We start from the raw sequence: 72,089 nt of genomic DNA, 5'->3' as shown, positions 1-72,089 counted from the left end.
TTGTCTCCGCAATCAGATCGTAGAAACTTTATTTTCTTGTCACAATGTTTTTCCACTTCACTCTGAAATTCTTTGAACTTTTCAAATGTTTCAGACTTATGTTTCATCAAGTAGATATACCCATATCTGCTCAAATCATCTGTGAAGTTCAGAAAATAACGATACTTGCCGTGAGCCTTAACACTCATCGGACCGCATACATCAGTATGTATTATTTCCAATAAGTCAGTTGCTCGCTCCGGAGAACGGAGTCTTAGTCATCTTGCCCATGAGGCATGGTTCGCAAGCATCAAGTGATTCATAATCAAGTGATTCCAAAATCCCATCAGCATGGAGTTTCTTCATGCGCTTTACACCAATATGACCTAAACGGCAGTGCAACAACTAAGTTGCACTATCATTATTAACTTTGCATCTTTTGGTTTCAATATTATGATTATGTGTATCACTACGATCGAGATCCAACGAACTATTTTCATTGGGTGTGTAACCATATAAGGTTTTATTCATGTAAACAGAACAACAATTTATTCTCTTACTTAAATGAATAACCGTATTACAATAAACATGATCAAATCATATTCATGCTCAATGCAAACACCAAATAACACTTATTCAGGTTCAACACTAATCCCGAAAGTATAGGGAGTGATGATGATCATATCAATCTTGGAACCACTTCCAACACACATCGTCACTTCACCCTTAACTAGTCTCTGTTTATTCTGCAACTCCTATTTCGAGTTACTAACCTTAGCAACTGAACTAGTATCAAATACTGAGGGGTTGCTATAAACACTAGTAAAGTACACATCAATAACATGTATATCAAATATACTCATGTTCACTTTGCCATCCTTCTTATCTGCCAATCACTTGGGGTAGTTCCGCTTCCAGTGACCAGTCCCTTTGCAGTAGAAACACTTAGTCTCAGGCTTAGGACCAGACTTGGGCTTCTTCACTTGAGCAGCAACTTGCTTGCTGTTCTTCTTGAAGTTCCCCTTCTTCCCTCTGCCCTTTTCTTGAAACTAGTGGTCTTGTCTACCATCAACACTTGATGTTTTTCTTGATTTCTACCTTCGTCAATTTCCGCATTACGAAGAGCTTGGGAATCGTTTCCGTTATCCCTTGCATATCATAGTTCATCACGAAGTTCTACTAACTTGGTGATGGTGACTAGAGAATTCTGTCAATCACTATCTTATCTGGAAGATTAACTCCCACTTGATTCAAGCGATTGTAGTACCCAGACAATCTGAGCACATGCTCACTAGTTGAGCGATTCTCCTCCATCTTTTAGCTATAGAACTTGTTGGAGAGTTCATATCTCTCAACTCAGGTATTTGCTTGAAATATTAACTTCAATTCCTGGAACATCTCATATGGTCCATGATGTTCAAAACGTCTTTGAAGTCCCGATTCTTAAGCCGTTAAGCATGGTGCACTAAACTATCAAGTAGTCATCATATTGAGCTAGCCAAACATTCATAACGTCTGCATCTGCTCCTGCAATAGGTCTGTCACCTAGCAGTGCATCAAGGACATAATTCCTCTGTGCAGCAATGAGGATAAACCTCAGATCATGGATCCAATCCGCATCATTGCTACTAACATCTTTCAACACAATTTTTCTCTAGGAACATATCAAAATAAACATATGAAAGCAACAACGCAAGCTATTGATCTACAACATAATTTGCAAAATACTACCAGGACTAAGTTCATGATTAATTTAAGTTCAATTAATCATATTACTTAAGAACTCCCACTTAGATAGACATCCCTCTAATCTTCTAAGTGATTACGTGATCCATATCAACTAAACCATAACCGATCATCACGTGAGATGGAGTAGTTTTCAATGGTGAACATCACTATGTTGATCATATCTACTATATGATTCACGCTCGACCTTTCGGTCTCCGTGTTCCGAGGCCATATCTGCATATGCTAGGCTCGTCAAGTTTAACCTGAGTATTCCGCGTGTGCAAAAACTGGCTTGCACCCGTTGTAGATGGACGTAGAGCTTATCACACCCGATCATCACGTGGTGTCTGGGCACGACGAACTTTGGCAACGGTGCATACTCAGGGAGAACACTTCTTGATAATTTAGTGAGAGATCATATTATAATGCTACCGTCAATCAAAGCAAGATAAGATGCATAAAAAGATAAACATCACATGCAATCAATATAAGTGATATGATATGGCCATCATCATCTTGTGCCTGTGATCTCCATCTCCGAAGCACTGTCATGATCACCATCGTCACCGGCGCGACACCTTGATCTCCATCGTAGCATCGTTGTCGTCTCGCCAATCTTATGCTTCTACGACTATCACTACCGTTTAGTAATAAAGTAAAGCATTACATCGCGATTGCATTGCATACAATAAAGCGACAACCATATGGCTCCTTCCAGTTGCCGATAACTCGGTTACAAAACATGATCATCTCATACAATAAAATTTAGCATCATGTCTTGGCCATATCACATCACAACATGCCCTGCAAAAACAAGTTAGACGTCCTCTACTTTGTTGTTGCAAGTTTTACGTGGCTGCTACGGGCTTAAGCAAGAACCAATCTCACCTACGCATCAAAACCACAACGATAGTTTGTCAAATAGACTCCGTTTTAACCTTCGCAAGGACCGGGCGTAGCCACACTCGGTTCAACTAAAGTTGGAGAGACAGTCGCCCGCAAGCCACCTATGTGCAAAGCACGTCGGGGGAACCGGTCTCGCGTAAGCGTACGCGTAATGTTGATCTGGGTCGTCTCGTCCAACAATACCGCCGAACCAAAGTATGACATGCTGGTAGGCAGTATGACTTATATCGCCCACAACTCACTTGTGTTCTACTCGTGCAAATAGCATCAAACCATAAAACCTTGCTCGGATGCCACTGTTGGGTAACGCAGTAATTTCAAAAAATTTCCTACGCACACGCAAGATCATGGTGATGCATAGCAACGAGAGAGGAGAGTGTTGTCTACGTACCCTCGTAGACCGACTGCGGAAGCGTTGATGCAACGTAGAGGAAGTAGTCATACGTCTTCCCGATCCGACCGATCCAAGCACCGTTACTCCGGTACCTCCGAGTTCTTAGCACACGTACAGCTCAATGACGATCCCTGGGCTCCGATCCAGCAAAGCGTCGGGGAGGAGTTCCGTCAGCACGACGGCGTGGTGACGATCTTGATGTTCTACCGTCGCAGGGCTTCGCCTAAGCACTGCTACAATATAATCGAGGTGGAATATGGTGGCAGGGGCACCGCACACGGCTAAGGAACGATCTCGATGATCAACTTGTGTGTCTAGAGGTGCCCCCTGCCTCCGTATATAAAGGAGCCAAGGGGGAGGGGGCCTCCGGCCAGGGGGAGGGCGCAGGAGGAGTCTTACCCCTACCGGGAGTAGGGCCCCCCCCCCCCCCAATCCTAGTTGGACTAGGATTCCCCGAGGGGGAAAGAGAGAGAGGGGGGCCGGCCACCTCTCCTAGTCCTAATAGGACTAGGGGAGGGGGGAGGCGCGCGGCCACCTTGGGCTTCCCCTTTCTCCTTTCCACTAAAGCCCATTAAGGCCCATATGGCTCCCGGGGGGTTCCGGTAACCTCCCAATACTCTGGTAAAATCCCGATTTCACCCGAAACACTTCCGATGTCCAAATATAGGCTTCCAATATATCAATCTTTATTTCTCGACCATTTCGAGACTCCTCGTCATGTCCGTGATCACATCCGGGACTCTGAACTAACTTCGGTACATCAAAATGCATAAACTCATAATAACTGTCATCGTAACGTTAAGCATGCGGACCCTACGGTTCAAGAATAATGTAGACATGACTGAGACACATCTCCGGTCAATAACCAATAACGGGACCTGGATGCCCATATTGGCTCCTACATATTCAACGAAGATCTTTATCGGTCAGACCGCATAACAACATACGTTGTTCCCTTTGTCATCGGTATGTCACTTGCCCGAGATTCGATCGTCGGTATCCAATACCTAGTTCAATCTCGTTACGGCAAGTCTCTTTACTCGTTCCGTAATACATCATCTCGCAACTAACTCATTAGTTGCAATGCTTCCAAGGCTTATGTGATGTGCATTACCGAGAGGGCCCAGAGATACCTCTCCGACAATCGGAGTGACAAATCCTAATCTCGAAATACGCCAACCCAACATCTACCCTTGGAGACACCTGTAGAGCTCCTTTATGATCACCCAGTTACGTTGTGACGTTTGGTAGCACACAAAGTGTTCCTCCGGCAAACGGGAGTTGCATAATCTCATAGTCATAGGAACATGTATAAGTCATGAAGAAAGCAATAGCAACATACTAAACGATCGGGTGCTAAGCTAATGGAATGGGTCATGTCAATCAGATCATTCACCTAATGATGTGATCCCGTTAATCAAATAACAACTCTTTGTCCATGGTTAGGAAACATAACCATCTTTGATTAACGAGCTAGTCAAGTAGAGGCATACTAGTGACACTCTGTTTGTCTATGTATTCACACATGTATTATGTTTCCGGTTAATACAATTCTAGCATGAATAATAAACATTTATCATGAAATAAGGAAATAAATAATAACTTTATTATTGCCTCTAGGGCATATTTCCTTCACAGAACTACTCACAAAGCATATTCACGTTCATAATCAGAGGGGTATTGAATAGCATTAAGGATCTGAACATATGATCTTCCACCGAATAAACCAACTAACATCAACTACAAGGAGTAATCAACACTACTAGCAACCCACAGGTACCAATCCGAGGTTTTGAGACAAAGATCGGATACAAGAGATGAACTAGGGTTTGAGAGGAGATGGTGCTGGTGAAGATGTTGATGGAGATTGGCCCCCTCTCGTTGAGAGCATCGTTGGTGATGATGATGGCTTCGATTTCCCCCTCTGAGAGGGAAGTTTCCCCGGCAGAACAGCTCTGCTGGAGCCCTAGATTGGTTCTGCCCAAGTTCCGCCTCGAGACAGCGGCACTTCGTCCCGAAAGCTTCCTTCTGTTTTTTTCTAGGTCAAACCCTCCATATAGCAGAAGATGGGAACCGGAGGCCTGCTAGGTGGCCCACAAGCCGCAGGGCGCGCCGCCCGGGCTTGTGGCCTCCTGGTGGGTCCCCTCTGGTATTTTCTTTGCCCAATATTTTTCATATATTCCAAAATAATTCTCTGTAAATTTTCAGGACTTTTGGAGTTGTGCAGAATAGGTCTCTCAGATTTGCTCCTTTTGTAGTCTAGAATTCCAACTGCCGGCATTCTCCCTCTTCATGTAAACCTTATAAAATAAGAAAAAAAAGGCATAAGTATTGTGCCATAAGGTGTAATAACATCCCATAATGCAATAAATATCAATATAAAAGCATGATGCAGAATGGACGTATCAGCTAACAAGCTACATGAGCGCGGCCGCAATCTGCGATCGGGCGGCCAAGGCAGCCCAAATGGCTGTTGTTGCTTCTCTGGTGGTGGCAGCAACATCTGCCTCAGGGATAGCAACTGGCGAGAGTGGCACAGCAGCTGTCTGTTCCGCAGTGGCGGCCTTAGCCCTGATGGAGGTCGCCCACCACCATGTCGAGGCCGCCCACGCCTAGCTCATGGCGGTCACCGCACAAATTGAACAAAGCTTCTCTGACAACGGTTAGCAACCCACCGCCGAAGAGTTGGCAACCAGGGCGAGCGTTCGAGCAGCCGTCCGTTCCTCCATGGCATACCTTGCCATGACGGAGCCCGTCCAAGCCCAGCTCATGGCGGCCTTTTCCAAAGAGATGGCGGACAGGGATGGCGAGATGCTTGCCGAGTATGGTGCGATGGATGCCATGGAGCCCCTTCCCCAGGAGATCGTCGGGCGCGAGCTGGACATGGAGGAGGCGTCAGAGATCGACGAGCACCAAACGTAGTAGTACTCTTTGTTTTGTTTAATTAAGAGCGTTGGTCTTTAATTTGTTAGAGTAATGTTTAGGTTAGCTAGCTCTGTTTAATTGCTGAACTTGCTAGATTAAGAAGTGTGGGTGTGTTGTAGTCTCCTTTGTGTACCCAAATTATGGAATGACGTGGATGACCACTGTAACCAGGGAAATTCGAACCAAAAATTTTGACGTTCAAACTCATCACACACGGGTTAAGCTATATGAATCGTTTGTGATGTTCACATATCATACACAGTGTTGAATAAGGGACCGTGTGTGATGACACTTTGCGCGCCAGTTTTTTCACTGCACCGATCCAAAAATTTCGGCCCTTACCAAAAGCCATATTTCCCCTGTTTTCGCCTTCCTTTCCAAGTTGAAACCTTCACTCCTTTCTTGCGGTGCCGCCTCCTCGCCGGCGACCCTCCTTCATGCTGCTCGACCTCGTCGATCCAAGCAGGTAATCCACACCCGACCCCCATCCTCCTCCTTCCACATCCCACATGCCCCTATCGCTGACGCAACACCTTCCACCCAAATCACCGACCCCTCTCCCAAATGAGCGTCACCCTAAGCCATGGTGCATGCAGTATAGCCAGGAGCTCAAGGAGCATTTGGCAGTGGAGAAGCAAATCGCAGCCGTATGCGCGGATGAGGTCGCGATGGCTGCCACTCGTGCCGACCCCCAGATCATGGAGGAGCACCTTGTCGTCGAGGCCACTATCGACGCCTCGCACGCCGACGCCGCGACGCGGTTGGCTACTTTAAACAACAGTTCATGACATTTTCTCAAGGCCACCATCGGTGCCTTCAACGAAGACTACGAGGTGTTTTCTCAGCGTGCCCGTGCTTACCTCAACTCGAGAGCCAGCAGGTTGGTGCTCGGAGCGGCTCAGGCAACTCACCACTACAATGAGGGCACCCACGATGTGGAGGCCTCGCCCTCTTCCATGTCCAAGGAGCCAATCATCATCGATATCTCCGACAATGAGGAGTAGCTTGTCTTATTAGGTCACTATAAGGGCCTATGTTAGTTTGCTAGCTACACCAGTTAACCATGCTCGCTTTACCCATTGCATGTGTTGCTCCTGCCTTTCCTTAACAAATTCTAGTGAATTGTCCTAACTACTTTTACCATGCAATCAGTTTCTCTAGTGTATATGGTCTATATGTCGTGCAATGTGGTGCTCACTTATTAACTTTTTGGTTAATTAGTCATCGTCTTCAGTTAACTGTTTGGTTCAATTATGCAAATGTGATGTTCAATTCTTCAGTGTGCAATTTTGCATTGTCTTCCATGTGAGAAATAAATCGAATGTATCTTTACAAAATACATGAGAAACAAATACAATTGCTATCTTTCCAAGTTATCAAGCATGCTTGGTTTGGTTAATTGTCTGATCTTCTAGTATGTTATACATTGTGCAATGTGGTGCTCAGTTAACGTTTGGTTCATTTGTTGTGGTGTTTAGTTAACTGTTTGGTTCAATTCTGCAATGCGATGTTCAATTGTTGTGGGTGCATTCTGTTACTGTATACCATGTGAGAAATAAATCGAATTTGGCTATACTAAATACATGAGAAACAAATACAATTGCTATATTTCCAAGTTGTTAAGCATGCTTGGTTTGGTTAACTGTCTGATCTTCTATTAGGAGTATGTTATATTATGCAATGTGGTGCTCAGTTAATGTTTGGTTCATTTGTTGTGGTGTTTAGCTAACTGCTTGGTTCAATTCTGCAATGCGATGTCCAATTGTCGTGCATAGAATTTTGTATTGTTGTGCATGTGAGGAATAAATCGAATTTGGTTGCACTTAATACATGAGAAACATATACAATTGTTATATTTCCTAGTTCTTAATCATGCTTGGTTTGGATAAATGGGTTTTTCATGTACCTTGAATTAATCTGATGAATCTGCAATGTGCTTATTTTTCATCAACATATTTTACTGATAGCATGTGAACCCTCACTTAACATGATCACTAACTACCTTATATGTGTTGCAGGGAAACAATGGGAAGCACTGAGGTTTATAATCGAGGTTTGCACATGCATGGTCCTTTTCTAATAGCACATTATTGTGCAACTGTAGGAACCATTCTAATATTTAGGTTTTTAACAATTTGGTCTTGCACATGTAGATCCTGCTGACAGAGGTTTTGACCCACTGTTCGACCCTTTTTGCATATGAGAAATGAGTTGTCCATGAATATCAGTCAAGTCAAGAAACTCAGAAAGATTGTTAGGATAAAGAAATTAGTGACAAAAACAACAAGATCTTTGTCTGCACAATAAAGAAGACATCAGTTCACTACAGAATGGTACTAACTATCATACCTTGCCTTTTTTATTCCTTTGCCCCATTTCCAATATAGAGAATATATTTATGTGCATCCTTATTTTTAGGCCTTTCCAAAGCAGTTCACTGATTATTACCTCTCAAACCACCTTTATGGTCAGGAGGCGAGGAAGGTATTCATACAACACCCACTGTTCAATATTGAAGTGTTCCTGAAGAGGACGAAGGATGGACAGTCAATCATCCACAGGCACTGGCCTAGAGTTGCAAAGACCTTCAACATCAATGAAGGCTCAATATTCACCTTCCGCTTCAGCAGTTTTCCAGATGAGATTCATCTGTCTATGTACCGTCTATGATGCTAATTTCGAAAGGTTATAGATGTTGCATGTAAAACTTGGTGCTGGTGCATTTGTGTAATGGGGTAGCTGAGTGCTGAAACTATATGATGTTATACTATGATGTATTTCAATTATGAAATCCTGCTTCCTTAATATGAAAATGAAATATATTGTGTGCTTAATATGAAATGTCAATTAGATTAATAAATGGATTATTAATAATAGGACATTTAGCTTGTTAATTACCAATTAGCCTGCTAATTGGGTTTTTCTATTGCAAACGGTTTTTGAGAAAACACCGTGGGCAATGACCTCAGACAACGCACATAGTTTCTAGGAATAAATTGTGTTGGATCAATGAATAATCACACACGACTTTCTCTTGAAAACTGTTTACGTTATGCCACCTTGCGCAAATGTTTACCACATAAAAAGTGTGTGTGATGGATAGACTATGCCACACAGTTTCTTCTACGCACCGTGTGTGATGCATTCAATGACGCAAACTGTAAAATTGTTAATATCATCTGCAAAGGCAACACTATCACAAACAATTTAATAGGGAAAATTGTGTGTGATGCACATGCGAACGGAAACATTTTCCTTGGAGTGACTGTGCGGGATGTATATACGAACGGAAACGTGCTTCTTGGATTGACTGTGTGGGATGTACATACTAACGGAAATGTATTCCTTGGATTGACTGTGTGGAATGTACATACGAACGAAAACGTTTAGCTGGGACTAACTGTGTAGGATGTACTTACGACCGGAAATGATTTGGCCTGTGTAATTGTATTTTTTTACCACAAGTATACGTATAACTATATTTGATCGCTCGCCCGTCGCACACAACCTCATTTTGCCGAGCGTGTGTGCCAGGAGGGCCTATCCCCGACAGTTTCTGCATCGTGTGGGAAGGACCCCCCTATCGTTTGTATATTGCCTCGTTGTACCAGTGTAGGCATGAATCGGAAATTTTGCATGAAAGTATTGTTGAGGAGTTGATACTGATCGCACCTATTTACTATGAAGTTGGTAAAACCAGTGTTTGCCATGAATTATTCAAACTCGTGTCGGAAACCGACTTCACTCATGAAGGTCACGCATGGCCATTCGCACGGCCATACCTCGGCATTGCAAGGACGATTGAGCCCAGGTGATCCCCTCGAAGTTCCTTCGGAACCTCGGCTCGAAGAACCCCTTAGCAACCTCCTCAACATTTTTATTATTCTTTGAAATATTTCTAAAAAATTTAGGCCATAAATAAAAAGTGAACAAAAATTAAAAATCATGTTTCTAAAAAGAACTTAGAATTATTGGATGGAAGTTTGTATAGATAGATTGAAACATCTGATTATACTAAGACAAGTACTGTGACAAAGTTTTAAAGAAGTACAAAAAAGGAGAAAATATTTTCTTAAAAGATCACATAGCTTGATACTATGCACAAATCAATAGTTGATGAGCGTGTGTGTGGATTAATTTGATTTGGAGATTGAATTCATCATATGTGCCATCAAATGTACAAAGTCATATGTTTCACATAAACTAATCGTTAGTTGTAAAATACCGAAGTGATCCTATAGAGGTTCACTAGGGTGATTGCTTAAAGATTAAGCACCTTAGTTGAACAAAGATTTTACTTCTTCATAAAGGAGATGAAGAGATTCTTGTAAATAGTTACACAAAATTGTTTGTGGTAAAAATTACACAAGACAACTTATGATTGATATAAACTATTGAGCTATAATTTTGAAATGGTTTCAGGAAACACATAATTGTGGATCTTATAAATGATAGAGATTGAGGCTTGAGAAGTCCTCAATAGAAAATAATCTGGATCAATAAAAGTTTATTGATAAACTACGGTGTAGTTCCAAATGATATTGACTATATGGAGATATAGTGAAATGTGCTATCTAGAGATATAGTGTTACTATAAAATGGACCATATAGAGATATAGTGTTAGCATTAATGTAACATAAGAATTACATAGGGTAAAACCATATATTATCGACACAATTAACATGAAGATTTGAAGAGTATCAAATCTAGTGACGAAGACTCTACCACTAGTAAAGCATGAGTAACAAAAGATAGTCATGGGTGTTAGAAAAGCATGGAACTAGATTATTGACTCTAGTGCAAGTGGGAGACTGTTGGAAATATGCCCTAGAGGCAATAATATTTGTATTATTATATTTCCCTGCTCATAATTAAAGAGTTTATACTCTATGATATAACTGTTATGATCCTGGAATACGCGATTCATATGCACGTGTGGAATGATAAACAGTTAAATAAAAGATTCCTAGTCTTGCCTCTAGGCCTATCTCAATAGTTGTTGGTGATCACGTTTTCCGGATCTTAGGATATCATTTAAAGTGTTAGACGATAGTCCTAAAACAACATTGAAATTATGATGTTACAAGAACGATCATATTGAATCGACCCAAACTTGCATGTTATGAATTGAGTAATGTCGTCTATAATCAATTGTAATAACACAGAGTGTTAACTTGTGATTTTGCTCCTTAGGCCATGAGAGCATAGTAGTCACTTCTTACCATACGGTGAGATTTGGGGTTGCTCAAACATCACCTGTAACACGGTGATCATAACAACAATTTACAGGTTCATCAGAAAGTTTGACAAGGGACTAGATAACTCGAGAGTGGGATTTGCTCCTCCAATGATGGAGAGATATTCTTAGGGCCCTCTCGGTGTGACGGCATCCATCATCGTCTGGCCAGACACAAGTGACTACGTCACGGGGATGCCGGAACACAACAACGAGAAAAAAAAGGAACAAAACCGGTAATGAGGATTTTGGTATAGTGAGCATGTGTTGACTCAAGAATATACCGATGCATCACGACTTTTGTAAAGTATCGTGAAGCATAGGGAACATCACATGATAACCAAAGGTTCACTCAAGTATCATTCGTGTGCTCATAGGGATCGATATGGACGTCCACGGTTCCGCTCGGTCATTGAACAAAGGGGTATCGTTCATGCCTATGAGTTACCGAACCTACGGGGTCACAAGCTTAAGGAAATCATGATCTACTAAGTGTTAGTATTATGGGAGTGATGAGAATATATTTGGGGAATTGCTTCATTAATATTCGAAATAGTTCTGAGAGGATCCGGAAGCATTTCGGGGTTACCAGAAGGGTTTCAGAGAGTATCGGGTAATATCGGGTATTAACGATAAATATATACAGGTGGAAAGTGTTTCCAGGGATGTTAACTTCTATATAAAATGATCTAAAAATATTTAAAACTATTTTATATTTAATTTAATATGAACGGGCATTAAAAGGCCAAGAGGTGGAAGGCAACTTGGGCCACAAAGGCCCAAGTGGGGGAGGCGCCCCCTTCCTGAGGCTGAATTGGAGAGGGGGGATTCCTCCTCCCCTCCTTAGGCTAGAACACCAAGGGGGAATCTAGGGTCCCCCTTGGTGGCAGCCCTCCCTCTCCCCTCCAACCTATATGTGCATGAGGATTTGTGCTCTTTTAATATACAAGTTTTGGAGCCTCCTCTAGTTCTTGTAGTTCTAGTTCTAGTTGGTCCTAGTTGACTAATTAGAGTTAGAATAATCCTCTAATACTCATAATTAGAAGCCTCATGTGGTTCTAATATCCTCCCTCTAATTCTCTCGTGACGATTAGCTCCGGACGACGAAGCGCTTCCGGATCATGAAGGTTGCACGCTTGCAACCAAGTAGAGAGGTCGCGCTTTCGGTCTTCAGTTCGAGGGACTGATCATGGGAGGTTCGCGGGATCGTTCATGGACAGTTCGACAAACTCCAAGTATGATCTACACCAACACGTTCTTCTTCCGCTGCAACTCGGTGACAGTAACAATCGTGATCCCAACCCGTTATGCATCTTCATATTGATCTTGGTTGTGCATAAGCGCAATTTTTTTGTTTTCCACTACGGTGTCCAACACCCTCCATGCAGGTGGGCCCCACTCTGGAACCTTATAGAACCTTCCCGGTACAATACTGAAAAATCCAAACATTTTTGAAACCCTGAAAACCACTTTCCTTATATGGAGCTTTATCTTCAGACCATTCCGAAGCTCCTCGTGATATCTCGGATCCCATCCGAGACTCTGAACTATCTTCGGTCTCACCATTATGAATATCCCATTACTACCCTAGCATTACCGGACGTTAAGTGTGTGACCCTAAGGGTTCGAGAGCATGCAAACATGATCAGGACACCTCTCCGATCAATAATCAATAGCGGAACCCGGATACCCATAATGACTCCCACATATTCAATGACGACCTTTATAGGTTTGAACCACAATGTTAAGGATTGAAACAATCTCGTGTTCCATTCCTTTGTCTCGCGATATTTTACTTGCCCGAGATTCGATCATCGGGATCACCATACCTAGTTCAATCTTGTTACCGGCAAGTCCTCTTTACTCGTTTCGTAATGCAATATCCCCGTGACTAAACCCATTAGTCACATGCTTGCACGCTACTTTGGATGTTGTATTACCGAGAGGGCCCAAACATATCTCCCCGTCATATGGAGCGACAAATCCTAGTTTTAATCCATGCAACCCAACTAGTACCTTCTGAGATACCTAAAGAGCACCTTTATGATCACCAAGTGATGAAGTGATGGTTGATACCCACAAAGCATTCTTTCGGTATTAGGGAGTGGCATGATCTCATGGTCTAAGGAATAGATACTTGACATTAAGAAATCAATAACAATTTGAATTAGTGACATGATCATATGCTAAGCTTACAATTGGGTCTGTCCATCACATCATTCTCCTAATGATGTGATCTGTTATTAAATGACAAGTCATGTCTATGGTTAGGAAACATTAACCATCTTTAATCAACGAGCTAGTCTAGTAGAGGCTCACTAGGGACATGTTGTTTGTTTCTGTATCCACACATGTATTTGCGTTCCCGGTTAATACAATTATAGCATGGAGAATAAACACTTACCGAGAACAAGGAAATATGATAATAACAACTTTATTATTGCCTTTAGGGCATATTTCCAACAGCTACTACTATAGACCCATAGTCCAAAGGAAATTGCTCGCATGCAATCATGATGGCCTTAAAGTAGATGGAGATGGCCACCATGAAGAATTTCCCCTCCGGTAGAGTACCGGAAAAGACTTTCAGATTGGATCGTGAAGAAACAAAGCTGTGCGACGGCGGAAAAATTCCAATGGTAAAATCCTAGGGGTTTTCAGATGTATATAAAGGAACAGGGACCGAGATGAGGTAAATCAGAGCACCATGGGGACCCCGGCGCGTGGGGGCACAGGCAGCCCCCAAGCCTATGTCGGTTACTGGATGCTTCTAGACTTCATTTTCACGCTTATATTTTTTGGGGTCCGATAAAATTGATTTTCCTGAAAACTTCAAAAACAGCAGAAAACAACAGCTGACACTGGGCACTGAATTAATAAGTTAGTCCAGAAAAATAATATAAATTGGTGTCAAAACTATGCCACTTATCTTTCACTCACATGAGTTCACCGGCCGGGTGGGTTTTGAAGGTGATGGGGTCGTTGCCTCTGATGTGTTGGCGCCGATTCCCTAGGTTCTCTTTGCAAAAAGAAAAACTTTTATTGCCAACTTGGGGACTGCTAGCCCTGGATCTGGCAAGATGATTGGTTACCTCCTAATGGAGAAGGAAACCATGGGCAAATGCGAAAAGGTGGGTGCTTACCCTCGATCTGACATCGTAAAGGAAAAGTCGCCGATGATCAAAAGCAAGAAGAGACACTATAAGAAAGGCGTTTGCAGCCCCTTGATGGATGCATCGTCAATCTGGTGTTGTGTGATGTCTTGGTCGAGGTGTTGTTTTCGCCAAGGGAGCCTGTGATGTCATGATTAATGCGTCTGCGATTTTTTGTTGTATCATATTGGGAGCTTATTGTTTTTAATTAATTAACTGAACAGTTCTTTTATGTTTAATTAATGAATGATGCAAATTTCTTGTCTCATTTTTTTCTAAGGGTAGAGACACTTGTGCAGATATTTTGCCAAAAATGCGAGCAGACGCATTCACAACTCACTTTTAGCTCCATATTTGCCGACTAGAATAATCTATTTGACTTGTTTGGGGCATCGCATTGGAGGAATTATTCTTAATTTTCCCGTAATTCCGTCTAGGCTTTTTCCATTCTGGGAACAGGGGAACATTGCTGAAGTTAGCGTATGCTCTGAAAAACGATAAAGCACGGACAGGAAGCACAGCCTCCAGTTAGATGCGCGACGTAGCCGTGTTAAGCGTGTCACCAAGACAATATATTCCTTTTTTTTCCTGGAACACCAAGACAATATATTCTGGAAGCTCCCTAACGCATTGCTGTTTACTTAAATCAGACTTTAATTTCCTTAGTAGAATAACATAGTTTTCTTCTGTTACATGTGGTGGCGGGGCTTCAACAACATTTAAGAGAGGGCTAGATAAGCCTTGAACATAATCGATGGGGCAAATCAAGAGTATTTTTTAACACATTACAAACGCAAGTGCTTATATATACACGCATACATTCACCTTTATGAACATATATACGCACATTCTATCCCTATGAGCACCTCAGAAAGACTAAGTCGACGTGTCATCTTGAGATTTTACGAAGTCACCGTAGGCGCCTCGTAGTTGACGAGGACGTCTCCTTCCACTAAACGTGTATCGCTGAAAATCTTAAAATAAATTTGGGATAAATGCGTGCACCAGGATTTGAACCTGGTGGGATACCACTGCCTCTTAGGCTGGTCACAATGGGCAAGAACATAAGCTAGTAACTTACACACTTCCCTAGACTATGTTACTACCTCCATAGTGAGTAGGAACATTTATGTAGTGTCATGCAACGATGTATTTATTAGGTTATAGACTCATTGTTTCTTGGAGTGTGTGATGTTCCGGTAACTTAGCTAGTTACCACAAGCACTTCTCTCTTCATTAAATATGTGCCACATAAGCAAAGTTGTATTGGAGTGTGTGATGTTACTCCTAAGTTCCTCCCCATTGTGACCAGCCTTAACCATCCAACCACGGATTGGTTCGCTAATCAAGAGTACTAATGCATTAGATTGTCCAGAAAAGAATATTAATGCATTATGTCGGTTTTGGCCAAATAGTGTTATATATAAAGAGTTAATCTAAATAATTTCTTTATTGGGAGGCCATGGCCATATTGGCCTTAACTAAGCTCCAGCACTGCTCACATAGAAAAATCAAACAAACCATCTCAAAAAGAAAAATTAACAAAACAACATCAACTAATGTTGTCTTACAATAGTCTTTTTTTTCATTACTACTCAACAGGATAGAGTTTGTTACAAGTGAACCACAAATATGACATGAATGCTTTGATCCTAGTTTCTTTGCCTTGGCGATGACCCAAAGCTTCGCCTAGCGCATGATGATGTTGAGCAATATTGGTGGTGAGGCGCTCTTGTGACGGAACATCGGGGTGTTCACCTTATTAATTCCAAATGATCCACGACATAAGCATGATGAGCGAAGCCATGGCTTTTCTATTGTAGATGTCGACGGTAGATGTCGACGGCGCTTCTATTTGCCCATCAATACTATACGAAGAAAATATATGCAATAAATTATAACAAACAGCGGCCTTGGGGCCGGTGGGAAGTCGAAGTGACAGCTCTGGAGAGCACCTTCTATGTTGTGGAGTGTTAGATTTGGTCGCGTTGGCCACAAAGTCGTCAGCTCATGTGGAATGCAGCCTTGGGGCTGACGTGTGTGCATTGCTAAGGTTTGTAAGCTGGAGTGGCGGCTCCGGGTCGTGGGATAGGGTGACAACCCTGGCCGTTTGGGCGACAGGGTTATCAGCTCGTTTGGTATGCAGACTAAGGGGCTGGTGTGTTTCATCATATCGGTTTTCGATCAGTTTTCCTTGTAAACTTGCCAATTATTTTCTTCTTAATGCAAAAGCAGAGCTCCTGCTGGTTCCTTAGAAAAAATATAACAAATAAATAGCATCGCACAAACCATGAGATGAGTGACAACTCACAGCAAAGCTCAACTTGAGCGCATAACAAAGCCGAGGACACGGGGGATTTTATATTTATAGCAAAGCACGAACATCGAACACGTTTTTAGAAAAGCACAAGCCAGCTCTTGGAGTTGTTTAGATAAGACTGCAACTACGAGCGGCTATATTGGCCACCGTCGCCCAGGTAGCAGGTTCCATCCAAGCGAGCCAACTGGAGTACAAAAGAACCAGATCGGAGGCCTTAGCATGGCAAAGATCATGTGCTCGACCCAACCTGAACACTCCATTTCTGGAAACAAAAGAGAACCTAACTTAGTCTATTGCAAAGCCACTATAACAAATTAAAATACAAGCCTAGTGCAAATTAAAGCTACGAAATAGAGGATCCTTCAAGTTGGGCTGACGGAGAGGCCACCCTGTTATGTAGTCGAAAAAGAGACCCAGCACACAGTTTTATGCTCGCCAACTGCCCCCTGCGACAACCTCACAACTTTCACGAGAATAATTAAATCATCAATAGTGGCAAGTCTATCTTGATGCAATGCTGTTTATAGATGTTCTTTGCAACACTATGTACCAAACCGAAGCGCATGGACACGACAAAAAGAGGTAGGAATAGAGGTGCTACGTGCTTAACTGAAACTGTGATAACCGTGTGGAGATTTTTTTTTATTCTTTTCTAGCAACGGAATCGTGTGGAGAATTTTTGTAGACAGCCTTTAGTAAATAGCCCAGTATTTTGCTTATTCAATATAATCCGGCCGGAATTCTGTTCAGTTGACAAAAGGGAACCAAGGAATTCCACATCGCAACCACAAATGTGGATAAAGGAGATGATATGCCTACCCACAAAAAGAAAGGAGATGATATGCCACTTACAAAATCATAGAGACCGTGTCCATCTGTGAACTGTTAAGCAAAATCCGCGTCCAAGGCACATGCGTCTAAATCAACACAACAAGAACCGCGGTGAAGAGGAAAAAACCGGGTCTTCATACATCTCAATATACGCTTGAGATGGACATCTATGAACATGGCTAACAAAGTCTACAACAGCCAGAGGGGCAACTAAGGTTGCTCCGCAGGAGATACATTTTCAAGCAAGAAAAAACATAACTGGTCAGCTAAAATAAAATCGGAAGGAAACTATTTTTTTAAAAGCGTCGTCAAAAAGGGTAACCCATCATTTGATCCCCTGCTGAGTTGCCCAGCTCGGCAGCCATCAAATCAGAATGCTGCCTTATCCTTCCTAGGTTGGCACGCTTTGTTTAAGCTTAGTGGAATCCAAAAGTGAAAATGGTACGGCGCAGAGAATTCACGCAGAATAATGCTTAAATAACTGAAAAAGAATGGACGGAAAGAGCAATGACAATTAGCATAATTAAGCTGGCGGACGGGCAGCCATCTTTGACCTGTCTTACGATTTTACCCACGCGAAATGAGATGCACATGGGAATGAACTGTTTTCGTTTAGCTAGACCCTCCGCATCAATCACACCACTATTTGGTCTGTGTACCGTGTGCGACAACAATTGGCAGTAAACGTACAAAGCTGGTCCAGTGCGCAGTATCCAGACATACATAAAAGTACTTACCGCAAAATGCATGGAAATTGACAATCAGATAATAATTTCAAAAAACTGCTCCCTCCGTTCACAAATGTTCACAAATATAAGATGCTTTCTATATTGCAATATGGACTGCATACAGACTGAAATGAGTGAACAAACACACTAAAACGTAGCTATATACATCTGATCACAAAAAAGTTACTCCCTCAGTAAACTAATGTAAGATGTTTTGAACTGCAAAAACATCTTATATTAGTGTACAGAGGTAATACAACATCTTATATTTGTGAACGGAGCGAGTACATAAGATCAGAAATTATCCAAATAACAGTTACAAACACCAAGCCCAACAAGAGCGAATAGGAGCAAACTAGAGACAAGTAGAGAGGGACGCCAGTGGAGCGCACGCGCTCTGTTTTTGCACCCCTTTGGGCTTTGGTGTTCTCCCTGCCGCAATCACGTTTGAGCGCAGAGTTGGAGCACCATATCTCCCTGCTCTGCACTCACTACTGCGCTTTCTCATAATATAATTGCAATACCAGTACAGATCAACAAATAATTTTCCAAATACATATTCTTTTGACTGGATAGAATTAAACTATATGCATGCATGCATTTTCAAGAGAGAAGAAAAAAGAAAAAAGAAGCATTTCGACAGAAATATAAATACATAGTACGTATTAGACTTAATGGTATAGGCCATACTCAATCATCACTAAGACAATTTTGAAAAAGGCCTTTAAGCAATTGTCAATGCGCTCAAACAGTGTGGCTTCTAATAATGTCCTCCGGAAGGATCGATGAACTGTTTCAGGAACTTGTACTATGGTACAATTGATCTACCTCAGCTTGGGACTTTGTAGGCGCATACATGGCAATCGGGCTTTCTTCTTTTACCAAATGTGTGGATTCTGTGCATTATGAACAAACTTTTTCCAAAACCCACCTGTCACGAATATACAGACTTATGCTAGTTTTCAGGTTTGAAACCTTTTTAAGATGTATGCTCCAGTTTTATAGTGCGCAAGGACGGAATAATCAAACATCACCTAGTGATAATCTAGCTTTAAAACTTCACCCTCCTCGCACACAGCTCACTCACCCCGCGGCTCTCCACAGCTATAAATAGAGCCTCTACGCCACCCAACCTCAACACCAACCATCAGGTTATACTACCTCATTCCTCTCGTGCTTCTACTAGCTACCTGCAAGCTGTAGATATCTGTCATCTATCATCACCAACTTTTCAGTTCAAGCTAGGTAGCTAGCCATGGCTAGGGTGCTGGAGCCTCTCGTCGTTGGAAAGGTCATCGGGGAGGTCATCGACAACTTCAACCCCACAGTGAAGATGACGGTGACCTACAGCTCCAACAAGCAGGTGTTCAACGGCCACGAGTTCTTCCCGTCGGCAGTCGTGTCCAAGCCACGCATTGAGGTCCAGGGCGGCGACATGAGATCCTTCTTCACTCTGGTTTGCGCTTCCTCTCCTCTCCGGCTATCTCATCTGTACACAAAGCTAGCTAGTGTAACATCCAGCTGATAACTGAGTGTTGTCACTCTTCAGGTCATGACGGACCCAGATGTGCCAGGGCCTAGTGATCCATACCTTAGGGAGCATCTCCACTGGTAATTACTAGCCCAAACTAGTTTACAGTACTCGAGCAATCGAAAGCCTAACGACTATAAAGACCAATAAGCTCAGCACAACATGGAAAAATCTCTATAACGTGAAAGACATACATATCAGTCCAAGTGAGCTACATGTTTAAGACCAAATTAATTTAGCTGGTGATCAATTAGGTTCTTTCCTATGGACATAAAACTTATCAGTTTTTGTTTAGTGAATATAAATGGTCAGATTTATATGATCAGCTATGCATAAAAACATGCTTGATCAGATTGTGACTTGTGTATGCAGGATCGTCAGTGATATTCCTGGCACCACAGATGCTTCTTTTGGTAAGTCCTTTTCATGCATGACTTGCTTTATCTTTTGCTGATTGGTCCCATCCTTAATTTCTCTGAATAAACACATGAATGCATGCAGGAAGGGAGGTGGTGAGCTACGAGAGCCCCAAGCCCAACATTGGCATTCACAGGTTCACCTTCGTGCTGTTCCAACAGAAGAAGCGGCAGGCCATGAACCCTCCCTCCACCAGGGACTACTTCAACACGCGCCGCTTCGCCAACGAGAACGACCTTGGCCTCCCGGTGGCTGCCGTCTACTTCAACGCGCAGCGGGAGACAGCGGCACGCCGCCGCTGACGGAAACAATCAGCCCAACCCTTCTTCTCTTGCATGCATGGCGCATGCAACAAGCCTATGGATCAACCTATAGCTACTATTAGCTACCATCTACATATATCTCCACTCAAATAAGAGTTTGCTTGTGAGCGTCTTGTGTGTGCTGTTTCCAGTAGTCTTTCTACTGTTCAGTTTTTTCTTCGGTCAATTTAGTTACTAGTTGATCTGTGAACCAGTGTACGTGCAATCTACATCTACCACTAGTGTGAATTTGATTCAGCTCCTATTTGTGGAGACGAAGGTTATATGCGTCCACGATGCAGTGTGCTGGCAAGTGGCAACACAGTTGGGGGCTGAGAGGCCCGATGCATACTAGTGTTGACTGGGACTTTGGAAGCAGATTGATAGCTGAAGACCGTCGACATGTCTGGTAGTGGAAGGAGGAGAAGACAATGGCCATGGCCCAGCCACTAGTACTCCCAGTAACATACTATTTTGTCATGTGCGTGCATGCATGTGTCGCTGCTAGCTCACTGCAGCTTATAGCTTGCAGTGTACCACCTTGTACCCGATCCTTTAAACCAGCTATGTAGCTAGGTTGTAACCATTATCTCTCCATCTGCTCCAAACTTTTCTGTATGACAAGACATGCATTGCTATGTATATGCCTCGATTGTGTGTAATATGTTAGGTTTTGCCGTGGCCAAATTTTGTGTTATGACCCTTTTGCGAAAGTTTAGCGAGATCTGACCCTGGTTCAAAAAAAAATCGGGATCTGACCCTTTTCCTACCGTCAAGGTCGATGATGGTAGCGTACACCGGCCAAACAAGCAGTAGGCAACTTACCCACGTCAGCTTACTGCTGCTCTACCGCCAAACAGTATGGCGGTAGCCTGTGTACCCCTACCGCCGAGGTGCCCGGCGGTAGGTGAGTACACGCATTGTATTTGATACTTAGAAATTATTTACGGTAGGATGTGCACCCTACCGCCAAGGGCTCCGGTGGTAGGTTGTTATACCCTACCACCATCCACCCTGGCGGTAGAAAAGGGTCAGATCTCAAAAAACTTTCAAACGAGGGTCAGATCTCGCTAAACTTTTGCAAAAGGGTCAAAACACCAAAATCGGCCTTTTGCCGTATCTATATTGTGTGGGTGTTTTTATAATGTTAATATGGCTGCTGATGAGAAGAGGCATCAGTTCTTGGCCCCCCTTTCCCCATCATTTGGGTGTCCCTTTTGGTCGATTTGGCAATATTAGATCATTAGCATATGCGCCTAAGCCTTAATTAAGTTTCTCGTACTTTCTGGATATGCCTAGCTAGTTTATACATGAAAAGGTAATTTTAATTTTATTGGCCATAATATCTAAACATGTACAACACGAAATATGACACCCGGCTGGTTCATATGTACAAGCATACCATAATGGTTACGACAATCAACAAAGATGGACAAAAGTGGTAGCACGGAACGTACAAGTAGTTCCAACGGATGAATCAATTACGCAATGGAGATTGGAGTGGTTTACATATATCCAACATATCATTACCAAAAGTTTAAATGTACTCACAGGGTAAAATGGTCATTCACAAGGGCGGAGCTCTGTCTGCTCGCAGCGACTAGCAGCTAGTGCGCCTCCACCTACAGAATAATCATCAAACTTGGGGTAATATAATCTAGGCGTACATGCATCAGCTACATAGATCGCGTTTATGGACATCAAGTGTAATTTAATCTAGGTGTATATGCATCAGGTAAATAGATTGCACTTATAAAGATGATAAGTTGGTACCTGATTCGTTCGGTCATCGACATTATGAAGCCTATCTGACCCAACCAACCGGTCATGCATAATAAGGAAGGCTCATGTTCGCCTAAAGGCTAGAAAAGTAGGGATGCAAATGGATCGACCGATTGGGCCACCTCACTCAATAGGATGTTCATTTCCAGCTCAATCGACAGTCATTTCTGTACATGAGTTTTTGTCAAGCAAATGAACTAGGAAGAAAATGGGTTGGCTGACTCCACTTGCATCCCGAGCTAGAATACCTTCTGAGAACATAAACGAGGTAACTAATTTTGGGAGTGGCAATGGGTGCAACCGTGCAATCAATTCAAACTACTAAAGAAACAGGTGCTATCTATAGGCATGAAAAGGCGCCAAAATTAGTTGCTCGGGTTATTATGAACTTCAATGCAAGATCAACCAACATCGTTCTCCATTGGTTACAAGGCAATATATCCTCACTTCACGTCATTATCAGTCATAGTATAAAGTATAAACAAGTACACAAAGAAAAAACAAGAAAATGGAAGAAAATGTCTCCCATACCTTTTGCCCTTTCATGCCCTTTGGTCATCTTTACCTGAGATTAATCATGTTCCAGAAAGCCACATTATCACATACTGTATCAAGGAATATTCTTGACATCACCTTATTGTAGATGAGCAGGGACATGGGGTGCAGTTTAAGCGTAGGATGACCACTGTACAACTCAGGAGTTGCTGGCATATACTAGACTAAAACAATCATAACACAGCTAGTTGAAAAGGTTAACATAATTTTCAAAGATTTCACCATCAGCGACTGCATCCTGCAACTATCTCAAGCAATGGATTACAGGAATGTTTTCAGCTCAGAATCACATCCAAATGAATCATACAGAAGAGAACTGGTTGAACTAAGAACCAATCAGGTGCGTGCCCTACACTAATTATGAATTTATTACTGTCACCCTCTCATCTTATAGTGGCTTTTGCTAGGTGGTTTTCAATTGTAATGCATTCAACCTCTTCATTATGACTTTCAACATGACGTCTCAACTCTCAACTCAGTTCCCAAATGAACTGGTTCTTACAGAAAATTTGTCCAGAGCACATGCTTGACAAGCGTATTACGAGCCATGCATGCATGGCCGCCAGAACTTCTATGCAACTATCTACAAAGACCCTGCTCATACGAAACTAACTGGACAGGTGATTTGCTATAAAAAAAATATCATAGGAATTCCCACAAGTACAGAAACATCATGTGGTACAAACTTTAAATATTTTGTCAACAAACAAAAAAAAGACAAGGCCTCAATCAAGAAAGGTAGATTTTTAACTGACTTGCTATTTAACACTGAGTTCTTGCCTTTTTTTAATTCAGATCAGCAACACTTGGTTTAGTTATCCAGATTACAACCAAATCTATGCAGTCAGTGCCTATGTTTCTGCCACCAATTTCATGCGAAATTCGTGCAGATGACACACTGTGGGTGTGACCATACTCCAGTTTTGCAGAAATGAAGTTCAATATTAATCCAAAAATTAGAGAGCTAATACCAGTTGCTTCAGTTCAGCTACAGTTGAGCCAAGTTGTTTTCGTACTTCCCTATCAGGTTGCTACCATTATCGTTCCCAACCATGTTCGCAGAAGTACAATCGTCACAGGATTCAGAACATGCAAACAGAACCGGTAGTACTCCAATAAACTAACATTAACAAACATGAAGGACAATAGACAGATTTGACAGGGAAAAAGATGGGAGATAAGGGCACTCACAGTACTGATAAGTCTTGGCAACAAGCAGGATATTACTCAGTCTCCAATGTAGCATCGCCGACGTGTCGACACTGGAAGCCATCTCGCCCTTGAGAATTTAACCCCCACTCTCGCAGAGCCCGTAGAAACAACAGCCATGCTCACCCAGAGCCCGTCGGAGTCCTTTCATATGCCTCGCCACCACATGACATGATTGCATGCAAGAAGCAGTAGCCATGCTCACAATCATACATGACCTAAGTCTACAAGAACTGGGCGTTCACCAGAGAAGCTACAAGCTGAAGATTATCAGACTCTGAATAACTGTATCAGAAATGCCCTTCACTGTAACCATGAGCAGCGAGCATTATTCAATCGTATAGATATTTTTTCCTACTAGCAAAAGCTGTCATTCTCAAGCCCGCCGCACGGATCAGTCCATTGAACCGAGCATGTGCATCATTACTCACAACTCTTGTATTGACAGATCTTGTACCATGTGCCCAGTGACTGCATGTACCTTGTGACCCGTGTAACTTTGTCAAGTATGGGCCAAGTTCCCCTTCCAGCTTTTACTAAAGAAAGACTATTGCTTCTTTCATGCTGAAGACCTACAAGTGGGTTGTGGCCTGTGGGTACTGGGTACACCGTACACCTACAAGTGGAAGTCCTCTGGCTGATTCACCAGCAAAATTGACTGTGCCCACAGGTGATCATTATTGGAAGTTCAGTTTTGGGGATTTTCCTTTGAGAAGGAGGAACTGAAGGATAAAATATACTCCCTCCGTTCCTAAATATAAGTCTTTTTTAGAGATTTCAATGTGGACTAATGTATATAGACGTACTTTAGAGTGTAGATTCACTCATTTTGTTCCGTATGTAGTCCGTAATGGAATCTCTAGAAAGACTTATATTTAGGAACGGAGGGAGTAGGTGAGACCTGCTTTGCTGGACCATGACATAGAACTTTTGGGTCCTGCAATCTCAAGAGTACAGCCTTCATGAGATTATATCTGGTATATGCATATATATTTTGTGGCCTCTCAAACTTGTTCTGGCAAAGAAAGCACATAAGGATAAGGATATTGTCCTACACTGTAACTCACTAACATGAGTTGGTACATCTTATAATACGCAAAAGACTCCTTATACATTGATACGGCACATTGCCGAAAAAGGCTTTCGCCCCGCTTTATAAATAAAGCAACCATACGGCACATTCACTAGCAATTACGAGAAAAGACTACAGGGGGTCAAGCAATAATGCCCACACTTTTAGAGTGTCTGAAGGTAATCAAATAAATACTGCATTCCAGATAAGAACAGAATACATCTTCACCACGTACTCTCCTAAAAGGTGAAATAGTATACACACAGGATTAATGAAGTAATAACCATCAGTAATCATATAAACATTTCGCAAAAAAATCACATAAATATTTATATGAGAATATGTGTGCTTATAAGAATCAGTTTCTGAGCATGTTAGAGTTATATTATGTTCCATGTATACCCTGTATATTTTCCCATAGTATGAGGGGTTTCCTGCATATTTACCACCTGTATGTGTATGTATATATGGCCCTTGGCCCCCAGGAAATGTAAGCTGCATATTTCATAGCATGATATTAGAGCCCTAGGTATTTTTTTCACACGCACAACTCATGCTCTTCCTGATCCAATCTGGCGCCACCGTTGCATTCTAGCCGGTCGTTGATGTCTTCCTCTTCCCCGCAGGCCAGCCGCTCCCATCGCCCGTCACTACGCCTCCTGCCGCCCGATTGCCGAGCCCACGCCTCCCACCACCTTTGACTCCCATGCCTCAAGTCACCTGTCATCTCGTGCCCGCCCATCCGCATCTCTAGCACCCGCCACCCGATTGCAGCGTCTACGCCTTCCATCGACCGTGTCTCCCACGCCTCCAGTCACCTACCCTCCTGTGCCTGCCCATACGGGCCTATAGCGCCCACCACCGGCCTCTAGCTAATCAATCCCTAGCCGCCGCTCACAACCACACACCGGATCCCGCCGCCACTCCACGCGCACTTATCTGCAAGCTCAAAGAGCTCGGCGACAGTGCGCACCTTGCGAGTGTTGAGCTTCTCCCTGATCTTGGGCTAACGGACGTTCGAGTGGAACGTGGTGATGATCATCACCGGATCAATATCAGGAATGTTGTGTTGCACTTGGCTGAAGCGTTGAATGTACTTGCGTAGCGGCTCCCCTGGTTTCTGCACAAGAAGGTGCAGATGGCTGGGCATCCCTGGCCGCTTGATCCCTCCATGAAAGACGCCCACGAATTGCTTGCACAGATCATCCCATGATGAAATGGAATTCTCTAGAAGTTTCATGAGCCATGAGCGGATGTTGGGCTTGAGCGCCATGGGGAACCAGTTAGCAAGTGCTCGCTTCCTGTCGCCCGCAGCCACGATGGCTCTTGTGTAGACACTGAGGAACTCAGCTGGTTGGTATTTCCATCATACTGGACGGAAAGATCGGGGCAGAATCGCCTCGGCCACTTGACGCGGCGGAACTCCGGGGTGAACGCGGCACAACCTGCCCCGTAAGGCAAATTGTCCATGTCCTCATCAAAGCACTCTGCATCTTCGAGATCCGCACGCGCATCGGACTGCTGACGAGTTTCTCGGCACCTCTCGATGCGAGTACGCGCATCCTAGCGCTGGCGATCCTTGAGCATCTAACGATGGTCTTGCTCGCGCCGGGGAAGAGACAACACCATTGACGCCGGGTGTTCACGATCACCACACGGCCTTGTCTGACCCTGGCGCCGTGAAGACTGCCGATGTTGCATGTCGCTGATCCCGCCGAATATCATCGTCGACCGGAGCAGTATGGTGGTGACATGTAGACACGCCACCGCGCTTGCTTTGGCCAGCGTATTCGGCCAGACTCTGGATGGTGGCCCTCCAAACTTCCATCGGTCGGCTTGAGGGAGAAAGCCAAGCAACAGACGGGCGCGAGCCAACGCTTCGGCAGGGGAGTTAACCCCGTCATAGGCCTGAGACAGTCTGGCGCCCCCGGTACGGTTGCCTGACGGAGCGGCGCGTCGCCACGCTAAGACGCGGTGTTGTCCCGCCAAGGGAGACGGCATTGGTTCTCATCCGCCACTATGGATGGATGCTCGGAGGTGCAAGTTGCGGGCCCATCTGGGCCCGGGGCTTGTGTGTCTTGCGCAGCATCCCCCGCAGCCCCTAGGGGCCATGAGGTTTGCCCGTCGGCACGAGCAGCGGGGCGATTTCCTGCAGCGCTGATATGAGAGGGGTGACTCGTGGCTGTCGCGCTCTTGCTCCCTGCCGCTTGTTGACCCTGGGACCCAAGGTTCCGGGAACCGTGGGCTGCAGGGTCTTCTTCGGCTTGGGGATGGGACGGAGCTCGAGCCTTGGAGCCCTTGCCCTTCACAGCGCTGCGGGTTTTCGCAAGCGCCATCTTGACCGCTCGTTGATGAAGAAGTCGATGGTAACGGCGAAGGTGAAGATGCCGCAGAAGGGGTCAGCGGCTTTGTTGATATAGATCTGCAGGAGCGCCCCCCTACCTGGCGCACCAAATGTCATCGCACATGTGCAGAACACACGCGAGACACCAATGACTGCGAACGTTCCTTGCCGATCCGTGAACGGGGCGCAAGGTGAGGATCTATCACAACAAGAAACGCATGAGATGACACGACGATTTACCCCGGTTCGAGCGACATGGTTGCGTAATACCCTATTCCTGCTTTGTGTGTGTGTGTGTGTTTCCTTTTGGCAGACAGTAAGTTACAAGTTCTTTCTGGGAACGGAAAGTGTAGTGTACTCCTAATGGTGTTCTACCAAGTGTCCAACCCCTTTCTCAGTAGCCCGGTCCTCCTTTTATAGCTCAAGGGGTACCACAATGGCTTCGCTACTAAGGAAGTTACTTGGGTCTGACCAGGTAGGTATGCGCATTAAATGCGCTGGTGAAGTGTCGACATCCTCTGGCTCCCGGGAACGAACGCCCGTCTTTTCACTGCCACTCAAGGTGGTGACTTGGCCTTGTTGTGCCATGCGTTGGGGCAAGTGTCCTCCATGCGGTGGAGGGACGAATGACTCGCCCGCTACACTGCCGTTATTCCACCGCCCATGCTGCCTGCTCGCAACGTGGCGGGCAAGGTCTATACAAGCAGAACATGTGTGCCATGCATGAAGTGCGGTGGCCTGAGCCCCCTGAATGGTCGTTGCCGGGCAGCCCTGTTCCCACATGCCTTCTCAAGCCCGCGGTTTATCGCCGACAAGTCTTGAAACTGGTCTTGACGAAGATTTGCATGCCATCAGGGAGCTCAATGTCAAAGCTCCTTGCTTCCGGACCAGGAGGGACCACCCGTGGCCCGTGCGTAGTTGTTCCCGGAACTAGCTATTTACGGTACCGACAACGAGTTCTCATGATACTGCAATGTTTGTCCATCTTTCCGCTCGTGGTCGGACTCGTCTTCTTATATATGTCGATGACATGATCATCACTAGTAACGACCCTGACTACATTGCCTTTGTAAAGGCACATCTTAGTGAGCAGTTTTTTATGTCTGATCTTGGCCCTCTTCGCTACTTTCTCATGACTGAAGTTTCTTATACCTTTGATGGCTTCTTTATTTCCCAAGAGAAGTATATCCAGGATCTTCTTGCTCGTGTTGCTCTTGTTGAGCACACTATTTAGACTCCCATGGAGCTCACTATTGAGACTCCCATGGAGCTCAATGTTCACATTTGTGCTTCTGATGGTGACCCCCTATGCGATCTGACCCGTCATCGCCATCTTGTGGGGAGTCTTGTCTATCTAGTTGTCACTCGTCCGCATATCTCCTATTCTACCTATATTCTTCACTATAGTCACCTTCTTCGCGTTGTTCGATATCTTCGTGGCATGATCTTTCACCGTCTTTTCTTATCCTGCTCCAGCTCGTTACAGCTTCAGGTCTATTCAGATGCTACTTCGTTACAGCTTCAAGCCTATTCAGATATTACATGTGTTAGGAGCTAGGGTTCTGCCGGTTCTAGGGCGAAGATTGTAGGGGAAAGATGGAGGAAGACGAGGTCGAGGGCGCGGCGGCCGGCGGCTGGGCGCCGTCCTTGCGTGGTGTAGAAGAGGCGGCGGCAGCGCAAGAGGCGGCTAGGGTTAGGTCTCCCGGCTCCCTAAGGGAAGCCGAGAAAATACTGAGTGCTTCTTGCTTGATTAGATTGATACATCTCCTCTCCTTATATAGAGAGGTTTACTTGACTCCTAAGCAAACGATCCTAATAACGATAAGATAATTGGGCTAAGCCCCTAATAACGATAAGATAACTTGGGCCACAGCCCACTGGGCTAAGCCCCTAATATGTCGGTCATAACACTTCTCCCCGCCTGTACAAACAACTCGTCCTCGAGCTGTAAGGTGGGGAAGCGCTTGCTGAACTCCTCGAGGTGATCAACCAGCGTCAAACACCTCTGCGACAGTTGGGACGGCCAGGTCGCCGAGCCCGGCGGCGACAGCGTCCTCCTCAATGTAGTCTGCAGCCTCCAGGTAGAAGAGTTGGGGGCAGATGTGGCCGGGCATGTAGGTCTCGTCGCAGTTGAAGCACAACCCTTGGCGGCGATGCTCGAGTAGCTCGGCCGAGGTGAGCCGGCGGAACGGGCGCGCCGCGGTCACGGCAAGGGGTGCCGCGGAAGCCTGAGCAGGCCGACCCTACGCGGGAACATCCGGCTAGGGTGGCGGCCCAGCGGCCCGGGACGGTGATGCCTGCTGGATGGCCACCGCACGGCGCTCGAACGCGCGGGCGTAGTACATGGCCGTCTGGAGGTCCTGGGGTCCCTGCAGCTCCACATCCACGCGGATATGATCTGGCAGACCGCCGACGAAGAGTTCGGCCCGCTGGTAAGGCGTCATGCCGGACGCGTGGCATGCCAGAGCCTGAAAGCGGTCGGTGTAGTCCTGCACTGTAGAGGTGAAGGGAAGGCAGCCCAACTCCGCCAGCCGGCTCCCACGTATCGGTAGTCCGAATCGAAGGAGGTAGAACTCGCGAAAACGCTCCCATGGGGGCATGCCGCCCTCGTCCTGCTCGAGGGCATAGTACCACGTCTGTGCGGCGCCGTGGAGGTGATAAGAGGCGAGCCAGGTGCGGTCCGACGCGAGCGTCCGTTGCCCCCGGAAGAACTGCTCGCACTGCTTGAGCCAGTTCAGGGGGTCCTCGGCGCCGACGTAGGTGGCGAAGGCGAGCTTGGCGAAGCGCGGCGGTGTCTGAGCATGACCGCCGTGAGTGTACGGCTCGGCGGTACGGAGCAGCGAAGAGGATGGCGTTGGTCCAGTGTGCACAGGTGGTCCGCAGGAAAGCGGTGGCTCGTCGAAGCCAGCGTGAAAACCCGCGGAGCTGGAGGGCCCGTCATACTGCAGGGAGGGCGCCGGCTGGTCCGCGGCCATGGTGTAGACTGGCGGCGGTGACGTCCCAGCCAACCAGGCCGGAAGCTGGGACAGTGAGGGCGGGAACCGCACTTGCTGAATCGGCACGCCCGCCGGCGCGCTTGTAGTCAGCCCGGTGCTGGGTGGCGGAGGCGCTGGCAGCGGCAGCTGCTGCTGCCTGGAAACGGCAGAGGCGGCGGGCGCGGCGATGGCCGTGGCTGGCCATTGTGGCCAGATCGGGGCGGTGGCGGGGGCTGGCTGTAGCGAGGGCTGCCAGGGCGGTGGCGACGAGGACCCGGGTGGCGTGGGTGGCGCGGCGAGGGCCAGCGCCGGCCACTGCGACCATTGGGGCGTGGCGACGGGTGGCGGCTGAAGCGGCCAGTGGTGGTGTAGAGGCCCGGTCGGTGCCGCGGGTGCCGAATACCACGGCAGGGCGGCTGGCCCGGTCGCGGCGGCCGGCGGCCCATAGGGGCCGGCTAGGTATAGCCGTATCCCCTGGACGGCGGTGACGAGATCGTTGAGGACCCCGATGATCTCCTCCGGGGAGTAGACGGCGGCCGGTGGTGCGGTGGAGGGCGCCGTCATCTGGGTGGTGGAGGCGCCGGAGGATGCGACCAGCGACGCAGAAGAGGAGGGCAGCGGCGCGGTGGAGAAGGCCAGCGGCGCGGTGGTGACGGTCGGCAGCGGAAGCGACGGGATAGGCGGCGGCGAAGACATGATTGGAACTGAGCTACCTGATACCAAGATGTTAGGAGCTAGGGTTCTGCCGGTTCTAGGGCGGATATTGTAGGGGAAAGATGGAGAAAGACGAGGTCGAGGGCGTAGCGGCTAGGCGCCGTCCTTGTGTGGTGGAGAAGAGGCGGCTAGGGTTAGGTCTCCCGGATCCCTAAGGGAAGCCGAGCAAATACTGATTGCTTCTTGCTTGATTAGATTGATACATCTCCTCTCCTTATATAGAGAGGTTTACTTGACTCCTAAGAAAACGATCCTAATAACGATAAGATAATTGAGCTAAGCCCCTAATAACGATAAGATAACTTGGGCCACAGCCCACTGGGCTAAGCCCCTAATATGTCGGTCATAACAACGTGGGCTAGTGATCCCTCGAATTGTCGTTCACTTTCTGCTTACTGTGTTTTTCTTGGTGGTTCTCTCGTTGCTAAGAGGAAGAAACAGACTGCAGTTTCCCGATCGAGTGCGGAGGCTTTGCAAGCTATGGCTCTTCTAACAGCAGAAGTGGCTTCGGTGATTACTTAGGAGTTTGGTGTGTCTATTACTACACCTACTACACTCTCGTCTGTTAGTACAGGTGCTATCAGTTTTGCGCGCGGCCCTGTGAACCATGAGCTCACCAAGCATATTGGCGTTGATGCTTCTTTTGTGCGCGTTGGTGTGTAGGATCAAGTTATTGCTCTTCAGTATGCGTGTTCCTAGTTACCTTGATGGATTTCTTTACGAAGAACCAGACTAGAGCGCAGAATGGATTTTATCTGTCCAAACTCGGTGTTGTGGATCCAACCTGAGTTTAACGGGGGTGTTAAGAGTTATCTTATGTTCCATATATACCCTGTATATTTTCCCTGTAGTATGAGGGGTTTCCTGCGTATTTATCACATGTAGGTGTGTATATATGCTGGCCCTTGGCCCCTAGGAAATACAAGTTGCATATTTCCTAACAGAGAAAACTTGTTGAAGTGCAGATGAGTAAAGCAATGTTTTGTTCATATCCACTTGCTAGACTAAATGACTCCAGTAACATTGCTTTTTTTCAAACTCATTTCAAGATACATACATTTTCTATACATTGCTTTGGTAGCTACACAAGTTAAGTTATTAAAAAGGATTACCGCTTATTCAACGACATGGAAATACCATCATGATCTTCCTTACAAATAATTGTACCAAATAGCTGCAGACAACACACTGCAGGGTAACCAAATACAAATTGTTATACATCTTTTCCAACAAACTGTTACAATTTGAAACATAAAAAATAACATATTTCAAAATGATATGCAGTATATCGCAATTTTTAGATGGATTATTCACAGTAAGTGCCATCAATTTACTGTAAACATATCGAACTGATCCACTGACATATGAACCAGAAACAGGTCCAGATGAAAGAAAGGGCGGAGCTGTAGCTGAAAAATACCTGGTTAACGAGTGGAATAACAAAAGGAATGGCCAGCAATCCAGATTTCACCTCCACGCTGCACAAACAAAGCAACATCAGAATAATGGCAATTTTTCCTTGGGCGCAACATCCTAGTGAGTATACGGAAACATACATAACAAATGATGAACACAGTTTCGAGTCCTGAACCCCTGGATGCCATTAATAACTTAACCTACAGATCGAAATTACAATGGGCATGCATCAATGTATTCCCAGCTTTGAGTACCTTTTGGGGATAAACTAAAATGGCGTGTTACCACGATAGTTGCAAGCATGTGATTCATCCAATGATCAAATACCATCGCAAGCCTCTGCTCCATGTTATTCAGATGAAATACAAAAATAAACCACAGAAACCACTAGACAAAAAATGGCGGATTCCCTTCTCCAGCATTCCCTAGCACCTCAATCGAACAGAAACCAGAGACCCGGTAGGGGGCCAATCGATCACCAACCGGCAGAGAGCGGCTTCCCGCGGCAGAGAAAGGAGAAGCCACGGTGACTCAGCGCATCTACTAGCATACAGCTTCGGAGCAATAGCTCGTTGGGAACTGGAAAGTTTGGGGCGGTGCGGATTGGGTGCAGCGGGGGATTCGAAACGTCGCCGGTTTCGAGTTTCCGCGCGGCGGTTAACCAGTGGATGACGGCGCGCAGAGGCGGTAGGGTAGCGGTGGTGGACGAGGACTGAGGAGCCATGGTCCGGCGGCCGGTTGGCAGGAGCCATCCATTGCGACGGCCATCGCCGCCGCGCGGCGCTGCGGCGGGGTGGACCCCCAAAACGGTGGGAAATTCCCAATCCGGGTCGCGGACGAGAGTTTAAGGGTGTTTTTGGTTACAGTCATGGGCCGGAATGTCATGGGTCCAACCCATTTTAAGGTCTCGTTCTCGCGTTCGGTTATCAGGTGGAACGATCATCCCCTTGTTCCCACGAACCTAATATTCGGGCCAGATCCGGAACAGGGTGAAACCTCCAAATCGAGCGGACCACGCGGAACCGCTCTTCTCCTCGCGCTCGTGTAGCCCTATCTCTCTCGTACGGCTCCTCTCCCCGTCTCTCCTCTCCCGCGAGTTGCGCCGACGGCCCTCCTTCTCCGGTCTGCGCCGCTGGCCATCTTCCTTCGATCTACAACGCCGGCTCCCTCGTCTCATCCTCCTCCGAAGCACAGTCTCCCTCTCCTCCGAACCACGCGCGGCGGGCGAGCGGGTTTGTGTCGATCTTGCAGCAGGGCAACAGCGGCGCCACACGTCGGAAAGCGCCGCGCCGCTGTGCTCGACGGAGAAGCCGTCCGTGGTCGCGCGTGGGGACGCCAAGGCCAAGCCGCTTATCCAGCCGGTTGCCACGCTCGGCTGTTGTTTTTCTTCTCTTATAGCTGCTGTTTATCTTATGGTTGAATTCGATTCTTGTATCTCACACCCCTGTTTGTTGCGTGGATGGATGAATTCTATTCGTTGATGCTCAAACAAAAATTGCTTGAGTCTGTTTCGGTGATTCTCACACCCCTGTTCAGCGAGGCAGACTGCAGTTTTGTTGTCCCGGTTCAGTTCTGCGAGGCAAACTTCAGTTGCAGGCAGACTGCAGTTTTGTTGTCCCGGTTCAGTTCTGCGAGGCAAACTTCAGTTGCAGGAACTGCTTATCCAGAAAAGTAAAGGTTTAAATTTACAATGACTTTGTTTTACGTGAAACTTTGGCACCGATTTAAAATGTAAAAATGTTTATCTCCATGGATAGATGTCCACTTATAAATCCATTCCACTCCATCCATCAAACCAAACATCAATATGTAATCATTTCATTCCTTCGAATTATTCGCACCAAACACGAGAATGGAACGGACCCATTACATTGGAATGGAACCATGACATTCCATTACACTTCGTTCCCGAACCAAACACACCCTAAGCATCTCCAACAGGCGCCGAACGCGGCGCGCGCTAAAAACTGCTTTGCGGCTCGCCCATCGCCTAGTTTGGCGCGGTGCGTAGCGCTGGCTTCAGCAGCCGCGCTAAAATGCAGCGTGTGCGCTGCTCCAGCAGTGCGCAAAAAATGCAGCACGCGCTCATTCTACAACAACATTTTTACATAGATAAAAATGATAGATTGCATAGATAAAAAACGATACAAAGGTATTTTACATCGGTGCAACTAGATAGATAGTTCGAAAGCATAGATAGATAAAACTACGATGCAACTAGATAGAAACTACTACGGCACACATATAGAGAAACTACTCCAAGTCGCTACCATCATCATCATCATCATCTTTGTCGGTGTCGTCCGAGGTATCGAGCCATATGTCCAATCAACGTCCATCGTCTGACGTGAAGATCGACCTCCCACCTGCTGCAACGATATCGGACTGCGCATTCGCCAATGCCTTCCGTCGACGCCGGTCCGCCCGCTTCGCACGGCGCCTTGCCGTCATCTCCGCCCAGTAGGCACGCTCGTCGGCGACGTCCTCCGGGTGGCGACGGCGCCACTCTGCCATGGCTCGCTCGTCCTCCTCGGCGATGAGGAGGCGGCGATGCCGCTGAGCGTGGTCGATACGGTCCATGTCGATGATGAGACGCGGCGGAAGGGCGACGCGCTGCGCCTGCTCGCGCGTGAAGACGTCCCGGAAGTTCATCTGCGACCGGGGCCTGTCCAAGCGCCACGCCGCCTCGTGCGCGCTCCGGAACGACCCGAGGCCGAGCCGGACCGGATCTCGGCGAAGTACCAGCCGTTGGGGCGCTTGCGGACGCCGCGTAGCCCGAGGAACCCCGGCGGCGCGGCGGCATGGTGGCGCGGTGATGGCGCGGAAAGCGGCGAAGCGGCGGGGTTGCGAAGCGGCGAGGTTGCGAGGGAAGGGCGCGTGGTTGTGTTCTGTGCGCGTGGCGAGCGCGGAATTTTATAGACGCGCGCGAAGCGGCGCGCCAAATCTACTGCGCCGCGTGTCGCTTTCTCTCACGTGCGCGCAAACGCTTCCCGCGCGCGATAAGTTCCTGCCACCGCTGAAGCACGCAGAACCAGCCGGCGCGCGCTAAAACCAAAATTTACTGCACGGGCACGCCTTTTGCCGCGCGTGTTGGAGATGCTCTTAGCTCGGCCATAAAGCCGGATAGGGCCGCAAAACTACTACGCAAAACGTTGTCGAGTCCAGCCCATCCTTAGCAAGCCCACCATGTTAAAGGCCTGTCTGCAAGTCTGGTCAGCAGGGCTGGAGATTTCCGCGCAGGAGGCTGCGACGACCTCATCTAAAAAATAAAAAAAGTCTCAAAAAGAAAAAACGGCGACGACCAACCGACGGCCCCTTCTCGTCAGCCGCCCCCTGCCGGTCGCCGGCGAACCACGCCAGCCGACCTGGTAAGCTCCCAGAGACGAACCTCTCGTGCTAATGAATCTCGCGTAGCCCGCCCTTTTTTGTGGAGTTACCTCCCGCGATCAGTGCTATAGGCAGTAGTAGAAATTGCCAGTGAGATTCCCCTGATGCCGCCGTGCCGAATGACTCTGTAGAGCAATTTTTGAGTAAATTTCTCTGTTGCGCGTCCTGCCTGTATCAGGGCGATCATTGTGTTTTTGGTGTGGAGGGGGGAGCAGCAACCGGCGATTGCTCGGGCAATTCGATCAGGTGCTCTCGTACCGTTGCCATCAACACAGATCTCCCTGCCTAATACAGTAGGTCGCTTGTGTTGTGTGTCCCAGGCTGCTGGTCCCTGTGTGAGTTGAGCGAGCCTCACATGTGCGGGCTTCGCAATCGGTCGGCTCGCTTCGGGTTAGAGATTGGTCACATGGTGGATGCTAGGGCTTTGTGATCATCATGAAATGAGATTTGATTTGTCCATCAGGGTTCGCGTCAAGCAAGTGATTGTTCTGTACAACATTGATGATAGTATGATGCTTGTTTGCTTAACGTGCTATGTCCAAGCCAATGTAAACAGCAGGAGAGATGTGTCTTTGGACCTGCTAATAAGTGACCACCCTTGATCCCTGTACAGTTCAACACGGTTAGTTGTGCCTGGTCTTTCTTCTTTCCATGGTGCAGGTATTGCGTGCGCTTTTTTAGTTAGTTTTTAAACGGGATGCTAGCTAATTCAGCGTTATTATTGCATTCCCCTTGCTAGAAGCGCACAAAATACTTGATTGTTACACCCTCTGTTCCCAAATGTAGGACATTCTGGCAGTTCAAAATACTTGATTGTTACAGAGGTAGTACATGATTGACAACCTCATGTTGAGATTGTTACATGTGAACAATGATGACCAATTAGCTGGAGCCTGGAGATAGTCTAATCATAAATGATTGCGCAGCTAGTAGCTGTTGTAATTTTCCTCGTGCTATGAATCTTGTTGACAACATGGTAGTATTATTAAAAGAATTACCATATGTTGTATCCTAGCTAAAACCTGGTTTATATCAGTGTTCTGCCTGTTTATATGACTATCATCTACAGGATGTAGAATATAGTGTGCCCAATCAAAGCAATGTTCATATCGCAAGGCAAAAAAAAAACGAGGTTCAGATATAATCTTGCAGCAAAGATGGCATCTGGTCATGTTGCAGACAAGGCGATCTACAAGACTAAATGCTCCCAACTTTTGCCAACTTGCCCTCTTATTGTGCATGATGATGTCAAACTAATTTACTGCAACATAAATGCAAGTTTACTATCGACATGTTATGTGTTGGGAGCTTGGGATGCATATGATGCAAGGGATACATGATTCATAACTGACGGTTGTTTTGCAATGATCTTGTGTACTCATTTCTACTTGTCCTTTGTTCATGCGGTGCATCTATTGACAACTTGACGTCCAAAACAATCATTCGTAGTGATGAGCAAGTCTTTTATAGAATGGGCAGGTGTCAGGTACAGATTTTTGTGTGGCTTCTTCTTGGGCTGCTCGGATCAGATGGTCCCTGACTGAACTCTTAAATATGCTCATGTGGTATTTTCTTGGGATTGTATGTAGGCTAAAACCATGGCCCGTGAAAGCAGGAGGTCCCACAAACACGTAATAATACTCACATGTGTGTCATCTTATGTCAAAGCAAAGAAGTGTTTTTTCACTCTGCTCGGAAAAACCAAATCCATGTTTTCTGGACCGAAGTGTGAAAAATACCAAGCAAACTCAGACTGACACCAGCAACCAACCTGTGTAAACGTCATTGAGGACATAGATTTTTCTTTCTGTATATATACTGGAATATATGACTCGCTTAACACATAACAAGCTCTTGCAAGTCCAGAGTCTTCCCTGTGCTAGTGTCACAGTGACGGTTTGTAGGAGGGCTCAGGTCGTCAGGTGTATGTTTGGTGGTACAACTGTACAAGGAAACAACTCCGCAGGATGGTGTGTTGATGTGATCGAGGAAGAGTCGATATGTATATGTTCTGTCAAATAGCTCCTGGATTCTTGGATATGTGCGACAAAACAAGGTCATGATAGATAGGTGAGCAATGCGTGATACTTCTTGCATGTGCAGCGCAAGGATGTTGGCCAAGCTACTGTGTACACCTCATACTCTGTTTTTTATCTCTCATTTAAGTTGTATCAGAATTTGGTGGCTAGTGGGGAAATTTGACAGTCTAATGTTCTCGTATATAAATTCTGCTAACTCTAGCATAATGGCAGAATTATATTATGTTCTTGCATCGCAGAAAGTATCATATTTTCTCCTTATTGTTATGCTATCCTGAATGTTAGTATGTAATACTTACTGATATTGCTGAACGGTATATGTATCATATCACTAAAGTAATAGCTTGGCCCTTTTCTACTAGAACCAATCATGTTTCCTTTTCAATGTTGCCAAATTGCTTAATAATGGTCCTCAGATGGTCAGCCTATTATATGTTTTTTTTGCGGGTTATTATATGTTGATGGTCAGAAACACTTGAAATCATTGCACTTTTCAGTGGAGATTATATGTTCTCTTTTGCTCATTGGCCAGTCACTCGAGATTATATCTCTCTTTTACTCATTGGCAGATTAATATGCATGATGACTGAAGTGTGGCGACTGATTCCCTTGCGGATGCTCGATGTGAAGGCAGAGTAATCTGTTATGCTGGAGGTCAGTACATTCGATGCTTGTGGTTGCTTTACTTGAATTTTGAAATTTGAGTCACCTCCATTAGTCAACTTAGCAATCGAAGCCAGAATTCAAGGTAGCATCGTGCACTAGAGCTGATACATTGCCATGAAACGAGCTGTAAATGACATTACCCAGGACTGGAAAGGAAGAAGCTGGTCCAATGCCACAGCCATGTAGCGCGCACATTGACCCAACCATCTTTATATACTCCTAGTTGATCTGATCTATCTATCCATTCAGAAGGAGGAGGACTCTGCTACATGACAGTACTAGGCATGCAGTTCCATAGCTAAAACGAAGCAAACATTCCCAACATTCAGAGCTAGACCCTCTAGCGGTTACAAATGCAAATCCTACATGATGGCATGGCATGGTAGTAGAGTACCAAGGAGAACATATCCAGTACCAGTACGTACTATCTAATGGGTGAAAGCAAGCACTGGATATGTTCTCCAGCACCCGAGCAAGCAAGCTGCTTCAGTTTGCGACAGTCTTCTTGGACTTGGGCGTCGCCTTGTCGTGGACGGCGTGTGCCGGTGGAGCCGCGTTGAGGTCAGGGAGGGGCGCACGAGCGCCAGCAGCGGCGTTGCCGATGGGCTTGCCGGCCGCGGTCTTGGCGAGGCGGTGCTTGAGCTCGGTGAGCAGGGCCTGGTTCTCCTGGTTCAGCAGCTGGGCCTTCTTGCGCAGCCGTTCGTTCTCCTTGAGGATGTAGCAGTTCTGCATGTACAGCTTGGCGTTGAGCCTGTCCATCCCGCCTGGCGCCTGCCACCAAAAAAAAAAGCAACAGGGTAAGGAAATCGGCAGCCATATGTGGGGGGCCCTGTTTCAGAACTTGGTTACAATACTCGTTTTTTATCCTGCTCTGCTTCACGCGACTCGTATTAACTTGTATGTGTCCTACTATGAGTGCAGGAAAAGAAGAAATGGAAGCAGAAACAGTGAAGTGTGTTGTGGTCGTGTGCCAGCAAAAATGCCAGGATACTCAGGGGATGTCCCTGCTGTGGCAACATCCTTAGAGGTAAGAAGAAGAAGAAGAAGAATGGAACACTAGCAGCAGAGTGTAGCATGGAGACCCTGAAGGTTCCTTCTGTAAACAAGATAAAGAAATGGGAGGGTCACTCGTTCTAAACAAATTATGATGGATGTAAACACATGTTAACGCCATTGCAACTGCTAACAGAATATATTAGTAGTACTAGCAACTTGCAAAGATGTCGAGACTCAAGACATAAACAAATCAAAGGCATGGGAGGGGATGCAGCAGATTGCATGCAACTAGGGAGTACGAGTATAAACGAACAAAAAGGGAAGCAAGCACCCAACTCAATGTTACAACACCACTAGGAAAGGGGAGCTGCAATTGGCACACATGATTGTGCATGCATGCATGCATGCAAAAGCACATCGGGCAGAGGCGAGGCTGAGGGGATTACCTTGTTGGAGGTGCTAGAGAGCAGAGGAACTCGGCAAGCAAAGGCAGAGTCGGAGTGCGATGGGCGGCCTGGGCAGGAAGGGAGGCAGAAGGGATGGAGAGGATCAAGTCGATCTCCTCTGCTGTATGTGTGATGTGCTCCTTCTATGGGGTGGTGGGACGGTATTTATAGGCTCACGATCTCGTTTCATACCAGTTCATCGTAGGTGGAGTGCAGCTAGGCTAGCTCATCCTTCCTTCCTTCCCTTTTTCCCTCCAGGATCGATCAAAAACCTCGAGCGGTGTGGCTGACAGGCGGGCCCGCCGGCATGGGCCGTGGTCCACGTGCTAGCGTTCGCACGTACGTACGAATGGGAGGCTCTCATGAGGCCTTTGAACGGGAGCGGCAGAGGGGTGTCTCGTGCATGCTCGTAAGGAGACGATCCAATCGATGACGATGCGGCAGAGGCTTAAATGCCGCCTAATCATGAGGTTGGCCTTGGCCTCCCTCACGTGCCGCATTTTCTTCTTTCTTCTTCCAATTTTGCTAGAACTCATTCAGATGAAATATAATTTGATCTCATTCACCTTTCATAGCCATTGGATATGATGTTATAAGATGTGTGTGTTGACATGGGTTGTTTTTGTTCTTGATTTCCAGGTGAATGACACCAAATTATATCTCATTTAGATGAGTTCTAGGTACTCCCTTCTTCTTCTTCCCTTCCTTGTGTACGCGCCGGTGCAGCCGTTCCCGCGCCAGATTTGTTTATGGACGGATGGACGACTAATCCGCGCATTGCCATGGCCTGTGCGAGTGAGAGAACCATTGTACTGTGATGAGTAATCTAAAGCACGATTAACACAAAGCGTGCATCTTCTAACCAACGACCAATGTGCATGGGCATGGCTTCTTGTGCACTGTAAACTGTTCCCTTGCACACTTTGTTCTACTACTATTATATTTATACTACACGAGGCAGAGAGAGAGGGGCACTGTAATTTTGTGACAGTGGTTTAGGTGGCCAACCCAAACCAAATATGGTCAGCGAGCGAGCGCAAGTGTGCAAGAGCAAGAGAGGATACGACGATGGGAGGGGGCTTCAAATGATGATGATGATGGGCCTCGGCCGGCCCAAGATTCGTAATGATGGCTCGTCTCCGGGTCCTCGCTCATCATCACGCTCCATCCCTGTTCCTATATTCCTCGCCCTTTTGTTTCCTTCCATCTCCCCTCTTTTTTTTTCTTCTTCTTTTATTGTTACTGCACCCTCTTCCCTTCCTTGAATACCAGCCTCGGGCGGGGTGATGATGATCCCCTCTTCCCTCAATTGAATGCATCACAATTGTGCCACACACACACCTCCTCCTCGCTCCTTTTCTTTTGTACTACACCGTGCATCTTTTTCTTTGTGGCCCATCTCGCCTCTAGCTTTTCGCGAGCCTTTTGCTGAATGTGATTGTTGCAAGCAACAGAATCTCGGAAGGAAAATGCACATGTTAGCAGAGATGAGATGATCTAGGGCCGGAAAAGTGGAGGCACGAAAGGTAAAAGGAGGTAATCATCACTGCTGGCCAGCCTGGATTCACTCTCTAGGCTGTGTATGTACTCCTTCCTACATGATGATACGAGACCAAATTTTGTGGAGCTAAGACACCCCTATCCTAATGATTAAACAAAACACCCTGCACGCTTGGCCTTGGCCGATTTTTTATATATTTTTATTTTTTAAAAAGGAGGATAGACCCTCGGCCTTTGCATCTGAACGATGCATGCGGCCATCTTATTAATTAATCACAGAGGTCATATAAAGTAATACATTAGTTAGTCTGAAGCCACCATCTAGGCAACACCTATTACTACTCCTATCCCATTGACGAAGGTATGCCGAATATTTGAGCCTAATACCAAACGGACATCGCACCAAACCCTAACATGTAAAGCCGGGTGCCTCAACCCAGCCACACACCGGGACTGGGTCCCATACCGGACCGACGCACTCTCAGATGCTGCCGCCGTCATTTTTCACCGGTCCATCTTCAGAGTAGAAACTAACCCATCAACCTTGCCTGGCCTGCCGTCGGCGCCACCACAACGCTAGACAACTCCACCATCCTGCACGTATCCGTCCACACGCGCCCGTCGTCGAACCTCCGCAGCACCATGCCACCACGATCCGCCGTTGGCCTTGCGGTGGATGAGACACCGCTCGCTCTTCCGCTTGCCCCGTCCAACTAGCACTTGTTCCAAAAACGATGCCCTCAGGAGGGACAACGACATCAAAGGTACCATCACCGCCCGATCTGGTAGATCCAGATCTACGGTTTCTCCCGGAGCATCATGACCTGCAACAACGATGCTCCGATAAGGGAACGACATTATACACCCGCCATCGTCTGCCACGACTGAAGTCGGCGCGATTTTCACCGGAAGTGGCGCCCCCCCCCCCCTCCAACCTCGCAGCTGGCTGGAACCGAACGGAGCCTCGTCGTGGAGACGAGGGCCGCCGTCGGCACGCACGGCAGGAACTTCCAGCCGCCCCTCACTGGTCCTTCTCGCGCCATCGGTCGGCGAACGTCGTATCGAGACGGATCTGAACAGGACGCCAGATCCGCAGCCATCGGCGCCACCCATGCGCTCGCGGCCGCCACACCACCAGCCATGTAGGTCCCCATCGCCGCCGCACAATAAGAGTGCCGCCCTGACTGCCGCCCCGGCATCCCCATGTGAGACGCCGCCTCCGCCTCACAGGATCTGTCGCGGCGACCATCCACCCTAGATCTGCGATGCATGGCCCGTCGCCACCGTGGCCCTTGCCGGCGGTGGCGGCAGCGGCGGCTGGGGATAGAGGAGTGAGGAGGGGTTGGCGGAGCAGGATCGGGGGGCCCTGGCGCCGCCGGGGGGGAGGGGGCGGGAGGGGGGGGGGGGTGGTGGGGGAAGCGGATCGGTGAGTGGGAGACCTTTTGTTGCTGTCTCCTCACCTTGGCCGATTATACTACTGACAAAATAATATCTGTGATCGATCATAGCTGTTGAAAGTTCGCTCTCGTATAGTATAGCAGCCAGTGATTGTATTGACCCGGTAGCACTGCAGCGATGCCAATCCTAGACGGCATTGCCACTGGTGGCGTATTGATTCCTGTGGCAATGCGGTGGTAGTAACCACACAAGCTGTGCCGATCATAACCGTTTCAAACTTTCATCAATGGACGCATGGGCATGGGCTCGTCTCGCTTGCAGTATTACGTGCAGCTGGTGCTGGTGCTGCACATGGAGACAGGCCATTAAGATTCTAGGAGAGTACGAGCGTACAAAACCATGATCGCCGATTAAAAGCAAAGCCATCATGTGCATCCATGGATTCCCCCTTCTTGTGCTCATGCTAGCTGCCATCATTTTTATCTCGCCGCACGAAAGCTTCGTCGACGCATCCGCCCAAAGCATCCCACGCACATCTACCGGATCATGATCATTGATCGGGAAAAATGAAAAGGCAGCCTTACTCGATTTGGCTAAAGGCGTTTCTCATTCTCTTCTTCTACTCTTAATTAAGAGAATACTACCAGTATAAATTAAGCAACGCAGAGCAAGGTCCAAAAGGAAAAAAAAAATAGGGTTTAGGTGGCCAGCAGATCTTAAACCCTAGAGCTGGACGGATTGGATAAAGTTGCCATTGCTTCTTCTGCTTCCTAATATTTTTATTTAAATAAAAAAAGAAACACAAACGTAGCCAGAGTATGATGTTTGCTGCCGTTGCCGAACTAGCTACTCCTACTAGCTGCGCTTTGTGTACAGAGTCGACGGTGATGATGTTGGTGTCAGACGATATTTAGCTCCATGTCTCCATCCGCCGGAAGACAGACCACCCAGCCCAATGCACATCGATTGCATAAATTTATTTGTTTCAGAACCATAATCACGATGAAGCTTCCCTTCCCTGTGTTTACTTCCTGTCCATGCATGCATACATACATCTTCTCGATCGAGTAGTACTAGTAGTAAAAGAGGGTGTGCCATGAAGGGGCTGTTGCTTGACCAGATGGATCAAATAGTAATCATAACCTGCCCTGCATTGTTTCTAGAAAGGCATGATGGAAGGAGGCAGATCGACGCAATGAAGTACTCCTCATGAGCAGCGGCGGGACAGAAAAAGTTAGTAGATATTGCATGAGCATGACGAATGGGCCTCGCATTGACAAGATGGAAAGGAAGAAAGGGCAGCAGGGGCGCCCGGGCCGGTCAATGTCGCGCATCAGTTCGCCCCATGAATCCTCCTCGCTTGTTCTTCCTGCAGCTGGCCGGCCTAATTACACATGCTCGCGCGGTGAAAGCGATGAGTGAGCTATGGGTGCTAGGGTGCTCGATGCGCTAGCTGCGGTAGTAGTATTTAGCTAGCGTGGCATCATGACCAGTGTACCGCAGCACTCGATAGAGAGGAGGTCTGGATGTTTGTCCCGACTAGCTCGCAGAATCTAGATTGGACGGAGCACTACTCGCGCCCAGACCCAGGGTACGTACTCTACCATGCCAGAGCGCGGCAGCACTACAGCTGCTGTTTCGCCAATGCTATACTCCAGTAGCGGCAGTAGGGTGCAATCCATGGCGTTGCATTCAAGCGTATGCATGCATGTATGCCCCACCTGTTGCGACTTGCGAGTCAAACCATCGCCGCGCCTCATCATGGCAGGCAGCCGGTGGATCCAGAGCGCCGTGGAGGATCGGCACGGTCGTGGGCATGCTCCCTGACGGCTGGGTCCCGCCGACCTTCTGTGGGCCCGGCACGTCATACCCTGGGGCTTCGGTTCGGTCCATAGATGTCGAGCCAGTAATGAAAGGGCGCCCGCGCGCCATCGATGGTTTTTGCTTGAGGGCCGCGGCAGGAGCTCCTGCTCTGCATTTGCTGCTCGTGCGCCTCGTCAATTGATTGTGTTGCAGGCCTGGGCGAGGCAATCGGATACGCGTCCACTGTTGACGCGCGCATGTATGTTGGCTCGGCTGCTGAACTCATGCTCTGCTGGCTGCTGGTGGCCGGCCGGTCGGTCGCCTCTTGCGGCCTGACACGGCTCCGGCCGTGTGTGCCATCGCAACAGTGGCCTGCGCAGCGGGAGGGAATCATGCGTGTCGGGTGTGTGACATAAGCTACTCCATCCAGAGTGGAGTAGCTACCTGCGGGTCGGCCATGCACGCATCGACACGGGTGCGAGCGAATACCGCCGGACGACCGAATCTACCTCTGCGCCGGCGCGCTCTTCTTCTTGGCGTGGATGCCCGGTCGTTGTGCCCTCATATGTTCATGTTTTGACCTTTTATGATTTTTTTTGCCAGATCTAACCCTGGTTCGAAAGAATTTCAAGATTTGACCCTTTTGCCCGCCGCTAGTGCCCTCGGTAGGGTACAACAGGCTACTGCCAGAACCCTGGGCATAGCCCACTCGTCCATGTCAGCCCGAGTCAACGGCAGCCGTCTCCTGCCGTCCACCCTACCGCCAACGACATTGGCGGTAGGTTGTGCAACCCTACCGTCGGAGAGTGGCGGAGCCAGGGTTGGCTGACGCCCCAAGCGAGAAACTTAAGAGCTAAAACTACCCCTAAAAAACTCTAGTTTGAAGGCGTAGAAAAATGAACCTATGTTACATAATTAATAAGAAACTAAACATAATAATTCAATGGCAACATTTGTTCCATGACAGGTCAACTAATAAAGCAAGACAAATCAAAGGACAATATGTAGCATATATATAGATGATACAAAAGATTGATTAAAATGAAATAATTGGTTGATCTGAGCCTCACATGATTGCATCTTCAATAGTAGAAGAAGATAAACCTTCAATGATAAATTTTGAAATTCAAATCCTCAATTGGTACTCTCTTACCATGGTCTGATCCAATATCAACAGGGGCATCTAGCAGAAAACTTATCATCAAACAGTGGCATCTAGATCACTACCGCAAAGATTTGGAGCTAGCGGCTTAGCTGGATCGGTTGTAATGACCCATTGGCCCGTTTCTACTACATCTCTAAATAAACTTGGAAGAATGACTAACATAGAATTTGTGAAGAGCTACCTTTGCTCTACTGTCTGCTTTGTGCTGCGGCTTGGCTGAGGACAAAGGTCGGTGGGGTGGGTTGCCCTTGCGCTACTCTTAACAAACAACGGCCGCCTTGTCGGACGCCGGGCAGCCTGTCGCCTCGTCGGACAGGGCAGCATCCCGCAGTGCCGCAACCTGATGCCTCATAAGGGGATCGAAAGGGGGGCGGCTGGGTAGGCACGCACGACGGCAGGCGACGGCGGGCGGCGCCAGAATGCATATCACGCAGCCACGCCTAGCGTCCATCCAAGTCGGGGAAGGGGCGGCGGGCAGCCAGTTCGTTCGTCCAAGTCGAGCACAATGGACGCAACGAATCAAAGCGAATGAAGGAGATGGGCCTCAGTGCCTCACACCCTAGGCGAATTAGGCCAGGCCCCAGGCCGCCTTCGTTCCAATCTACGTTATTTGTTACAGTGCACGAAGGGGATGGGCCACACACCCCAGGCCACCGCCCATGCCACCGGAGACCCTGGTGGTAGATGCTCAACAGTTCTAAACCGGGGGGGAGGCGCGGGGCCCACCCACGAACAGCCCTATCTCCTCCCTCGCGCCGCCGCAAGAACAGAGAGGGAGGCACCTCTCTCATCCCCTCCACTCCCTCGTCTGATCTTCTTCCTTTATCATCATTTTTGTGGATCGAGATGGCTCCTAGAAGAGAAAAGTAAGCTCTATCAATCCCTCCAATTAGTTTTAGTCAAAACGCTTTCGATTTGTTGCATTATTTGGTGCAAATAAACCCTATTTTCCTACTAGATTTCAGTTTTGGTTGATTCTAGTTTTGCTTAGCTTGATTCTATATGATTTATGGGGTTGAATATGAACTCTAGTAACTAATTGGAGAGATTCTATGTATTTTCCATATGAAACCTAGTTCATCACCAAATTAGGTGGAGATTTAATTTTTTTGAATGAATGGTCATATGATTGATGTTGGAGGGATTGTAACTAGTTGGCTACATATGATGGATGTTGTTGAATGAATGAATCATATACATATAGTACGATGTTTGAATATGATGGATTTTGGTGAATTATGCATATGCGTATTTCATTTTTTATAAATGTTAAATAAATAAATGAATGTATGATGGTTGAATATCGTTGAATTGGGATTTTTATTTCTGTGCCACTGGTTCGTTAGTTGTACACATTCATCCCCACTCTGTTAACTTTATCTCACTTTTCCTAACTCCTCACTCCCTTACCCGGAACCCTCAGAACATGTTACAAGGGACGTTCCCGTCGGGTCAATGCCTTTGACCGTTTACTCTGACGAGTGGGCCCGTGATAACCCACAAGTATAGGGGATCGCAACAGTTTTCAAGAATAGAGTATTCAACCCAAATTTATTGATTCGACACAAGGGGAGCCAAAGAATATTCTCAAGTATTAGCAGTTGAGTTGTCAATTCAACCACACCTGAAAGACTTAATATCTGCAGCAAAATATTTAGTAGCAAAGTAGTATGAAAGTAACGATAACGGTGGCAAAAGTAACAGTAGTGGTTTTTGTAGCAATCGTAACAGTGGCAACGGAAAACTAACTAAGCAAAGATCAATATGTGAAAATCTCGTAGGCAATGGATCAATGATGGATAATTATGTCGGATGCGATTCCTCATGCAACAGTTATAACATAGGGTGACACAGAACTAGCTCCAGTTCATCAATGTAATGTAGGCATGTATTCCAAATATAGTCATACGTGCTTATGTAAAAGAACTTGCATGGCATCTTTTGTCCTACCCTCCCATGGAATAGGGGTCCTATTGGAAACTAAGGGATATTAATGCCTCCTTTTAATAGAGTGTTGGGAACATAGTATTTCAAAAAAAATCCTACGATCACGCAAGATCTATCTAGAAGAAGCATAGCAATGAGACGGGAGAGTGTGTCCACGTACCCTCGTAGACCGAAAGCGGAATCGTTTAGTAACGCAGTTGATGTAATCGAACGTCTTCACGATCCAACCGATCCAAGTATCGAACGTACGGCACCTTCGTGTTCAGCACACGTTCAGCTCGATGACGTCCCTCGATCTCTTGATCTAGTTGAGGACGAGGGAGAGTTCCGTCAGCACGACGGCGTGGCGACGGTGATGATGAAGTTACCGGCGCAGGGCTTCGCCTAAGCACTACGACGATATGACCGAGGTGTTAACTATGGAGGGGGCGCCGCACACGGATAGGAACAATTGATGTGTGTTCTAGGGGTGTCCTCCCCACATATATAAAGGAGGGAGAGGGAGGGAGGCAGCCTAGGGCGTGCCCAAGTAGGAGGAATCCTACTTGGGCCCCTAGTCCAATTCGCCCCCTACCATATTTGAACAAGGGGGAAAGGAAGGGGGAGGAAGTAGGAGTCCTACTTCATACTTTCCTTTTCCTCCTCTCCCTTCCCTTTCTCCCCATGTGGCTGGCCCTATAGGGGGTGCACCAGCCCCTTGTGGGCTGGTGTGTTCCCTTACTTGGCCCATTAAGCCCATATCTTTGCCGGGGGTTGTCCGGAACCCCTTCCGGTGACCCGGTATCACCCGGAACACTTTCGGTGTCCAAATACCACCATCCTATATATGAATCTTTACCTCTCAACCATTTCAAGACTCCTCGTCATGTCCGTGATCTCATCCAGGACTTCGAACAAACTTCGGTCATCAAATAACATAACTCATAATACAAATCGTCATCGAACGTTAAGCATGCGGACCCTACAAGTTCGAGAACTATGTAGACATGATCGAGACACATCTCCGGTCAATAACCAATAGCGGAACCTGGATGCTCATATTGGCTCCTACATATTCTACGGAGATCTTTATCGGTCAAACTGCATAACAACATACGTCATTCCCTTTGTCATCGGTATGTTACTTGCCCGAGATTCGATCGTCGGTATTATCATACCTAGTTCAATCTCGTTACCAGCAAGTCTCTTTACTCGTTCCGTAATGCATCATACCTCAACTAACTCATTAGTCACATTGCTTGCAAGGCTTATAGTGATGTGCATTACCGAGAGGGCCCAGAGATACCTCTCCGATACACGGAGTGACAAATCCTAATCTCAATCTATGCCAACCCAACAAACACCTTCGGAGACACCTGTAGAGTATATTTATAATCACCCAGTTACGTTGTGATGTTTGATAGCACACAAGGTGTTCCTCCGGTATTCGGGAGTTGCATAATCTCATAGTCAGAGGAACATGTATAAGTCATGATGAAAGCAATAGCAATAAAACTAAACGATCATTTATGCTAAGCTAACGGATGGGTCTTGTCCATCACATCATTCTCTGATGATGTGATCCCGTTCATCAAATGACAACACATGTCTATGGTCAGGAAACTTAACCATCTTTGATTAACGAGCTAGTCAAGTAGAGGCATACTAGGGACACTCTGTTTTTGTCTATGTATTCACACATGTACTAAGTTTCCGGTTAATACAATTCTAGCATGAATAATAAACATTTATCATGATATAAGGAAATATAAATAACAACTTTATTATTGCCTCTAGGGCATATTTCCTTCAGTCTCCCACTTGCACTAGAGTTAATAATCTAGTTCACATTGCCATGTGATTTAACACCAATAGTTCACATCTTTATGTGATTAGTTCACATCTCCATGTGACTAATACCCAAAGGGTTTACTAGAGTCAATAATCTAGTTCACATCGCTATGTGATCAACACCCAAAGAGTGATCATGTTTTGCTTGTGAGAGAAGTTTAGTCAACGGGTCTGCCACATTCAGAGCCATATGTATTTTGCAAATTTTCTATGTCTACAATGCTCTGCATGGAGCTACTCTAGCTAATCGCTCCCACTTTCAATATGTATCTAGATCGAGACTTAGAGTCTTCCAGATCAGTGTCAAAGCTTGCATCGACGTAACTCCTTACGACGAACTCTTTGTCACCTCCATAACCGAGAAACATTTCCTTATTCCACTAAGGACAATTTTGACCGTTGTTCAGTGATCCACTCCTGGATCACTATTTTACCCTCTTGAAAAACTCATGGTGAGGTACACAATAGGTCTGGTACACAGCATAGCATACTTTATAGAACCTATGACTGAGGCATAGGGAATGACTTTTCATTATCTTTCTATTTTCTGTCGTGGTCGGGTTTTGAGTCTTTACTCAACTTCATACCTTGCAACACAGGCAAGAACTCCTTCTTTGACACCGGCGAAGTTTGCACCAACTCTCAAGGTGAGAAAGGGCAATGCACGGTACCGTAGAGGCTAGCAATGATGGAAAGGTGGGAGTGTGTATAATCCATGGACTCAACATTAGTCATAAAGAACTCACATACTTATTGCAAAAGTCTACAAGTCATCAAAAACCAAGCATTATGCGCATGCTCCTAGGGGGATAGATTGGTAGGAAAAGACCATCGCTCGTCCCCGGCTGCCACTCATAAGGAAGACAATCAAAGAACACCTCATGTTTCAAATTTGTTACACAATGGTTACCATACGTGCATGCTACGGGACTTGCAATCTTCAACACAAGTATTTCTTAAATTCACAACTACTCAACTAGCACAACTCTAATATCACCATCTTTATATCTCAAAACAATTATCAAGTATCAAACTTATCATAGTATTCAATGCACCTTTTTATGAAAGTTTTTATTATACCAATCTTGGATGCCTATCATATTAGGACCAATTTTATAGCCAAAGAAAATTACCATGCTGTTCTAAAGGACTCTTAAAATAATATAAGTGAAGCATGAGAGATTAATAGTTTCTATAAAATAAAACCACCACCGTGCTCTAAAAGATATAAGTGAAGTACTAGAGCAAAATTATCTAGCTCAAAGGATATAAGTGAAGCATATAGAGTATTCTAATAAAGTCCGATTCATGCGTGTCTATCTCAAAAGGTGTGTACAGCAAGGATGATTGTGGTAAACTAAAAAGCAAATACTCAAATCATACAAGACCTCCAAGCAAAACACATATCATGTGGTGAATAAAAATATAGCCTCAAGTAAAGTTACTGATGGACGAAGACGAAAGAGGGGATGCCTTCCGGGGCATCCCCAAGCATAGGCTTTTGGTTGTCCTTGAATTTTAAATTGGGGTGCCTTGGGCATCCCCAATATTAGGCTATTTCCACTCCTTATTCCATAATCCATCAAATCTTTACCCAAAACTTGAAAACTTCACAACACAAAACTCAACAGAAAATTTCATGAGCTTCGTTAGTATAAGAAAACAAACCACCACTTAAGGCGCTGTAATGAACTCATTCTTTATTTATATTGGTGTTAAACCTACTGTATTCCAACTTATTTATGGTTCATACCCTCCGATACTAGCCATAGATTCATCAAAATAAGCAAACAACACACGAAAAACAGAATCTGTCAAAAACAGAACAGTCTGTGGTAATCTGTAGGTTTCGAATACTTATGTAACCCCAAAAATTATTAAATAAATTTTTGGACGTGAGGAATTTTTATATTAATCATCTACAAAAAGAATCAACCTAATCACGCTCTCCAGTAAAAAATGGCAGCAAATCTCATGAGCACTAAAGTTTCTGTTTTTTACAGCAAGATCGAAAAAACTTCCCCCAAATCTTCCCAAAGGTTCTACTTGGCACAAACACTAATTAAAAGCATAAAACCACATCTAAGAAGAGTCTAGATGAATTATTTATTACTAAAAAGAACCAAAAAGCAAGAAACAAAAATAAAATTGGGTTGCCTCCCAACAAGCGCTATCATTTAACGCCCCTAGCTAGGCATAAAAGCAAGAATAGATGTAGGTATTATCATCTTTGGTATGCAATCCATAAGTGGCTCTCGTAATAGATTCATAAGGTAATTTAATTTAATTTCTAGGAAAGTGTTCCATGCCTTTCCTTAACGGAAATTGGAATCTAATATTCCCTTCTTTCATATCAATAATTGCACCAATCGTTCTAAGGAAAGGTCTACCAAGAATAATGGGACATGTAGGATTGCAATCAATGTCAAGAACAATGAAATCTACGGGCACATAATTCCTATTTGCAACAATAAGAACATCATTAATCCTTCCCATAGGTTTCTTAACAGTGGAATCCGCGAGGTGCAAATTTAAATAATAATCATCAAATTCACGGAAACCTAACACATCACACAAAGTTTTGGGAATTGTGGAAACTCTAGCACCCAAATCACATAAAGCATAGCATTCATGATCTTTAATTTTAATTTTAATATTAGGTTCCCACTCATCATGAAGTTTTCTAGGGATAGAAACTTCTAATTCAAGCTTTTCTTCATAAGATTGCATTAAAGCATCAACGATATGTTTGGTAAAAGCTTTATTTTGACTATAAGCATGCGGAGAATTTAGCACGGATTGCAACAAGGAAATACAATCTATCAAAGAGCAATAATCACAATTAAATTCCTTGAATCCAAAATAGTGGGTTCATTGCTATGTAAAGTTTTGACCTCTCCAATCCCACTTTTACCAATTTTTGCATCAAGATCTAGAAACTCTGAATCATTGGGACGCCTTTTAACTAAAGTTGACTCATCTCCAGTCCCATCATTATCAAGATTCATATTGCAAAACAAAGATTTAATAGGAGACACATCAATCACTTTTAGATCTTCGTCCTTATTATCATCAAAACTAGAAGAACATGCTTTTATAAAAGCAATCCTTTTTTGCACGCATCCTAGCGGTTCTTTATTTGCACTCATCAATGGAAATTCTAATGGCTTTGAGAGACTCATTGATATCATGCTTAGGTGGAATAGATCTAAGTTTCAAAGAATCAACATCAAGAGAAATTCTATCCACGTTCCTAGCCAACTCATCAATCTTAGACAATTTTTCTTCAATCAAAGTATTGAAACTCTTTTGTGAACTAATAACTTCTTTAATACTAGATTCAAAATCAGAGGGCATCTTATTATAATTTTCATAAGAATTGTTGTAGGAATTACCATAATTATTAGAGGAATTACTAGGATACGACATAGGATTAAAGTTTCCTCTATACGCGCCATTACCAAAATTGTTCCTACCAACAAAATTTACATCCATGGATTCATTATTATTCTCAATCAAAGTAGACAAAGGCATATCATTAGGATCAGAAGAAACACTCTTATTAGCAAACAATTTCATAAGTTCATCCATCTTTCCACTCAAAACATTAATTTCTTCTATAGCATGAAACTTTTTACTAGTAGATCTTTCGGTGTGCCATTGAGAATAATTAACCATAATATTATCTAGGAGTTTGGTAGCTTCTCCTAAAGTGATTTCCATAAAAGTGCCTCCCGCGGCCGAATCTAAAAGATTTCTAGAAGCAAAATTCAATCCAGCATAAAATTTTTGTATGATCATCCGTAAGTTCAAACCATGAGTAGGGCAATTGCGAATAATTAATTTCATCCTCTCCCAAGATTGTGCAACATGCTCATGATCTAGTTGCTTAAAGTTCATAATATCATTTCTAAGAGAGATGATTTTAGCGGGAGGAAAATACCTAGAGATAAAAGCATCTTTGCACTTGTTCCAAGAATCAATACTATTTTTAGGCAAAGACGAAAACCAAGTTTTAGCACGATCTCTAAGCAAAAACAGAAATAGCTTCAATTTAACAATATCATTATCCACATCTTTCTTCTTTTGCATATCACACAAATCAACAAAGCTGTTTAGATGGGTAGTGGCATCTTCACTAGGAAGGCAAGAAAACAGATCTTTCATGACAAGATTCAGCAAAGCAGTATTAATCTCACAAGATTCAGCATCGGTAAGAGGAGCAATCAGAGTGCTAATAAAATCATTATTGTTGGTATTGGAAAAATCACACAATTTAGTATTATCTTGAGCCATCGTGACAAACAATCCAACACACAAGCACACAAGAAGCGAGCAAAAAAGAGGCGAACGGAAAAAGAGGGCGAATAAAACGGCAAGGGTGAAGTGGGGGAGAGGAAAACGAGAGGCAAATGGAAAATAATGTAATGCGAGGGATAAGAGTTTGTGATGGGTACTTGGTATGTCTTGATTTGTGCGTAGATCTCCCCGGCAATGGCGCCAGAAATCCTTCTTGCTACCTCTTGAGCACTGCATTGGTTTTCTCTTGAGGAGGAAAGGGTGATGCAGCAAAGTAGCGTAAGTATTTCCCTCAGTTTTTGAGAACCAAGGTATCAATCCAGTAGGAGACTACACGCAAGTCACCTCGCACCTGCACAAACAAATAAGAACCTCGCAACCAGCACGATAAAGGGGGTTGTCAATCCCTTCACGGTCGCTTACAAGAGTGAGATCTGATAGAGATAATAAGATAAATATTTTTGGTATTTTTATGATATAGATTGAAAGTAAAGATTGCAAAGTAAAATAGATTGGAAACTTATATGATAGAAGATAGACCCGGGGGCCATAGGTTTCACTAGTGGCTTCTCTCAAGATAGCATAAGTATTACGGTGGGTGAACAAATTACTATCGAGCAATTGATAGAAAAGTGCATAATTATGAGAATATCTAGGCATGATCATGTACATAGGCATCATGTCCACGACAAGTAGACCGAAACGATTCTGCATCTACTACTATTACTCCACACATCGACCGCTATCCAGCATGCATCTAGAGTATTAAGTTCATAAGAACAGAGTAACACATTAGGCAAGATGACATGATGTAGAGGGATAAACTCAAGCAATATGATATAAACCCCATATTTTTATCCTCGATGGCAACAATACAATACGTGCCTTGCTGCCCCTGCTGTCACTGGGAAAGGACACCGCAAGATTGAACCCAAAGCTAAGCACTTCTCCCATTGCAAGAAAGATCAATCTAGTAGGCCAAACCAAACTGATAATTCGAAGAGAATTGCAAAGATAACAAATCGTACATAAAAGATTTCAGAGAGAATCAAATATTGTTCATAGATAAACTTGATCATAAACCCACAATTCATCGGATCTCGACAAACACACCGCAAAAAGAATTACATCGAATAGATCTCCAAGAAGATCGAGGAGAACTTTGTATTGAGATCCAAAGAGAGAGAAGAAGCCATCTAGCTAATAACTATGGACCCGAAGGTCTGCGGTAAACTACTCACACATCATCGGAGAGGCTATGGTGTTGATGTAGAAGCCCTCCGTGATCGATTCCCCCTCCGGCGGTGCTCCAGAAAAGGCCCCAAGATGGGATCTCTTGGGTACAGAAGGTTGCGGCGGTGGAAATAGGGTTTCGTGGTGCTCCTGGATGTTTTGGGGGTATATGGATATATATAGGAGGAAGAAGTAGGTCGGTGGAGCTGCGAGGGGGCCACGAGGGTGGGGGCGCTCCTCCCTGCCTCGTGGCCTCCTCGCTCCTTTCTTGACGTCTACTCCAAGTCCCTTGGATCACGTTTGTTCCAAAAATAACTCTCCCGAAGGTTTCATTCCGTTTGGATTCCGTTTGATATTCCTTTTCTGTGAAACACTGAAATAGGCAAAAAAACAGCAATTTGCACTGGGCCTTGGGTTAGTAGGTTAGTCCCAAAAATAATATAAAAGTGTATAATAAAGCCCATTAAACATCCAAAACAGATAATATAATAGCATGGAACAATCAAAAATTATAGATACGTTGGAGACGTATCAGTCTTCCTCTTGAAGATCCATTTATTCTCAATGGCTTGCCGATCATCGGGCAAGTCCACCAAAGTCCACACTTTGTTCTCATACATGGATTCTATCTCAGATTTCATGGCCTCAAGCCATCTGTTGGAATCTAGGCTCATCATCGCTTCCTCATAGTTCGTAGGTTTATCATGGTCTAGTAACATGACTTCTAGAACAGGATTACGATACCACTCTGGTGCAGATCGTACTCTAGTTGACCTACGAGGTTCGATAGTAACTTGATCTGAAATTTCATGATCATCATCATTAACTTCCTCACTAATTGGTTTAGGCATCACTTGAACTGATTTCTGTGATGAACCATTTTCCAATTCGAGAGAAGGTACAACTACCTCATCAAGTTCTTCTTTCCTCCCACTCACTTATTTCGAGAGAAACTCCTTCTCTAGAAAGGATCCACTCTTAGCAACAAAGATCTTGCCTTCGGATCTGTGATAGAAGGTGTACCCAACAGTTTCTTTTGGGTATCCTATGAAGACACACTTCTCTGATTTGGGTTTGAGCTTATCAGGCTGAAACCTTTTCACATAAGCATCGCAACCCCAAACTTTAAGAAACGACAGCTTAGGTTTCTTGCTAAACCACAGTTCATACAATGTCGTCTCAATGGATTTTTTTAGACGGTGCCCTATTTAACATGAATGCAGTTGTCTCTAATGCATAACCCCAACACGATAGTGGTAAATCAATAAGAGACATCATAGATCGTACCATATCTAATAAAGTACGGTTACGACGTTCGGACACACCATTACACTATGGTGTTCCAGGTGGCATGAGTTGCGAAACTATTCCACATTGTTTCAAATGAAGGCCAAACTCGTAACTCAAATATCCGCCTCTGCGATCAGATCATAGAAACTTTATTTTCTTGTTACGATGATTCTCAACTTCACTCTGAAATTCTTTGAACTTTTCAAATGTTTCAGACTTATGTTTCATTAAGTAGATATACCCATATCTGCTCAAATCATCTGTGAAGGTCAGAAAATAACGATACCCGCCGTGAGCCTCAACACTCATCGGACTGCATACATCGGTATGTATTATTTCCAATAAGTCAGTGGCTCCCTCCATTGTTCCGCAGAATGGAGTCTTAGTCATCTTGCCCATGAGACATGGTTCGCAAGCATCAAGTGATTCCAAAAGCCCACCAGCATGGAGTTTCTTCATGCGCTTTACACCAATATGACCTAAACGCCAGTGCCACAAATAAGTTACACTATCATTATTAACCTTGCATCTTTTGGCTTCAATATTATGAATATGTGTATCACTACAATCGAGATTCAATAAACCATTCACCTTGGGTGTATGACCACAGAAGGTTTTATTCATGTAAACAGAATAACAATTATTCTTTGACTTAAATGAATAACTGTATTGCAATAAACATGATCCAATCATATTATTCTCAACACAAACACCAAATAACGTTTATTTTAGGTTCAACACTAACCCCGAAGGTAAAGGGAGTGTGCGATGGCGATCTTATCAACCTTGGGATCACTTCCAACACACATTGTCACCTTGACCTCAACTAGTCTCTGTTCTTTTTATAACTCCTATTTCAAGTTACTAACCATAGCAATTGAACCGGTATCAAATACCCAGGGGCTACTATGAATACTAGTAAAGTACACATCATTAACATGTATATCATATATACTTTTGTTCACTTCGCCATCCTTCTTATCTGCCAAGTATTTGGGACAGTTCCTCTTCCAGTGACCATTTTATTTGTAGTAGAAGCACTCAGTTTCAGGTTTGGGTCTAGATTTGGGCTTCTTCATGGGAGTGGCAACTTGCTTGTCATTCTTCTTGAAGTTCCCTTTCTTTCCCTTGCCCTTTTACTTGAAACTAGTGGTCTTGTCAACCATCAGCACTTGATGCTTTTCTTGATTTCTACCTGCGCCGATTTCAGCATCGCGAAGAGCTCGGGGAATAGTTTTCGTCATCCTTTGCATATTATAGTACATCACGAAGTTCCAGTAACTTGGTGATAGTGACTAGAGAACTCTGTCAATCACTATCTTATCTAGAATATTAACTCCCACTTGATTCAAGCGATTATAGTACTCAGACATTCTGAGCACATGCTCACTGGTTGAGCTATTCTCCTCCATCTTGTAGGAAAAAAAATACTTGTCAGAGGTCTCATACCTCTCGACTTGGGCATGAGTCTGAAATACCAATTTCAACTCTTGGAACATCTCATATGCTCCATGGCATTTCAAAATATTTTTGAAGTCCCGGTTCTAAGTCGTAAAGCATGGTGCACTAAACTATCAAGTAGTCATCATACCGAGCTTGTCAAATGTTCATAACGTCTGATTTGCTCCTGCAATAGTTCTGTCACCTAGCGGTGCATCAAGGACATAAATCTTCTGTGCAGCAATGAGGATAATTCTCATATCATGGAGCTAGTCCGTATCATTGCTACTAACATCTTTCAACATAGTTTTCTCTAGGAACATATCATAAATAAAACGGGGAAGCTATACGTGAGCAATTGATCTACAACATAGATACGCAAATACTATTAGGACTAAGTTCATGATAAATTTAAGTTCAATTAATCATATTACTTAAGAACTCCCACTTAGATAGACATCCCTCTAATCATCTAAGTGATCACGTGATCCATATCAACTAAACCATGTCCGATCATCACGTGAGATGGAGTAGCTTTCAATGGTGAACATCACTATGTTGATCATATCTACTATATGATTCACGCTCGACCTTTTGGTCTCAGTGTTTCGAGGCCATATCTGCATATGGTAGGCTCGTCAAGTTTAACCCGAGTATTCTGCGTGTGCAAAACTGGCTTGCACCCGTTGTAGGTGAACGTAGAGCTTATCACACCCGATCATCATGTGGTGTCTCGGCACGACGAACTATAGCAATGGTGCATACTCAGGGAGAACACTTATACCTTGAAATTTAGTGAGGGATCATCTTATAATGCTTCCGCCGTAATAAGCAAAATAAGATGCATAAAGGATAAACATCACATGCAATCAATATAAGTGATATGATATGGCCATCATCATCTTGTGCCTTTGATCTCCATGTCCAAAGCACCGTCATGATCACCATCGTCACTGGCTTGACACCTTGATCTCCATCGTAGCATCATTGTCGTCTCGCCAACTATTGCTTCTACAACCATTGCTATCGCTTAGTGATAAAGTAAAGCAATTACATGGCGATTACATTTCATACAGTAAAGCAACAACCATATGGCTCCTGCCAGTTGCCGATAACTGTGTTACAAAACATGATCATCTCATACAACAATTTATATAATCACGTCTTGATCATATCACATCACAACATGCCCTACAAAAACAAGTTAGACGTCCTCTACTTTATTGTTGCAAATTTTATGTGGCTGCTACAGGCTTAGCAAGAACCGTTCTTAACTACGCATCAGAAACCACAATGCAGTATAGTGATTGCTTTTTGATCTTCAGAAAGAACCCCGTTCATTGAATCTGATTCAACTAAAGTTGGACAAACTGACCCCCGCCAGCCACCTGTGTGCAAAGCACGTCGGTAGAACCAGTCTCATGAACGCGGTCATGTAATGTCGGTCCGGGCCGCTTCATCCAACAATACTGCCGAATTAAGAAACAACTAGTGACGGCAAGCAATATGTATATACCCACGCCCACAACTCCTTTGTGTTCTACTCATGCATATAACATCTACGCATAGACCTGGCTCGGATGCCACTTTTGGGGAACGTAGTATATCAAAAAATTCCTACGATCATGCAAGATCTATCTAGAAGAAGCATAGCAACGAGACGGGAGAGTGTGTCCACATACCTCATAGACAGAAAGCGGAAGCGTTTAGCAACGCAGTTGATGTAGTCGAACGTCTTCACGATCCAACCGATCCAAGTACCGAACGCACGACACCTCCGTGTTCAGCACACATTCAGCTTGATGACGTCCCTCGATCTCTTGATCCAGTTGAGGACGAGGGAGAGTTCCGTCAGCACGACGGCGTGGCGACGGTGATGATGAAGTTACCGATGTAGGGCTTCACCTAAGCACTACAACGATATGACCGAGGTGTTAACTATGGAGGGGGGCGCCGCACACGACTAAGAACAATTGATGTGTGTTCTAGTGGTGCCCTCCCCACGTATATAAAGGAGGGAGAGGGAGGGAGGCAGCCTAGGGTGCACCCAAGTAGGAGGAATCCTACTTGGGCCACTAGTCCAATTCGCCCCCTACCATATTTGGACAAGGGGGAAAGGAAGGAGGGGGGAGGGGAAGGAAGTAGGAGTCCTACTTCATACTTTCCTTTTCCTCCTCTCCTTTCCCTTTCTCCCCACGTGGCTGGCCCTATAGGGGCGCACCAGCCCCTTGTGGGCTAGTGTGTTCCCTTACTTGGCCCATTAAGCCCATATCTTTGCCGGGGGTTGCCCGGAACCCCTTCCGGTGACCCGGTATCTCTCGGAACACTTCCGCTGTCCAAATATCACTGTCCTATATATGAATCTTTACCTCACGACCATTTTGAGACTCCTCGTCATGTCCGTGATCTCATCCGGGACTCCGAACAAACTTCGGTCATCAAATCACATAACTCATAATACAAATCATCATCGAACGTTAAGCGTGCGGACCCTATAGGTTCGAGAACTATGTAGACATGACTGAGACACATCTCCGGTCAATAACCAATAGCGGAACCTGGATTCTCATATTGGCTCCTACATATTCTACGAAGATCTTTAACGGTCAAACCGCATAACAACATACGTCATTCCCTTCGTCATTGGTATGTTACTTGCCCGAGATTCGATTGTCGGTATCATCATACCTAGTTCAATCTCGTTACCAGCAAGTCTCTTTACTCGTTCTGTAATGCATCATCCCGCAACTAACTCATTAGTCACATTGCTTGCAAGGCTTATAGTGATGCGCATTACCGAGAGGGCCTAGAGATACCTCTCTGATACACAGAGTGACAAATCCTAATCCCAATCTATGTCAATGCAACAAACACCTTTGGAGACACCTATAGAGCATCTTTATAATCACCCAGTTACGTTGTGACGTTTGATAGCACACAAGGTGTTCCTACGGTATTCGGGAGTTGTGAAAGGACATGCGGTGCCCCCATGTGTGGTTTTGGTAATTGATGACATTCTCTATGGACTAATGGTTGCATTGAGTTATATTTTAAGGATTTTTCCATAGGCATTTCTTGAAGTCCATGTGTTGGTTTCAAGGAGTTTATGGGTTGACCAAGGTGCTATTAAGGAATTATCAAAAGATTGGTCATGTGAGTGTTGAGCTTATTGCAAGCATGTCTTGAAGAAGAAGATTGTGTGATCATTCATGTTTACCTTCAAGACATCATCCAAACAAAGAGAGTTGGAAAGATTCAAGGTTGATCAAGACTAAGTCAAGAGTGAATCAAGTTGATCAACTCACAAAGCGTAGATGTACTGAGAGGGATCAAGTGATCCCATGGTATGGTAAGCATTGTCCATTGCACTTTGTGTACTAACCCATGGTCTATGTGAGAGTCTATGTGGGGTTAGGTACGTGTCCATGGGCTTGCGTCAAGAGGAAGATATCATACAACCCATGGAAAGGATGACATCCAGTGGTGATCGTCATCAAGATTGCCATGTGCAAGTTCAAGTGGAGCATCACGAAGAGATCAAGTGCTTGAAGTTTTCCATCCATTGTGGTGTCAATGGACTTGTGAAGATGTGCCGAAGAGTGGCTCACCCATAGTGGAGTATGGGGGAGCAATCATCTAGTCTCCATCGACCCAACGTAATCAACAAAGGTGGTCCATCTTGAGGAGGACAAGATCGTCATCATCTAGCTCAAGTGGATCATGTGCAAGGCAAAGGTTTGCCCTTGATAGGTTTTCTATTTTATCGGTCTCATGGTGGTAGTTGGGAGACCGGGTTATAGGATCGATAGCCGTACTATCAAGGGGGGCTCTCAAGTGAGTAGCTTGATCATATCGTTCGTCGAGAGCTCAAACCATTGCATCCTTGCATCATGTTTCTTGGTTCTTGTTTGGTTCTGTTTGTGAGTCTTAGATCTTATGGTCATCTTGATGACAAGCTTGAGTTCATCGAAAACGGAGTTTGCATGCGTCTTCTATGATGTTTTCAGTGTTGGAGGTTTTACCGGTCTTATCCGAGGAAGGGTTCTCACCATTTTCTTTTGGGAATTTTCTCATTTGATTATTATTGGTATTTCTATCAAGATTGTGTTAGCCCTTGTCGCTAGCTTTCCAACAAACTTGGTTTCATCGAATTCGGAGTCCGTTTGCAGAAGTTGTGTCAGTTTTGGTGTTCTGAAAAGGATGCAACGGTACTACCACGGACAAGAGCGGATGTAATTTTTTACTATCGCTCTTGGGAGTGGTACTACCGCTCTTGGGAGCGGTACTACCACTTGGAGCAGTACTACCGCGGCTTCTTCCGTGGCTACTTCCGCTCGGGACCAAAAACTCGTCACAAGTCCAGCGGTGGTAGGCACGGATGTAATTTTTTAGTACCGCTCGCAAGCAGTAGTACCGCTACCCTTAGCAGTAGTACTACTACCCCTAGCGGTAGTACCGTGATGTCAAGCGGTACTACCGCTCCGACGGTTCTTCTGGCTTTTTTGCCTCCTCGCTGTTGCGTTTCACAGGGCTACTACCGCCCTAGCGGTAGTACCGCTCCTTGGAGCGGTAGTACCGCTCGGTGCGGGCTGTGAGCATAACGGTTGGATTTTTCCCCACCTATAAAAGGGGGTCTTCTTCCCCATTGAACCTTATCATTTTTAGCTCGTGTTCTTCCCCCATTGTTGACCTTCTTCGAGCTTGCTAACTCTCAATCCCTCCAATGATTCTTGCTAGTTCTTGAGGGAAAAGAGAGAGGAGATCTAGATCCACGTTTCCACCAATCACTTTCTCCTCTAAGTGAGGGGAACCCCTTGGATCTAGATCTTGGAGTTCTTCGTGTTCTTCTTTCGTTCTTCCTCTCATTTTCCTCCCTAGCATTAGTTGCTTTGGTGGGATTTGGGATAGAAGGACTTGGGCACTCCGTGTGCCCTTGCCATTGCATTTGGTGCATCGGTTTGAGTTCTCCACGGTGATATGTGGAAGTGAAGTTTGAGAAGCTTATTACTCTTGGGTGTTTGGGCACCCTAGAGCTTGTTCCTCTTGGGTGCCTTGGTGCCCTAGACGGTTGGTGGTGTTCGGAGCTCAATCATTGTGGTGTAAAGCTCCGGGCAAGCGTCGGGGTCTCCAATTAGGTTGTGGAGATCGCCCCGAGCAATTTGACGGGTACCGGTGACCGCCCCCAAGGGTTGCCAAAGTGTACGGGTTCGGTGACCGCCCCCAAGGGTTGCCATTTGTACGGGTTCGGTGACCGTCCTCAATGGTCCCTTAGTGGAATCACGACATCTTGCATTGTGCGAGGGCGTGAGGAGATTACGGTGGCCCTAGTGGCTTCTTGGGGAGCATTGTGCCTCCACACCGCTCCAAACGGAGATTAGCATCCGCAAGGGTGTGAACTTCGGGATACATCGTCGTCTCCACGTGCCTCGGTTATCTCTTACCCGAGCTATTTACTTATGCACTTTACCTTGTGATAGCCATATTGGTTCTTGTCATATATCTTGCTATCACCTAGTAGTTTATCTTGCTTAGCATAAGTTGTTGGTGCACATAGGTGAGCCTAGTTGTTGTAGGTTTTGTGCTTGACAAATTAACCGCTAGGTTTATTCCGCATTTGTTCAATCCTAAACCGTAATTATTTTAAAAGCGCCTATTCACCCCCCTCTAGGCGACATCCACGATCTTTCAAGTTGCATACTCTCATAGTCAGAGGAACATGTATAAGTCATGATGAAAGCAATAGCAATAAAACTAAACGATCATTTATGCTAAGCTAACTGATGGGTCTTGTCCATCACATCATTCTCTAATGATGTGATCCCGTTCATCAAATGACAACACATGTCTATGGTCAGGAAACTTAACCATGTTTGATTAACGAGTTAGTCAAGTAGAGGCATACTAGGGACACTCTATTTTTGTCTATGTATTCACACATGTACTAAGTTTCCGGTTAATACAATTCTAGCATGAATAATAAACATTTATCATGATATAAGGAAATATAAATAGCAAGTTTATTACTGCCTCTAGGGCATATTTCCTTCATAGAGTACTAGACCAAAGCATTAACACTTAGTGAATACATGAACTCCTCAAACTACGGTCATCACCGGGAGTGGTCCCGATTATTGTCACTTCGGGGTTGCCGGATCATAACACATAGTAGGTGACTATTGACTTGCAAGATAGGATCAAGAACTCACATATATTCATGAAAACATAATAGGTTCATATCTAAAATCATGGCACTCGGGCCCTAGTGACAAGCATTAAGCATAGCAAAATCATAGCAACATCAATCTTAGAACATAATGGATACTAGGGATCAAACCCTAACAAAACTAACTCGATTACATGGTAAATCTCATCCAACTCATCACCATCCAGCAAGCCTACAATGAGATTACTCACGCACAGCGGTGAGCATATTGAAATTGGTGATGGAGGATGGTTGATGATGACGATGGTGACATATTCCCCTCTCCGGAGCCCTGAACGGACTCCAGACCAGCCTTCCCAAGGAAGATTAGGTCTTGGCGGTGGCTCCGTATCGTAAAACATGATGAATCCTTCTCTTTGATTTTTTTATCCCCGAAAGTGAATATATGGAGTTGGGGTTGAGGTCGGTGGAGTCCCAGGGGGCCCACGAGGCAGGGGGCGCGTCCCAAGGGGGCGCCCTGCACCCTCGTGGATAGGGTGTGGCCCCCCCTGATGCTGATTCTTTTGCCAATATTTTTCATTAATTCCAAAACGTGTCTCCTTGGATTTTCAGGTCATTCCGAGAACTTTTATTTCTGCACAAAAATAACACCATGGCAGTTCTGCTAAAACATCGTCAGTCCGGGTTAGTTCCATTCAAATAATGCAAGTTAGAGTCCAAAACAAGGGCAAAAGTGTTTGGAAAAGTAGATACGTTGGAGACGTATCAACTGCCCCAAGCTTAAACCTTTGCTTGTTCTCAAGCAATTCAGTTGACAAACTGAAAGTAATAAAGAAATACTTTTACAAACTCTATTTGATCTTGCTGTTGCAAATATGTAAAGCCAACATTCAAGTTTTCAACAAAGATTATGAACTAACCATATTCACAATAACATTTAGGTCTCATGTTTACTCATATCAATGGCATAATCAACTAGCGAGCAATAATAATAAATCTCGGATGACAACACTTTCTCAAAACAATCATAACATGATATAACAAGATGGTATCTTGCTAGCCCTTTCTTAGACCGCAAAACATAAATGTGGAGCACCTTTAAAGATTAAGGACTGACTAGACATTGTAATTCATGGTAAAAGAGATGCAGTCAAGTCATACTCAATGTAAACTAATAGTAATGAATGCAAATGACAGTTGTTCTCTCCAGCTAGTGCTTTTTAATAAGAGGATGATGACTCAACATAAAAGTAAATAGATAGGCCCTTCACAGAGGGAAGCAGGGATTTGTAGAGGTGCCAGAGCTCGAGTTTTGAAACAGAGATAAATAATATTTTGAGTGGCATACTTTCATTGTCAACATAACAACCAAGAGATCTCGATATCTTCCATGCTACACACATTATAGGCGGTTCCCAAACATAATGGTAAAGTTTATACTTCCCCACCACCAACAAACATCAATCCATGGCTTGTCCGAAACAACGGGTGCCGTCCAACTAACAACAATTCCGGGGGAGTTTTTTTGCAATTATTTTGATTTGATTTGAGCATGGGACTGGGCATCCCGGTTACTGACCATTTTCTCGTGAGTGATGAGCGGAGTCCGCTCATCGTGAGAATAACCCACCTAGCATGGAAGATATAGACAGCCCTAGTTAATACATGAGCTATTTGAGCATACAAAAAAATTCATTTGCAGGTTTAGAGTTTGGCACATAAAAATTTACTTGGAACGACAGGTAAATACCGCATATAGGAAGGCATGGTGGACTCATATGGAATAACTTTGGGGTTTATGGAAGTGGATGCACAAGCAGTATTCCCGCTTAGTACAAGTGAAGGCTAGAAAGAGATTGGGAAGCGACCAACTAGAGAGAAACAACAGGCATGAACATGCATTAAGATTAATCAACAATGAGTGCAAGCATGAGTAGGATATAAATCACCATGAACATAAATATCGTGGAGGCTATGTTGATTTTGTTTCAACTACATGCGTGAACATGTGCCAAGTCAAGCCACTCAAATTGTTCAAAGGAGGATACCACCCTATCATACCACATCACAACCATTTTAATAGCATGTTGGCACGCAAGGTAAACCATTATAAACTCCTAGCTAATTAAGCATGGCATGAGCAACTATAATCTCTAATTGTCATTGCAAACATGTTTCATTCATAATAGGCTGAATCAGCAATGATGAACTAATCATATTTACAAAAACAAGATAGGTCGAGTTCATACCAGCTTTTCTCATCTCACTCGGTCCATCATATATCATCATTATTGCCTTTCACTCGCATGACCGAATAGTGTGGATAATAATAATAGTGCACATGCATTGGACTAAGATGGAATCTGTAAGCATTTAATACAACAGAGAAGACAAGGTAATATGGGCTCTTGGTTAAATCAACAATAATGCATATGAGAGCCACTCAACATTTTCATCATGGTCTTCTCCTCTCGACCCCCAAAGAATAAGAAAAGAAATAAAACTATTTACATGGGAAAGCTCCCAACAAGCAAAAGAAGAACGAGAAATCTTTTTGGGTTTTCTTTTAGTTACTACTACTACATGCATGGAAAGTAAACTAGCTAAAAGCTACAACTAATTTTTTTTCTTAAGGTTTTTCAAACACACAAGAAGAAGGCTTAGAAAAGAAAATAAACTAGCATGGATAGTACAATGAAAAAGTATGAGCACCGACAACTAGAATGAGTGTGTGAACATGAATGTAATGTCGGTGAGAAATATGTACTCCCCCAAGCTTAGGCTTTTGGCCTAAGTTGGTCTATGCCCACGGATCGAAGCTACTATCTCTGGTGTACTGAGGAGGGTCCTCAGGGTGCCACTGGTTGGCGATCTCCTCCGGATCCCACTGATAAACAGACTATCGATAAGGGTCAAGTGGTGGCTCAGGCTCAGGCTCTGGGACTTGTGTTAGCCTCCAGTATGCATAAATGGCCTTGGGTAAGATGAGGTACATGCCTGAAAGTATGTTAAACAAAGAGGGTGCAGGCAAGGTAATAGTCTCACAGTGTGTTTTATAAAATATCAAATTATACTTAAGCACCTTCTTCGTATTTTAACAATAAATTCATGTGCTACCATACTCTTATAATCTAGAAAAATAGGGGCAGCAACTTTTCCTCTTTCTCATAATGCCTAATAGGTATCTCAAAGTGTTTAGCAAAGCGTGAAGCAAAGATGCCTCCAAAGATGGGGCCCTTTGTACGGTTCAGACTTAATCGTTTAGCAACAATAGCGCCTAAGCTGAAAGTTGTATCACGAAACAAAGCATCGCGCAAAATGACAAGATCAGGAGCACTAAGATTTCCACTGTTCCCGCGACCAATTAAGCATCTACTAGAAAATATCGCAAAGTAACATAGAATAGGAAAGTGTATACTAGTAATTCTTTCATCAGAAACTTTCCTCGTTTCCCCTACAATTCTATCAATAAATCCATCCACATCACTACGATGTGGTTCCTTGAAGCTTCCCACAAAGGGTATCTTGCAGACCCGACAAAAATCATGGAGTGACATCTCCTTAACCTCATCATATAAGTGAAACTCCACTGAAGGTGGTGATTTCTTAGCTTGGAAATAAAAATTTGCACGAAAATATTAGTGAGTAGGAGATACTGTTCGCGCTGGTCGTGGAGGAAGTCGGTGAGGCCTGCATTCTCAGCCAAGTAATAAAAGTCATCATAAATTCTGGCGGCTCTCAAGAACGCACCACAAGGCCATTCGCACGACCGAACCTCTGCAGTGCAAGGAAGATTGTATTTGGGATTTTTATTCTCCTCATTCTGCTTATCCTTTGAGCTTCGGCTCGAAGAGCTCCTCAACAATCTCTTCATCATTTTCTTTCTCCGAAAAATTTCTGAAATTTTAGTGAATCAAAATAAAAGTGAACCAAACTCAACAAGATTGATAGCAACTACTCCCACAGGTGCCTAGAGGCTACATCATGCATTAAAACTATGGACCATATAAATTTGACATGAAAGTTCAAGAATAGGGTCACCTTGGCAGCAAAAATTTGCAATAAATAAAGCACTAGAACAAAAACTAATTGGATCTTTGGAGGAGTCACATACCAAAGAACAATCCCCCAAAACAGTTTTGTGAATGGAGCTTTGAGCAAGGAGATCGAAAATGCAGCAAGATCAGCTAGAACACGGGTTTGAGCTATGGGAGGATTTTTTCTGGCGGAAGATGAAGTGAGTGGGTGCTGGAATAAGTGGAGGGGGTCCATGTGGGGCCCACTAGGCAGGGGGCACGCCCCAGGGGGGTGGGTGCACCCTATGCCCTCGTGGCCAAATGGTGCCCCCTGGTGTGTTCTCAGTGCCAGAAATTCTTAAATATTCTACGAAAAATCATATTTCATTTTCAGGACATTTGGAGAACTTTTATTTTCAGGATATTTTTATTGCAAGGATAATTCAGAAAACAGACAGAAAATACTATTTTTGCTTTATTTAATCTAAATAATAGAAAGTAGAAGGAGGGTACAGAGAGTTGTGCTTTCTAACTTCATCCATCTCGTGCTCATCAAAAGGAATCCACTAACAAGGTTGATTAAGTCTTGTTAACAAACTCTTTCCGAATAACATGAAACCGGAGAATTTTCGAATAACATTAGGTTACCTCAACGGGGATATGCATGTCCCCAACAATAAGAATATCATATTTCTTCTTGACAGTAGGAAGAGGGAATTCAAAACCTCCAATAGTAATCGTTGAAAATTTTCCAATAGAATTGATATTGTGGACTTGAGGTTGTTTCCTCGGAAAGTGTACCGTATGCTCATTACCATTAACATGAAAAGTGACATTGCCTTTGTTGCAATCAATAACAGCCCCTGCAGTATTCAAAAAGGGTCTACCAAGGATAATCGACATATTATCGTCCTCGGGAATATCAAGAATAACAAAGTCCGTTAAAATAGTAACGTTTGCAACCACAACAGGCACATCCTCACAAATACCGATAGGTATAGCAGTTAATTCATCAGCCATTTGCAAAGATATTTCAGTAGGTGTCAACTTATTCAAATCAATTCTACGATATAAAGAGAGAGGCATAACACTAACACCGGCTCCAGGTTCACATAAAGCAATTTAAACATAGTTTCTTTTAATGGAGCATGGTATATTTGGTACTCCTAGATCTCCTAGTTTATTTGGTATTCCACCTTTAAAAGTATAATTGGCAAGCATGGTGGAAATTTCAGCTTCCGGTATCTTTCTTTTATTTATAACAATATCTTTCATATACTTAGGATAAGGATTCATTTTAAGCATATGAGTGAAACGCATACGCAAAAAGAGAGGTCTAATAATTTCAGCAAAGCGCTCAAAATCCTCATCATCCTTTTTCTTGGATAGTTTAGGAGGAAAAGGCATGGGTTTCTGAACCCATGGTTCTCGTTGTTTACCATGCTTCCTAGCAACGAAGTCTCTCTTATCATAACATTGATTGTTTGATCATGGGTTATCAAGATCAACAGCAGGTTCAATCTCTACATCTTTGTTATTGCTAGGTTGAGCATCAACATAAACATCATCATTATCACTAGGTTCATGTTCATTTCCAGATTGTGTTTCAGCATCAGAAATAGAAATATCATTGGGATTCTCAGGTGTGTCAACAACAGGTTCACTAGAAGCATGCAAAGTCCTATCATTTTTCTTTTTCTTCTTCTTAGAAGGACTAGGTGCATCAACATTAGTTCTCTGAGAATCTTGCTCAACTCTCTTAGGGTGGCCCTCAGGATACAAAGGTTCCCGAGTCATTCTACCCCCTCTAGTCATAACTCTAACAACATTATCATTTTTCTTATTATTTAATTCATTGAACAAATCATCTTGTGCTTTAAGCACCTGTTCTAACTGAGTGGTAACCATAGAAGCATGTTTACTAATAAGTTTAAGGTCACCGTTAACTCTAAACATATAATCACTCAAGTGTTCAACCATATAAGCATTATGTTTCAATTTTCTTCCAACATAAGCATTGAAGTTTTCTTGTTTAACAATAAAATTATCAAACTCATCCAAGCATTGGCCAGCAGACTTTTTACGAGGAATATCACCTTCATCAAATCTATAGAGAGAATTTACCTTTACTACCCATGTCGGGTTATTAAGACCATGTATTTCTTCAATAGGTGGTAAATTCTTAACATCTTCAGCTTTAATACCTTTTTCTTTCATAGATTTCTTTGCCTCTTGCATATCTTCAGGACTAAGAAATAGAATACCCCTTTTCTTCGGAGTTGGCTTAGGATTTGGTTAAGAAAGTGTCCAATCATTATCATTCCTCAATATATTATTCAATAGCAATTCAGCTTGCTCAACAGTTCTTTCCCCGAAAACACAACCAACACAACTATCCAGGTGGTCTCTGGAAGCATCGGTTAGTCCATTATAAAAGATAACAAGTATTTCATTTCTCTTGAGAGGATGATCAGGCAAAGTATTAAGTAATCGGAGAAGCCTCCCCCAAGCTTGTGGGAGACTCTCTTCTTCAATTTGCACAAAATTATATATTTCCCTTAAGGCAGCTTGTTTCTTATGCGTGGGGAAATATTTAGTAGAGAAGTAATAAATCATATCCTGGGGACTACACACACAACCAGGAGCAAAAGAATTAAACCATGTTTTAGCATCACCCTTTAATGAGAATGGAAATAACTTAAGGATATAGTAGTAACAAACTTTTTTCCTCATGAGTGAATAGGGTGGCTATATCATTCAATTTAGTAAGATGTGCCACAACAGTTTTAGATTCATAGCCATAAAATGGATCAGATTCAACCAAAGTAATTAACTCAGGATCGACAGAGAAATCATAATCCTTATCAAAAATATAGATAGGTGAAGTAGCAAAAGCAGGGTCATATTTCATTCTAGCATTCAAAGACTTTTCTTTCAGCTTAGCTAACAGTTTCTTAAGATCATATCTATCTTTGCAAGCAAAAAGGTCTCTAGCAGTTTCTTCATCCATAACATAACCCTCAGGCACATCAGGCAATTCATATCTAGGGGGAGAATCTTCATCATCACTTTCATCAATATTATCTGTTTCAATAATTTCATTCTCTCTAACCCTAGCAAGTTGTTCATCAAGAAATTCACCTAATGGCACGGTATTATCAAGCATAGAAGTAGTTTCATCATAAGCATCATGCATAGCAGAAGTGGCATCATCAATAACATGCGACATATCAGAATCAATAACCGGTGTAGGTGTCGCAAATTTACTCATAACAGAAGGTGAATCAACTGCAGAGCTAGATGGAAGTTGCTTACCTCCCCTCGTAGTTGAGGGAAAAATCTTGGTTATTTCATCTTTCAAGTTCCCCATAGTGATCAATAGATATAAATCCCAAGTGACTCAAAGAATAGAGCTATGCTCCCTGGCAACGACGCCAGAAAATAGTCTTGATAACCCACAAGTATAGGGGATCACAACAGTTTTCGAGGGTAGAGGATTCAACCCAAATTTATTAATTCGACACAAGGGGAGCCAAAGAATATTCTCAAGTATTAGCAGTTGAGTTGTCAATTCAACCACACCTAAAAGACTTAATATCTGCAGCAAAATATTTAGTAGCAAAGTAGTATGGAAGTAATGGTAACGGTGGCAAAAGTAACAGTAGTGGTTTTTGTAGCAATGGTAACAGTGGCAACGTAAAAGTAACTAAGCAAAGATCAATATGTGAAAAGCTCGTAGGCAATGGATCAATGATGGATAATTATTGTTGGGTAACGTAGCAAAAATTCAAAATTTTCTTACGTGTCACCTAGATCTATCTATGGAGAAACCAGCAACGAGGGGAAGGAGAGTGCATCTACATACCCTTGTAGATCGCTAAGCGGAAGCGTTTAAGAGAACGGGGTTGAAGGAGTCGTACTCATCGTGATCCAAATCACCGGAGATCCTAGTGC

At 44.7% G+C, this 72,089-nt stretch overlaps 3 protein-coding genes and 1 long non-coding RNA gene across 4 annotated transcripts; 2 read left to right on the top strand and 2 right to left on the bottom strand.

Annotated features, from left to right (window-relative positions):
* Positions 1 to 18,887: 18,887 nt before the first annotated feature.
* On the top strand, positions 18,888 to 20,664 carry LOC125538019 (CEN-like protein 2). Its single transcript, XM_048701326.1, has 4 exons — positions 18,888 to 19,656; positions 19,750 to 19,811; positions 20,104 to 20,144; positions 20,233 to 20,664. The coding sequence occupies exons 1-4, from the start codon at positions 19,456 to 19,458 to the stop codon at positions 20,448 to 20,450; spliced, it is 522 nt and encodes a 173-aa protein (XP_048557283.1). The 5' UTR covers positions 18,888 to 19,455; the 3' UTR covers positions 20,451 to 20,664.
* An 8,856-nt stretch (positions 20,665 to 29,520) lies between these two features.
* Positions 29,521 to 33,368, bottom strand: LOC125541688 (leucine-rich repeat extensin-like protein 5). Its single transcript, XM_048705029.1, has 3 exons — positions 33,001 to 33,368; positions 32,522 to 32,579; positions 29,521 to 32,289 (listed from the first exon to the last, which is right to left on the bottom strand). Exon 3 carries the CDS (start codon positions 31,081 to 31,083, stop codon positions 29,674 to 29,676), a length of 1,410 nt encoding a protein of 469 aa, XP_048560986.1. The 5' UTR covers positions 31,084 to 32,289; positions 32,522 to 32,579; positions 33,001 to 33,368; the 3' UTR covers positions 29,521 to 29,673.
* Positions 33,369 to 35,748: 2,380 nt separating this feature from the next.
* Positions 35,749 to 39,830, top strand: LOC125538018. Its single transcript, XR_007296156.1, has 3 exons — positions 35,749 to 35,885; positions 38,513 to 38,597; positions 39,531 to 39,830. It is a non-coding gene; the product is annotated as an uncharacterized LOC125538018 (long non-coding RNA).
* On the bottom strand, positions 39,096 to 40,209 carry LOC125538017 (protein LITTLE ZIPPER 4-like). Its single transcript, XM_048701325.1, has 2 exons — positions 40,052 to 40,209; positions 39,096 to 39,380 (listed from the first exon to the last, which is right to left on the bottom strand). The coding sequence occupies exon 2, from the start codon at positions 39,366 to 39,368 to the stop codon at positions 39,096 to 39,098; it is 273 nt and encodes a 90-aa protein (XP_048557282.1). The 5' UTR covers positions 39,369 to 39,380; positions 40,052 to 40,209.
* Between the last annotated feature and the right edge of the window lie 31,880 nt (positions 40,210 to 72,089).

This window comes from Triticum urartu, chromosome 2, assembly GCF_003073215.2.
Source record: "Triticum urartu cultivar G1812 chromosome 2, Tu2.1, whole genome shotgun sequence".
NCBI classification, from domain to species: domain Eukaryota; kingdom Viridiplantae; phylum Streptophyta; class Magnoliopsida; order Poales; family Poaceae; genus Triticum; species Triticum urartu.
Note: the sequence above shows the minus strand (reverse complement) of the source record. Positions and strands in the feature narration are given on the sequence as shown.

What these genes read in the sequence shown, in the direction of transcription:
- LOC125538017 (XM_048701325.1), bottom strand. Translation starts at nt 39,368, where the DNA reads ATGGACAGGCTCAACGCCAAGCTGTACATGCAGAACTGCTACATCCTC.
- LOC125541688 (XM_048705029.1), bottom strand. Translation starts at nt 31,083, where the DNA reads ATGTCTTCGCCGCCGCCTATCCCGTCGCTTCCGCTGCCGACCGTCACC.
- LOC125538019 (XM_048701326.1), top strand. Translation starts at nt 19,456, where the DNA reads ATGGCTAGGGTGCTGGAGCCTCTCGTCGTTGGAAAGGTCATCGGGGAG. An exon ending in TGAGATCCTTCTTCACTCTG is followed by an intron (nt 19,657 to 19,749) that starts GTTTGCGCTTCC and finishes GTCACTCTTCAG; the next exon opens with GTCATGACGGACCCAGATGT. An exon ending in CTTAGGGAGCATCTCCACTG is followed by an intron (nt 19,812 to 20,103) that starts GTAATTACTAGC and finishes TTGTGTATGCAG; the next exon opens with GATCGTCAGTGATATTCCTG.